The sequence below is a fragment of the Trematomus bernacchii genome, unplaced genomic scaffold (assembly GCF_902827165.1).
Source record: "Trematomus bernacchii unplaced genomic scaffold, fTreBer1.1, whole genome shotgun sequence".
Taxonomy (NCBI): domain Eukaryota; kingdom Metazoa; phylum Chordata; class Actinopteri; order Perciformes; family Nototheniidae; genus Trematomus; species Trematomus bernacchii.
The window spans coordinates 2,019,571-2,083,905 of NW_022987714.1; the positions used below are offsets into that span (position 1 = coordinate 2,019,571).

The 64,335-nt window shown below is 40.4% G+C and overlaps 5 protein-coding genes, 1 long non-coding RNA gene, 8 other non-coding genes and 12 pseudogenes across 15 annotated transcripts; 24 read left to right on the forward strand and 2 right to left on the reverse strand.

Moving 5' to 3' along the window:
* The first annotated feature begins 23,672 nt into the window (after nt 1-23,672).
* snapc5 (small nuclear RNA activating complex, polypeptide 5) lies at nt 23,673-26,353 on the forward strand. Its single transcript, XM_034141372.1, has 4 exons — nt 23,673-23,840; nt 24,314-24,441; nt 24,534-24,614; nt 25,766-26,353. Exons 2-4 carry the CDS (start codon nt 24,352-24,354, stop codon nt 25,943-25,945), a joined length of 351 nt encoding a protein of 116 aa, XP_033997263.1. The 5' UTR covers nt 23,673-23,840; nt 24,314-24,351; the 3' UTR covers nt 25,946-26,353.
* Nucleotides 26,354-27,821: 1,468 nt separating this feature from the next.
* lctlb (lactase-like b) lies at nt 27,822-32,409 on the forward strand. Its single transcript, XM_034141370.1, has 13 exons — nt 27,822-27,948; nt 28,073-28,233; nt 28,314-28,401; nt 28,511-28,620; nt 28,713-28,841; nt 28,991-29,086; nt 29,189-29,243; nt 29,330-29,491; nt 30,109-30,386; nt 30,523-30,649; nt 30,759-30,958; nt 31,121-31,184; nt 32,294-32,409. The coding sequence occupies exons 1-13, from the start codon at nt 27,822-27,824 to the stop codon at nt 32,407-32,409; spliced, it is 1,713 nt and encodes a 570-aa protein (XP_033997261.1).
* A 415-nt stretch (nt 32,410-32,824) lies between these two features.
* Nucleotides 32,825-37,602, reverse strand: zwilch (zwilch kinetochore protein). 2 transcript variants are annotated; one of them, XM_034141699.1, is made up of 18 exons: nt 37,444-37,602; nt 37,219-37,261; nt 37,047-37,139; nt 36,572-36,762; nt 36,270-36,460; nt 36,100-36,179; nt 35,874-36,029; nt 35,646-35,717; nt 35,463-35,556; nt 35,323-35,375; nt 35,113-35,215; nt 34,936-35,015; nt 34,683-34,839; nt 34,508-34,536; nt 34,288-34,424; nt 34,096-34,191; nt 33,212-33,327; nt 32,825-33,107 (listed from the first exon to the last, which is right to left on the reverse strand). In XM_034141699.1, the coding sequence occupies exons 1-18, from the start codon at nt 37,491-37,493 to the stop codon at nt 33,022-33,024; spliced, it is 1,827 nt and encodes a 608-aa protein (XP_033997590.1). In that variant the 5' UTR covers nt 37,494-37,602; the 3' UTR covers nt 32,825-33,021. The 2 variants fall into 2 exon arrangements, with proteins under 2 accessions (XP_033997590.1, XP_033997591.1); XM_034141700.1 differs by having other exon boundaries at nt 37,219-37,286.
* A 425-nt stretch (nt 37,603-38,027) lies between these two features.
* rpl4 (ribosomal protein L4) lies at nt 38,028-41,464 on the forward strand. The gene is made up of 10 exons (XM_034141461.1): nt 38,028-38,120; nt 38,834-39,005; nt 39,129-39,235; nt 39,475-39,613; nt 39,868-39,992; nt 40,114-40,243; nt 40,541-40,697; nt 40,875-40,958; nt 41,134-41,254; nt 41,340-41,464. Exons 1-10 carry the CDS (start codon nt 38,118-38,120, stop codon nt 41,409-41,411), a joined length of 1,110 nt encoding a protein of 369 aa, XP_033997352.1. The 5' UTR covers nt 38,028-38,117; the 3' UTR covers nt 41,412-41,464.
* LOC117491998 lies at nt 39,310-39,408 on the forward strand. The gene has a single exon (XR_004556812.1). It is a non-coding gene; the product is annotated as a small nucleolar RNA SNORD16 (small nucleolar RNA).
* On the forward strand, nt 39,688-39,787 carry LOC117491999. Its single transcript, XR_004556813.1, has one exon. It is a non-coding gene; the product is annotated as a small nucleolar RNA SNORD16 (small nucleolar RNA).
* Nucleotides 40,746-40,817, forward strand: LOC117491984. Its single transcript, XR_004556808.1, has one exon. It is a non-coding gene; the product is annotated as a small nucleolar RNA SNORD18 (small nucleolar RNA).
* LOC117491987 lies at nt 40,997-41,064 on the forward strand (annotated as a pseudogene).
* A 733-nt stretch (nt 41,465-42,197) lies between the features above and the next one.
* LOC117492000 lies at nt 42,198-42,297 on the forward strand. Its single transcript, XR_004556814.1, has one exon. It is a non-coding gene; the product is annotated as a small nucleolar RNA SNORD16 (small nucleolar RNA).
* On the forward strand, nt 42,217-46,849 carry LOC117491465. Its single transcript, XR_004556776.1, has 14 exons — nt 42,217-42,453; nt 42,810-42,890; nt 43,067-43,227; nt 43,403-43,512; nt 43,872-43,952; nt 44,129-44,306; nt 44,484-44,644; nt 44,821-44,972; nt 45,148-45,296; nt 45,472-45,587; nt 45,770-45,921; nt 46,098-46,253; nt 46,429-46,547; nt 46,744-46,849. It is a non-coding gene; the product is annotated as an uncharacterized LOC117491465 (long non-coding RNA).
* LOC117491997 lies at nt 42,492-42,560 on the forward strand. Its single transcript, XR_004556811.1, has one exon. It is a non-coding gene; the product is annotated as a small nucleolar RNA SNORD18 (small nucleolar RNA).
* LOC117492001 lies at nt 42,632-42,731 on the forward strand. The gene has a single exon (XR_004556815.1). It is a non-coding gene; the product is annotated as a small nucleolar RNA SNORD16 (small nucleolar RNA).
* On the forward strand, nt 42,929-42,996 carry LOC117492007 (annotated as a pseudogene).
* Nucleotides 43,266-43,333, forward strand: LOC117491989 (annotated as a pseudogene).
* Nucleotides 43,554-43,622, forward strand: LOC117491988. Its single transcript, XR_004556809.1, has one exon. It is a non-coding gene; the product is annotated as a small nucleolar RNA SNORD18 (small nucleolar RNA).
* LOC117492003 lies at nt 43,694-43,793 on the forward strand. The gene has a single exon (XR_004556816.1). It is a non-coding gene; the product is annotated as a small nucleolar RNA SNORD16 (small nucleolar RNA).
* LOC117491985 lies at nt 43,991-44,058 on the forward strand (annotated as a pseudogene).
* LOC117491991 lies at nt 44,345-44,412 on the forward strand (annotated as a pseudogene).
* Nucleotides 44,683-44,750, forward strand: LOC117492005 (annotated as a pseudogene).
* LOC117491992 lies at nt 45,011-45,078 on the forward strand (annotated as a pseudogene).
* LOC117491986 lies at nt 45,335-45,402 on the forward strand (annotated as a pseudogene).
* LOC117491994 lies at nt 45,631-45,698 on the forward strand (annotated as a pseudogene).
* On the forward strand, nt 45,960-46,027 carry LOC117492006 (annotated as a pseudogene).
* Nucleotides 46,292-46,359, forward strand: LOC117491993 (annotated as a pseudogene).
* Nucleotides 46,591-46,658, forward strand: LOC117491995 (annotated as a pseudogene).
* A 16-nt stretch (nt 46,850-46,865) lies between the features above and the next one.
* On the reverse strand, nt 46,866-55,679 carry map2k1 (mitogen-activated protein kinase kinase 1). The gene is made up of 11 exons (XM_034141460.1): nt 55,448-55,679; nt 50,646-50,856; nt 49,591-49,737; nt 49,284-49,361; nt 49,070-49,121; nt 48,642-48,766; nt 48,090-48,297; nt 47,875-47,936; nt 47,567-47,625; nt 47,403-47,448; nt 46,866-47,332 (listed from the first exon to the last, which is right to left on the reverse strand). Exons 1-11 carry the CDS (start codon nt 55,528-55,530, stop codon nt 47,219-47,221), a joined length of 1,185 nt encoding a protein of 394 aa, XP_033997351.1. The 5' UTR covers nt 55,531-55,679; the 3' UTR covers nt 46,866-47,218.
* Nucleotides 55,680-64,335: the final 8,656 nt, after the last annotated feature.

Consider the following 64,335-nt stretch of genomic DNA (forward strand, 5'->3'; position numbering starts at 1 on the left):
TGCCTCGCTACATGTCTCATTCTTCCTGATGCTTCTCTTTAGCTGAAAGGGGCACGTCAGAGGTAGAGTCGTGGTCTGCTGTGGATGTGCGCTGCCGTTTCCTGACGACAGTAAGTCTGCAGGTAGTCTGGCGATGGGGTCACCAACAGGACTTTGTATTCAAAGAGGGGAACAAACAACAGAGACCTTGACCCTCCAGACCCTCCCCCACTCCCCAGTCTCCTTCTAAATATGTGCGTCTACAGATTCAGTGATGTTCACTGCAGCAATGAGTGTGGGCTGTGACTGGGGAGAGACTACAAGTTAAACAATTGAAACGTTTCAGAGAATTGCCCCTCATTCATTTTTGTTCATCAGATCATGAAAACATAATGGGCATTTGTTCTGAAATAAAGCCACAGCAACAGTGCAAGGCAGATAATGATCAGCTTTTCTAGCTGCTCTGATTGTAGCATGTGTAGGTGGGTCAGTGGAGACTCAAAGTAAATGGCCATGTCGCCGGTTCTCTCTGCTGCTGAGTCGACTGACGAAATAATGAACCGCACAGGCCCGTTTGATTTCCTCTGGAGACAGCTGAGCAGAAGTCTGATCCACACGCAGCCTTGGCTCCCACTAACCCAATCTGCTTCACCGCGCTACTTCTCGCCGTCTCTGACCCAGAGGCGGCGTCTACGCAGGCCTTTTTGTAGGGTGCATCTATTCACTGTGATTTATAGAAGATTAAAAAGCTGGGAGCTCAGCCGCACAGCTAACTCTCCGACAGCCTGGCCATGCTCCACTCTGTCTGAGCTGGAAGCCGTGTCCTCTTATGTGCACTTTGCTGCCATTGTAAGCAATAATTCACATAAAAGTGTGTGTTTCCAAGGAAAGGTTCATTTAGCCCAGCAGTTTGTGGTGCATACTGATCACGCTAAAATAAGACAGCTGGCAAGAATGAATATGATATGTACCACAATATTATGTAGCTAGCTGTACATATAGACTCTGCTGTCAGGTGTAAAACTGTATAAATAGTGATTTTGGATCGCCTGCCCAGCACTATAGCAGTCACATAATTATGGGTCCATGATATTACAGTGCAAAAGTCAGAGTGACTGGTAAAGGCACAGTCATGAAGGAGCACACCGAATCCAGTATTTTTCTTGGAAATAAGGAGGTTGGCTAGCATGCAGGCAGCCAGTGGTGATGTGTCTTGGCAGGCACAGATAGGGGCAGTGTAGTCATGGACCCAGTCATCATCATCTGGCTGCACATTCCTACACTATCTATGCACTAAACTGGATCTCCTTCTCCCTCTTATCAGCTGTCCGGAATTTTCTATCAGAGGCCCTCTTCTCTTCTCTCTCTCTCTCTCTCTCTCTCCCTCATATCTCCTTTGCTCTCTCATTCTGACTCCCTTGCTCTCATTTTCCCTCTTCCTGTCCCCTTCCTAGAAGCTGCAGAGCTGACGCAGAGCAGAAACGGTTAATGGTCACTAAGATAAGGAAGCAAGGAGACGTCAGGCGGCTCCACAGACGGGCTGGAACCCAAACAGCTCCGGTGCCCCCTGCGTCACCACAGCAGGGAAGCACCACGCACACACAGAGACGTGTATTACAGATAATAAACATTTCAACCTGTTGTGACCCGTTTCTCTGGATTTACTAAGTGGAGCTTTTATGATCAAAATCAGCTTTGTTTTTGTTTGAAATACTTTTATCGTAGCATTTAGTCAACAATCAGCCAGTTATTACATCATGGGGCATTCCCAGAAGGCCAACTAACGATTATTCTCAAGTATAATTTAATCCTTGATTGTTTTATAGATATACCTATTAAGTCTTTTGTCTATAATTAAATGTCAGAAAAAAACCGTAACCCTAAATGAAAAGCTATTCAGTTTGCCATTTGTTGTTACTTTCTTATCTTATATTTTGTCCATTCGAAATGTATTTTAATGTTATTAAATCTTTAAATGTTGTTCTAAAGTATTTGTAAAGTTTATATTTCAATTTTTCATGATGTCAAAAACTATGAGTGAGCCATCTTAAAGAAAACGAGTACTTGACATGAACATTTCTCTCTCTGGCAGAGAAGCACCAGTCAGAACGAGTCCGCTAATGGTCACATCAAATTGTAATCATACATGGAACACATTTCAGATTTAGTTTCTGGTAGCAATAAAAAGTTATTTTCTTCATTCAATGGAAAACTATTTCAAGAGTTCATACAGTGTTGCATGACATTAAACCAGTGGCTGAGGTTGTAAATCACATAGCATGTTTTTAACAACCAAGAATACTGAAATATTAACAAAGGTTCAAACATGTTTCACATATTTCTACGATGGTAATTCAATGCTGTCAAGATTTTCACGAGGGAATCTCTTTTGAGTAGAAGTCAAATAAGCACAATCTAATCTGTAATTTAAAGAACACATTTGTACAGGTTTCTCATGTGGCATGGTGCTGCTATTATATACCATGTTAGCTCCTGCAGGGAACAAATAGGTTTCAGTGTTTTCTAAGTTTCAAATGTAAGGGATTTCACTGCTTTCCAGAATCCGATATAACAACCAGAGTCTTTCTTGGATAAAATGCATCTTGTAGCAAAGAAACCATCAATCCAAATATCTGCTGTGAAATCCAGCATTTCCCTGTAGGAAGTTTATGGCGTAGTTTGGGCGCACTGCTGAAATAGGGATTATGAAGAGTACCACTTCCCTACGATCCTGTCCCGCATATAATCTCAACATCTGGTCTTCACATACAGCTAGCTAAAATATGGCTACAATCCATGCCACTGTGCCCATAATCCTGTAGTATCAAAGCACAGGCAGAGGGGTCTCTCTTTCCTCCCTCTCCCTCCCATTCACCCCCGTGTGATGACAGACCCCTGAGAGGAGCCCTTTGTTGGTAATTGAGCTTACCTCATTTTCAAAATACCAGGAGCCCTGCTGGATAATAAAAATGTGCCTATACCGGGGTACATATTTCTGGCAGAAGTCAAACAGTGCTATGCACAGAAAACAGAGCTGTACTTGTTGAATTAGACCAAGAGAAGGAAAAGGTTTGTTTTTTTCATTCCGTGACTTCTCTTTGGTCAAGACCTTTTTCCCCACTTCCTTAACTACAGCGGGAGAGTGGCCTTGTGTGGAGTCTGAATCGCTGGGACCTTAGTAATATCCACCAGGGAGCCTGTAATTACTCAGACAGCAACGCTGCCTTCAGGCCACACCCCCCCGCTCTCTGCAGGCTCGGCGTCCTGTAAACGTGTCAGTGGCAGGATGTCTCTCCTCTCTTTTTATACACTATCTTACTCACAAGAGGAAGGTCACATACCCTCTCTCAATGCAGACACATAACAGAAGAGACCTTTAATGTTTACTTCTTTGCATTGGATGATGGTAAATTGCTAGACTTGATGCTTTTGGACCTTTAAACGGCAAAACACAGTTATTCATGTTAGTACGACTGCTATCCATGTAGTGTAATAATGCTGTGTTCGAAAGCTATAGGACAAGGTGAACAACGCTCCTGGGTTGTGTTAATCGGGACATCATTATAATGAATATCCCCCACAATCTCCAACAATGCAAATCTCTAGGAAATACCCTTTTTCTCTTCGATAACAGTGCATTTTCACAAGTAGAGCAAAGAAGCGACAGAGTTGCATGAGATCATACACAGATCGCACAGAGGAATGCTTTTCTCCTCCTAACAATCTCTAGCTCTAACTATTGGCTATCTCACCATCAGTGTGGAGGCTGGCAGACTCAAGTCTTTGAAATGTGATCCTGCAGCCAAGTCCGCCTCCCTCACCCTAATTGGATGATTATATCCAGAACAACATTATTTTAACTTGAAATGAGACGAGGGAGTCCTTTAATGCTAAGTAAATTCCTCTTGACTTGCTATTTGTACCCGTGGCACAGAGTTACCAACCCTGTCAGGATTGGGAACAAAGCGGGGAATGGCCTAGTCAGCACTTTAGCTTTTTCAGTGGTCATCCCTGTATGAAGAAAATCCTAAAAACAGACAAGGTCTCTTGAATATTTGCTTAAACTTTCAATGCCCCATAATCATGCCAGTAATGATAGTGTGTTTGCTTTGTCCAAACACCAGGGGCTCTGTTCTAAACACACAGAAACACACACATACACACGGGCAAACACACACACAGAGCCCTGGGACGATGATGGACGTGAAGAAATTACAGGCCAAAGGTTCTGAGTCTCCTTCTAGTCATTTAAAAACACAAAGCACATAAACATAGAAGGGCTACACTAAAATCATATTCAATCTATACTCAAACAAATTATTAGTAAAATCATAGTATTCTCAGCGTGGGCAACGAGTTGGCAGAGATCATACTGAATCACTGAATCAAAACAATTATGTATCCATTCCTTGTTAGTTCTGGATATTACTTTGGTTATGTTTTCCTATAAGTCATTCAATTACTTTATTCAAGCGTTTCGTATTCTTAGTAATGAGAAACACCCATGTTTTAATGCTTCAAGTCAATGTATTGGAGTCATTGGCAATGTACTCCTGAGTGATTTTGTCAGCAGACATTAAAATCTTGAGTAAAAATAGGTTTAAATATCAAAGGCTTGGGTTAAAAAAAAAGAAAAAACACATGGGGAAAATTGTACAATTACCTAGAATGTGCCAGGCTGCTTGCCAGTTGAACATAAGGTCATGGAAAATGTACATATCCAGCACAGAGAAAAAGCAAAACCACATAGTAACATAAGCAGTCCAATAGCATTGTCATTCTTAATTTACAAAAAATTATATTTTCTTTGTTTACAAAACCAAGAAATTCTGCAGGCTGTCAGTGTGATTTTGCATGACTGTGTGTGCAGGCACAGTTTCAATTCATGCACGATCATTTCCTCTCTGCTGACTGAAATGAGTCAGAATACATTTGAGTAACACACACACGTATACTAATTCAAATCCTGGTGTATGCATCAACCCCCATCACCTCTGGTCGCTACACTATATTGACAGTCTGAAGGGTGCTATGGCATTACTTTAACAGCAGTCTAAACCCATGCCATAACATGGGCATCCTGTCACGACACTGAGTGCATGTAAGTGAGGAAAAGGGAACTTGTTTCCTGAATGCTCCACACCAGAAATGAGCCTTAGCCTTGTCACAAGGTCAGGGTTCAGATCAGGGGTATGGTAGCAGGAGAGAAGTCACATGACAGCCTCACTGGCACCTGATGTTTGAGGTTATTGGCTGCCAGGCCTTCAGCAGGTGAACAAACACTTCACGCTATATTCTGAACATGCAGCAGCTTCTGGGGAGCAGATGCTGTCATCACATGCACAGCGCTAGAGGTAATGCTGCTTTCAGACGCTGTTTTCTCTCACATCCAAAACTGTCTTAGTGGGTCTGTGTTAGGGATGTCCCGATCCGATCACGTGATCGGGGATCGGAGCCGATCACGTGATTTTCACGTGATCGGGGATCGGGAGAAAAAAATCGGGGATCGGATTTTTTTTTTTTTTTTTTTTTTATAAAATATTTTTATACATTTTATTTAATGTTACAAAACAAAAATGACCATGTTCACGTCTTAAAGTCATCCTGAGGCCTTAGTTTTGGGTTAAAATTACACAACATCATGTATGTGTTGCTTCTTTTGGGCTTGTTTTCATAGACCTGGTTGCTTATTTCTCTCAAATCTGGCAACAGAGTGGGCGCAGTGTCTAATAGTAGCAGTAAGCTAACAAGAGGCTACGTTCAGCTGGTGACTCGGGAGTCGGGACAGAGAAAATGTCAGGAGTTTGGAAGTATTATAAAATTGAAAGCGAAGGCAGTGTAACAGCCAGATGCAATGTTTGCAAGGCGGAGGTTCCGCGTGGTGGAAAGAACAGAGCTACGTTCAACATGACCAATCTAATACAAACACCACCAACAACACCACGACGAGTACACAGCGGCCACTCAGGTAACGGCACTGAAACAACCGACACTTTCAGAGACTTTTAAAAGGAAAGAGAAACTACCCCAGAACAGTGAAAAGGCCAAAAAAATAACAGCCAAGATAGCTGAATTCATCGCGTTGGATGACCAGCCGTTATCTGTTACCTTTTTTTTCCTCTTAATGCATTGCATAAAGATCGGATCGGGAAAAATCGGTATCGGCAGATTGTCAAAATCAAATGATCGGAATCGGATCGGGAGCAAAAAAAGGTGATCGGGACATCCCTAGTCTGTGTCTAATTAAGATGTTTCATTCCCCTGCAATATCCTATAAAGACAGGGCTACTATTAGCTCTTATTTAGCTCCAGTGTTTGCCTCTTATGTATCATCATTACATTTACATTTGAGCGAGGCCCAATTTTTTAAGAAAAACTAATAAAGATGTCTTTTCAAAAACCCAAAAGGTTGCTTTTCAGCACTTATCACAAAAAGACTCTTAAAAAACAAACATGTTCCCAAAGTCTTTCCAAATTCAAAGGTAGTCAGCAATGACCCATTTAAAAGTTTAACTATAGATTACATTTTTCTACCTTGATATCATATGTAATATACATTAAGAAAATATATTTATTAATATTAATAAATATATTTCTCTTGTATTGATCAAAACAAGCACTGAGATATGCCAGTTCTAGCCGGAGAAACTGCTGCAACTTGGGAAAACTGTTCAAATGTTTTTTTTAATCTTGAAACAGAGTATTTTGCATTTTGCCTTAAAAACAACAATATATTTCCTTCGTAAACAAGGATGCTTAGCTTTGACTTGTATAAATATAATTGTTACTCACGAGAGGCAAGCACTGGGGGAACTCTACTTTAAGACCTAAGACTGAAATATATTTGTTAGTATATGGTTAAGCTGACAAAGCTCTTTTTGCTGTAGCATAAAAAGCACTGATACAAAATGACTTGTGTTTGCCAGAGCTGGTTGGCATTACCTCTGAATGGTACAGACAAAGGCTAACCACAGAAACACATGACGTCGAACAGAAAATAAGTCGTTAGCGTGGGCGTATATACTGTAAAGAAAGTGCCTGTCATGCAGGGCCTTGTTTGTTTGTACTCTTTCCCAGGCTGCCTGGATCATTAACACGGGGCCCTTGGCAGCACCCACTTTGGCACAGGGCTGAGCTGCAGGACGACCATGGCTGTGCACACCAGGAGATGAGGGCATGTCGTACCCCACCCATCCACACTCAACCTTACCCCACCCACAGCAACCTTCTCTGGCACATATCAATCCCACCTACCTTTGCTTCAATGTTACTGGGCCTAAAGCTGAGACCAGATGTATTGTAAATGTTTATGCTTTGGGTAAGACTGCAGAGACTGTTAATCCAGAGAAATGCTCAAAAGAAATGTGCAGGTTTTAGAATACAGAAACAATGAGATTAGTGGGTGCTGGGTGGAGTAGACGGCCATTTAGCGACCAAGAAGTCCAAAGATGTTTTGTTTCCAGTCATTACTGCCTTGCTTTGTCTAAACCCTTTCAGCTGGCCAGGTACACCCCCTCCGCTCCTTCTATCCCTCACATTCACCCACAATGCAACTGGAGCAAGGCCAGGGCTGCTGTTAATTTTGCCTCATTATTAAGTTAAATGCAGCGCGGGCGGCGGTGCTGGAGCTAATGAGCAGTGCAGAACTGGCTGTGCTGCTCCCAGCCTCCTGTCCCAGCCATTAGAAAAATTAGAGTGTGGAAAATGAGTCAAGGGTTGTGGAGGCCTTAATTGAAGTCTTGAATGAAACTGTCTCTGATCTGAGTAAACCCTGCGCCGGCTGGGAAGGTCTCAACTCTCACTTAGAAACAGAATAGCTCCTGTTGGGACCAGAATGTGCATTCGTGTCAACAAAATCAACATGGTGTCCCACAAGGTGTTGTTGGTACGAACTGATACATGATACACAAAGAGCCTAATCTCAACCAAACTATTTTTACAAACAATTTCTCCAGCCAGAGTATGGGTGTATGTATGTGTTTATAATTCATTTGGTGTGTGTTAGAGAGACCCCTTTGGCTGTGTTTATGCACAAGATGGTATCTGAGCTGTGTGGGTGGCAGGGTCTCTGCTCAGGGAGAGCTGTGGTTTCAGAGGAGAAGCTCAGAGCAGGGACACTACAAAAACACACATGTGAGAGACAAACAGAGCACTCAGCGTATCAAAAGACAAACTTACACTTAAGGCTTTTAAAGACTGGAAAAAAAAATACTGATTGCGTAAACTGTTCAAAGCTGTCCACTCCTCTGGTCTTAAGTAATCTCAGGGACCGTCTATCATCCAGCCACTCAGTCAAGACCGTGAGAGACTGGGAGGTTTAGGAGTCTCTATGTTTAGATGACTTTGAGGGTTTTTCCTCTGCAGCCTTGCTAAATTGTCCAAACAAGACCACACTGGCATTCATTCGCACTTCATCCCAACACCGCTTATTCTGACCACACATTGACAATGTTTTTCTGGGAGATACGGCGGAGATAGCTGGCCAAATCTTTGAAAACCAAATCAGGAGCTTACGAAGATCAGCGAGAGACTCCATTTCGATATTAAAAGAGAGAGAAAGATCAGTCCTCTGTTTAGGTTTGGCTGAACTCTGCAAGCAGATAATAGCCTGAGGGTTCGAGGAACATGGGAGGCAGATGATGACGATGGTGTTCTCGGTGTGTATTTTGTGGGCTTTTCCTTACATTTGACAGACATCTCTGCTTAGATTTGTCTCAAGGGTCAAAGGTTGTAGTAACTGAGCTGCGTTCAAGTGGCTCATCCAGGCTCTTGTCTCCCTCTCCCCTTTGCTGCAGTGTGGCTGGGGACAGTGAACAGCTAATTCCTGTCACAGTATTGTCCTCCTGCAGGGCCGCTTCTGATGGAGAGCACTTAGCCATGTTTATAGCTGTACAGGTTCAAAGAGAGGCCAGCAGCACAATGGATCAGGGCAACTTGGCTGCAGCACCACTGTGTGGGAAACACCATCGCACACCAAGGAATCAAAACAAAGACACAGAAGAAGGAAAAAACCCCTGCAAGGATTAAGGAAATTGCCATTTTTCCCCGTTCTATTCTGCCACGTTGAGTTTGACAGAAAACATTTCCTCCGCACAACAGCGATATTAGCCAAAAACCACTCTGATACAATAATGGACGTTAAAGGAAACTGACAACAGACATTAAGGTCATTAGTGCATCAGTCAAAAACATTTTGTATCGAGTCAAAAATATTTTTCAGGCATTGAAAAACCTCATACTGGCCTCTGATTGGAGGATGCCTCTTACTCCGTGAGCCATTGGCTGAGGGAAAGGGTGGGGGCACGAGGCCATCTATAGAGCAGTGTTGTCAAATGATTACATCAATGTGCATGACACTGCAGACTGGTTGTAAAGACTTTCACTTCCCGTCATAAGAACAGAAATCTATGCATACGTGGCGCCTGTGTAGCGGAAGGTTAGACACAAAAGCCACATAAAAAGGGATAAAACTGGACTTTTGGTTTTGAGTCAATGTTTGGCTAACTCAGCTTCATCACATGTCCGGCATTTAACTAAATAGTGTGCTGACATTGACCATCACGTACAATAAAGGCAGCCAGTCTTCTCGTGGTGGCTTTCTCACCCCAACCAGCCCCTGTGACCTGTCCTTCAGCCCCCCCCCCCCCCTCCAATGCTTTAATCCAGCTAACCTTGTCAAAACCACCGGACCTCATTCAGAACAAGCAGATGACTCTCTGCACGCCAGTGGCCTCTATAAATAGAAATTTCATTGAGGAGCAGCAGGCTGAATGGGAGGTATTGTAAACAGCGGGCCAGCCTAAAGCCTTACCCAGGGCTAACCTGGGAAAGTGATGGAAAGTGACATGCTGCAGCCATGAGGCATGCAGTGCAATAACAAACTGACACCGATGTACCACTGTCCTTCACTTCACATGTAAAGGTTTTACCTCACGCTGTTAGCTGCCCAACATCTACTTGCTAACAGAATACTGAGAACATTCTTTGGGTGGATCAACAAAACAATGTGGTTTATGTTTATTTCTGAAGTAAGAACTCTGTCCCTGAGCGATTTCTACTTCCCGGTGGCCCCTTTAAACAATAAAAAAATAAGATGTTTGTGTAATGACAAACAGGACTGCTCACTCTGCATTATGTATCACGAGTCAGCAACAATCCATAACTGAGCAGGGAGCAGCCAACTCTCTCTTACAGTATAAACTTGTACATAGTATGTCTGCTTCTTCTCCACACATAATAAGTATACAAATGATGGTTGTTTTTAGCCACAACTCAGTCTGTGTGTTGGGCGCAGACCCAGCAGCCTGATTCACTGAAACATTATTCAGTTTACTTTCATACACAACGCAGTGCAGCAGCTTACTCTGGCTTGGGTTAATAGGTTTGGCATGGAAAGTATGTCTTCCTCAGGGTGGGGGGGGGGGGGGAATAAGTTGAATAAATCAAAGGATTATTTTGTAAACGAAACTGCGCCGATCAGTGACGAAAACATCTCATTCAGTCAGTTCAGCTATTTGCAGCGTGAGGGATGTTTTTGATGGGTGAGACAATTTGCTAAGCGAGGATAAGCAGACACATTTATTCTGTCAGTATGAGCCTGCTGTTGGAGCTGCAGAACAGCAGGGGTCTTACTTTCACTTTGACACACGTCTCAAAGAAGATTTTTTTTTTTTTAAAGAAAGTAAGTGTTTCTAGATTATTGGTAGGTGCTTCTATCCACCTATTTATGTTCTCATTCCTTTAACACATGGACCATGCTATAGAGGAGCCGAAACAGGCATCAACCTAACCACACAAAGAGAGAAAGAGTGGGGGAAGCGAGAGAGAGAGAGAGGCTGAACCGTTTTTTAAGCCACTCATTTGATTCACAATTCACACGCAGATCCCAGCCAGGGGGCAGGGATTTTGAGGAGGAGAGATCAGTAGCCAGGCTTAACTTAAAATGTCAAATGCTTTACTTTGACTTCATGGAAAAAAAAAAAAGACAGTTCAGAGAACCCGACAGACCACATGCTACCGAGCATTTTCCCTACTAACTAGAAAAAAAGATCTCAGGAGCAACAGGTACAGACTGGCTCTGTCAGCGAGCCGTAGTAAAACAACGAGGCGCTTCAGCGCTGAAGGCCAGTGATACCTGATCATCAAACTGCCACCAATTAGAGCATTAGGAGAACTCGTTTATTTTGCCAATGTTTAAGAAGGTGCTAAACTCCATGAACCATTCCCTCATACCCCTGCTGAAATTTCATCCAGAGCAGCGCTGGCCCCACGGAGAGAAAGAGGGATATTGAGGGGCTAAATGAGACGAGGGCCCTGGAGACCCCGGCTCACCGGAGTAGACCCTGCCATGCCAGGCCCGCCAGAGAAACAACCCCCCCCCCCCCTCCATCATTCCTGCCCTCGCTGCCCTCCTCTCTTCGCAGCCAGGTTGGATGACTTGATAAATTCATAGTTCCACGACAGAAAAAATAAATCTGCAAGCTCAGAGCGATCAGTCATGGAGGGGCTACCAGAGCGCAGAGGGGGTTTGAGGTGGTGAATGACGCTCCCCCCCCCCTTTTTTAGGCTATGACCTAATGCAGGTAAAGGGTGAGGCTTGATGCTATAGACCCCTCCCCTCCATACAGCCCCACACCCAAATCTCCACATTTAGGTATTTGTTGAACCTCCTGCACTGAAACCGCTGCTCCTACAGGAACAGGTTGGGTGTTGGGCAGCACACAACTTTCCATGCATGGCAGCCAATGAAAGGAGAACTCAATAAGCGTTGAGCATAACCAACTCCACAACTCAACCAAAGTTTCTCGAAACAGCAGGAATAAGCAGCCCTTCAGGTTATCAGTAGATACAACTGTCAGCAGAAAGACAGGGATGTATCCATAAATCAACATTTAGAAATGGAAATTGCCATCAGTGAACAAAAGGAGGAAAAAGAGACGACGGAGAGATGAACTCCGGAGCGCATGCAGGCTGTCTGGTTGTGTGAACAGGAAATAGCGTGTTTGCATGGTGTCTTATCTGAGAGGTGTTTCCAGGTGCTGCTCAAGTGCTTTATCTGATTTAGCCCCCTGAAGATTGCCAGCTCACACCTGAGCTGTGAGAGGTTTATCCAGCTCACATTAATACATCACCGTGAACACCTCCAACTGGATGTCTACCACACCAGCATGAAGACGGATGTACTTGAATTCTTGAATTTCATATAGTAAAAAGCAGTATTGAGGAAGACATGTGGTAGTTATAAACTACCATAGAATAATATCCATAGTTTCTGTTGCCAGTGAATACCCTTGTAAACAAAAACATTTGAAAGAATAAATTATTTGATTATAAAAAAGTAAGACATACTTGAAGTTGTTTCTGTTTCAGTCCCTCTTTACTGACATGTTACAAAGGACTCCCCCATTCTGATGAACAGCACCCTCTGCTGGCTGGCCTCTGAATCATCCATCCAGCTCCTACCTATACTGTTTAACTGTTCAGCAACAAGGGGTGTGAAGTCTATCCCAGCATGCACTGGGTGAGAACATGTCACCAGTTCATTATACTAACTAATAAAGACAGAAAAAAAAAAAGTTAAGTCGAAATACAGCATTCCAAAAATATGTTTTTGTAAACAAAGAATCGTATAATAACATATGTATTGAGAAGATAGACTTAATTAACACAAACAATGATTTGAATGACATTTCACGCGGCGAACGCCATGATTGATGTCTCAGGGAAAGAAACATATGGTAGGCGTATTCTTTAAATGTTTATCTTAAAATACTGGTATCATAATGAACACATATCATTCACATCGCAACAACCAAATCCAAGAGCATTCATCTCTGGAAAACTGTCTCCTTAGGACAGCCAACTTGTATCTTCCTAAAAGCCAAAAAAAAGCCAAATGAAAGGAATAAAATCTAAAATAATTTGCAGTGTGAATGTATTCAGTAATCGTGCAGGTGACCTCTTCACTTAAATGTGTCGTTTTTGATAAATCAGTCTCTATTAGTGTTGTCTGACCAGCTCAAGACACATGATGAGGTACAGTTCCTTACAATCAAGAGTGTCGTTCCTGTTTCAAGAGTCAATCCCAAACTGAGGAAGAGGATATTTCATCCAGCGGCTGAGCACCGGGCTCCAACAATAACACCTCCCCACTGAAAGGAAATTCCTCCGCCTCCTCTGCTCTTGGCTGGAACACACAGCTCTCTTAATCCGGCTCTGGTAATGAGGTCATTTCACATAATCATTTTCTCCCTTCCTTTTTTTTCATTTTAACTAATTGAAATCTGGCCAGTTACAGGAACAACACTTTGTGGCTGATCTCTATGTTTAATAAGATGCTTTCTTTACTGAACTATAAATGATTAAACATAATATGATGAAAGGCTATATTTCCGTAGGAGAACCTCTGATCCTTCACATGTCCAGCAGTGTTCCTGCAGCTAAGATCAGAGGCCTTCAGTAAGGTGGGAGTTGAGGGAGAGGAGGTGGTAAGGCAGTAGTGGAACAGACAGAGATGTTGTTGAGAGCTATGCGCTGCCAAAACCAACTCTGATCACTGCTCCGAAGCCATCTGATCGCAGGAGCAGCCGGCCTGGCCTTAAGTGGAGGTGACAGTGTGTCTAGGAGACACATTACAAGTCAGAGGAAATTGGAGATAAACAGATAAAAGAATGCAATCTCTGTTGGAAGTAGCGAGGCACAGGGGGCAGGAAATAAACCTGTATTTAAGCTGATTACCCGAGCAGAGTCCCGGCCCCTTTCAGCAGCTCCGTACAGCCCGGGCCTCACCACTACCAACGCTGTTAATTAGAGATTTGCTAAGGGGAAAAAAGGCAGCCTTGTCAGACTTGCAGGAGTGTTAGTGATGGCTGGCTGGAGGGGGACATGCAGGGCTCTTAATTGGGTCTGTATGCTGTATCGGTGGCTGGCTGGAGCGCTGGTGATGATTGCTGTGAGCAGGTGGCCGTGGTGGCAGCTCCATGCAGGCCGTCCCAGGCCAACCTGTCTGTTCTTGTCAGGACCTGGAACACTGAGCAGACAGCTCCTGAGCCCCGCGCTCATTACGCCAAGTTGCCCACCCTGTTGCCTAGTGACGCACTCACAGCCCCTACACAACACTTCCTCCCTCGTCCCACAATGTAACCCGCAGTCGAGGAGGACTACTTCCACACAGTCCAGCCATGGGAAAGAAAGATGAATACACTGCTACCCCAGTGTCCTCTGCAGATACAACATGTTGTACATTAAGCCGGCCTTTAGGCATCATATTTTCCAACCAACAGTGTAAACCAAATAGAATGATGTCAGTGGCAATCTATGAAAGCTGCAAAACCACTCTGATTCCTCACTGTCTCGCCAAAAGAACAATCCTTACCTTTAATATGTTGGCTGCTGCAATGGGGAAATGACATTGAGGACACGATTAGAGATCCAGCATCTACTTTCATCCAATGTGTGCGTCTGGAGTTTAATCAGACAACGTCTCAGACACGCCACAGCTGCTCATACATGACATTTGTGATTACGATCTGCGTCTAACAGCACATCAAACACTTGAGCACACAAATGCAGACATGAACATGTGCAAGCTTTTACACACACGCACAGCAGCAGTTAAGATCTTGGAAGCATTCTTGTTAAATCTGCTGTCGACCTTTTCTGGCAGTAATCTCCATTTGTGAATTCTCCAAAAGCAGGAGTGGGGAGGGGGCAACTTCATGCAAATACTGCGGTGACCTAAACTGTAATTGAGCAACTGGACTGGGAACAGCAGGCTAGAAATCAGAGTTCACCTTTATTCCTATATTCTTTCTCCTACAAGTTCTGGTGCAAAACGAGAATGTTAAACCGTTTTGAGTGACAAGACTGCCTGAGGCTAACTTTACAGGGAGAACTCTGAATGTGGGACTGCATGGGGGCAGAACATGCAGTATTTCTGTTCTATTTGTATTACCAAATGTCAGTAGTTCATGAGGGAAATCTATGTCCCCAGAGGACCTAGCATTTCTATTGCTGTGGTTAGATTACTTTGGACAGTAGTCAGCCAAAGTTTCATGATTGAATGGAATTTTGATGAATGCTACAAATGAAGTGTAAAAGAATCAATCATGTCAGGGTTTGACTGGACGGACTTTGGAGGAGGGCATGTGGAGCAGCGCCTTAACGGGAAAATGACAGGAAACAGTAGAATGACATCAGCTATGGCACAGTGCAAGGCCTGTTTAATGAAACGGAGAAGTCAATGGGCTTCTTTAACGCCTTTAAAACATGAAGCACACCTTGTGACTCGGGTTGTGAATTAAAAAAAGGACATATTTAATGCGACCGCAGAAGAAATATGAGCAGAGTTGGAATCCAATCAAAACCAACATCACCCCCTAATATGCAGTGACTCATCTTGCAGTAATAGATGTTATTTTCACTTTTCGTGGAGGCGTTATGGCTTGAAACTAAAATGAGACCATCTAATTTATTGCGGTGCTTATGATCTGTATTATTATTATTATTATTAATTTAATCCAGTCAAAAGTCTACTAAATGACACACAATCCCCACAGTCCTGTCAGTGTTTAAGTTCAGGCTGTCCGGTGTAAAAAGGTCAGAATTAAAGCATCGCCCCACTCTGAAGTCTCTCTGAAACATAACAATCCACAACGTTCACATTCTGCGTTGCTGCTCCAGTAACTGAAGCCGCAGAGAGGGAAAACTATCAGCCCGAGACCCACTTCTCCGTGCCAGGAAGCCCGGCGCATGTGAAAGCTGAAAACCCAAAGGGTGATCATTTGTCATGGGCCGTTCACACGTCTGGAATGTCTCAGTTTGTGCACTCAGAATATCAGACAAGATGGGTGGTGTTCCTAGAGATCAGGGCCGCTCTCATGCCGGGGCGATCAAAGTGAGCGGGGCTGGCGCTACAGAGTTCACACGCAGCTGTGTCTTCCCTGGGGTTGCACTTGGGCTGCGGGTGCTAGACCTCACTGTGGAAGTGCCTGTAAATAAATGGTTTTGTCACTGTGTTCACACATTCCTCCAACCAATGGGCCTGCTCGACCTTATTAGCATAAGCTGCCATCTTCCCAGCTGACTGATGACATCACCTCATCACACACGCATTGACTTTACAGAGGAAACTAAACGATACTGGCAAAATTGGCCTAGAGTTATAAACAAAAAAATTCACAATTTTTTTTTTTTTTTTTTTTTTTTTTTAAAGGAACAGTATATTTTAAACACTTTAAACATTACTTTCACAATGGGGAACGGGAGTGACTGATATATGCCGTTTTGAGGCGGTAAAATAGGTGCAGAGGTCTCGGTGGATGAGAGAGGAGTGAGGAAATCAGGAGGAAAGGCAGGACTGCCGTACCTGTGCTGTGGTCTATCCATGAGGAATGCAAGGAATGCCCAAACCTCTGTAGTCAATATTTGCTTTAGATGTAATGATAAGAAAAGCTTGGTCTATTACCAACTGTATCTGGGATGCTAGCCAAAACACAAAGCCCAAAGGAACACATTCAAACCTGCAAAATAACCAGCTAATGTTTGACTTATGTTACATGTATGTACCATTTAGAACATGACACACACAAACAAACATTGATTGCATCCTAACTGATGCTATATCGCGATCTGAGACATTGAGTAATTTGACCTTGGGTTGTCATTTGACCTCTGTCCTTGGCACCAGCACCTCAGACTTTCCTTGGCCCAGTGCTGTAACGAGCCTTATTTCACAACCCTGTCATTATCCGCTCTTTTGGGTTGTGGTGAATCGGGTCAAAAGGGATTTGTTTATTTTCCCCATTCTCCAAAACACCTTTCAGCACATTTAGTAACCAGGCAATTTGATATTTGAGATTGAAAAGGCTCAATAAAAGAGAAAAATGAGCCTGCAGGCTTACTAATAATGAATCATTATGAAAAAGAAAAAAAGCAGCAGAAAAGGAAAACAGTAAATTTCCTTCTGGCTGGTCTGACATTACAAGGATGTTTAACTTAGGGCACCGAGGGAGGTGAACTACGCAAACTAATACACCAGACTCAGGAGAGTGAGGGAGAAAGAAAGACAGAGAGAGAGGGAAAGGGGAAATGTAATTAATCACACCACAGTCAGAGGGCCGGGTCTGGAGGGGGCGTTCTTGAGTTCTGGGTTTGTTTGTCATTCTTGAGAGAAAGGCCAGTGGAACAGCAGGGCGGTGCATGGGTGGTCAATTAGTTTACAATCTTCAGCTGTAACAGAGGCATTCTCCTCAGCCCCAAAGTCCCTGCTGCCATCCCTGACCAAACCACATCCTAATCAGGGCCAAAACCTCAAGCCGTGATCTGATGCAGTCCCCAGGCTCCAGCATGAAGAAGATCATTGGATGTAGCTCAACCTAAATCAACAGCCTTTACTGTGGTTACATGGCCTTACGTCCAGGATCTGCCTGAGCTTTCAGCCCCTTTTCAATTTTCCATGCTTCCAACACGAGTCTTGAGAACCAGACCTCCGCTCTGGTGATCTGCTATTTCACTTCTCAGGGATCACAACGTGTTGCACATCTTTTCCAATCTGACTGAATGTACTTAAACCTCTCCGGACAGATCAGTTTAACGATAAAAGCGAAATAGAAAAACCCACAAAAGCGGACTGAAATTAAATCTGAACAGGGGATAAATAAGCTTTCCTGAGCTTGTCAAGAATAGGGCAGAGAACCAAAAAAGTCTTCTGATAGGTAAGAGCTTCAGATCATAAAACGCTGAAGGCAGCAATGGTCAGGTTTTCCAGTTGGATAAGGCAGTAATGCTGGTTTTTACTGCACTTGCATGTAAAATGAGCGCACCTAGCGATACACTTACATACACGTCCCTACGAGTGTTGATGGACAAAAAACACACTATGGATTATACCACACAGCTGTGGTTTATAGGGTGATAAACACTAGTATCCATCATCTTCTGTGATGCAGTGACAGCATGCCCACTGGGATTAAGAAGCTGATTGATTTAGTGTGAAAAGATTCAATGTGCAAAGAACTAAAAGCAAACCAAATCATTATTCTACATGTTGCCATACCTGTAGAGGACTTTTGAATCGCTAAAATGACTACATAACATGAAATATGAAAATGTTCCCTTCTTCTGGCGCTGTACTGTATAATATCAGGATGTACGACTACGTGCCGATAAACATGTTTTATTCACATCATGTTCATTTGTGCACCAATGGATCTGTATCAGTACACTTACACATCCTTATATTATCCAGCGAGGTATGCATCCATGTCTCTCTGGCTCTGTGTACGTGCAGAAGATTGGGGCTGATTACAATGAATGAACTCAAATCCATTGGTCCTACAGTGTGCGCGTGCCAATTTGCACGGACATATGTGTGTGGGAGTGTAGGACAGGAACTGTAAAGGTTAAGGTAGTTCCTTTGAAACAAAGGCTCTCCCGCATCTTTGCATCTCCATGAGTCCTTTCCTTTCATACAGTGCAGGCGCCAAAGGCTCCAGACAGCATCACTGTAACTCTAAGAGGGAACATCCTGGAGCCGCCACCCCCACATTTCCCTTCACATCCTATAGATGGTTGGACTAATGGAGTATCACATTCATGTATGTATCACACATAGGGGGAAGAAGTACTTACGTAAAAGTACTTACAAGTAAAAGTCCTGCATTCAAAATGTTACTTAAGTAAAAGTACAAAACTATTAGCATTCAAATATACTTTAAGTACCCAGATATTTGAAATAGTTGTATTATAATTATTGATGCATGAAGGTGTTCATGACTTCAATGTTGCACTTGGCAAATGTGGGGTTTATTTGAATTAAATAATATACTAGTACCAGGTAACTTAACCTATATACATTAAAAATGTATTTATATTTTGTATTAATAATGTAAATCTGTAAAGAAGGTATACTCAATCTCTAAAATAAATGTAGTTTATTTTGCCAACAAAATGTAGTGGAGTCAAAGTATAACGTAGTATAAAGTACAGTACTTGAGTAAATGTTCCTTGTTACTTTCCACCAAAATGTTCAACTGTGTTGCACACAAACTCATTTCAGGGCCAGGCTCTGCTGGGCTGGTTGCCTCGTTCTTGAACTGGAGACGAATGACAAGCAGTGCCGGCCATGATCTGGTTTTGCTCAGCTGTGATTGCATAGAGCCCCAGATTCCCCGGTGACTCACCGACCCCATCGACTCCACAAACGCTCCACTGCTGTTTTACAATCTTATCTCTCCGGGCCTCACCTTACACTCTGTATCATCGTCTTACCTCCCTCTCTCCTGCTCCATCTTTCATCCCTCCTCTATTTCCATGCTCTTTCTCTGTGTTTTACTGCCACGATTGAGAATTGAGTCATAACTTCCTGACGGCTCTGTTCAAAGGTCAGCCCCCCCCCCTCTCTCTTTCTCTCTGTGTTGCCTGCCTCCTTTCCTCCTCTCCCTTTTGGGAGGCCCCTCATCCAACACGCCCAGCGCTGCATTCCTCAGACGGTGGGAGCACCTTCAAACGCTGCAGCAGCATCGCTCGCAGGGCGACCGGGCCCCGGCCTCAGCTGCCACCGGCCCTCAGCACCGGGCTCAAGCCCCTGCATAAGAGACCTTTGATTGTTGGGAAATTGCAATGTAGCAGCAACAGAGTCTCCGTGATGACAAGGAAAAAGCAACTGTAGCTCTCAGGAGCAGAGTGCTAACTGTATAGTATTAGCCACCTTCAAGCTGCTGAAACCAACTCCAAGTAAAACCCTCATGCCGGAGTGGGGCCCCTCGTGTCTGTGCTGGGGGGGTGGCAGCTGCGATAGTGGGGAGCAGGCCTCCGAGCACCTTTTCGTCTGACCCCCAAATCCTTGAGGTCTCTACTACACTGACACACAGCTCCAGTTTCACCCTCCCAAGGCTCACTATGTGCTCGGCTCTCATAACAATAATGTTCTTGTACACGGTGACATACCACAACACGGCAAATGTACAGTGCTGTAATGAACAGTCAATTAGTCCATGAGTTGACCAACACAAACCTAATGGATTCCAATTTTGACTTTTTCCTCTAAGTAGCAGTTTAACAGTTTTATGGGGATACATCTTGTATTTTGGAAATACCTGCTGGGTTTCAAATGTTTCATTTCGCCTCTGCATAAGGGGTTCATTCTTTTGTTGAATAGTAGTCATTAAATGTCATGTACTGGAGGATTTAAAAAGAATGTGCCCTTCTTAAATTATTCTGACATTGAAGGATACAGAAGTGCAATCATTCTCAAAAGAAATGACGAGGTACTATAAATCTATATATTGGCACACGCATGTCTGCAGCACGGATCAGTGTAGCACATTTCAAAGCAGTATTGACAGGTGTAATTGATATCAAACCTGTAGCAGAGACACATGAGGACACTCTCTTGGCACCTCACATTATCTGCGCTGCTGTGTTATATCTGGAGGCATCCTGGGTCTCTAGCGGGGGCACTGTGGGGCGCTGGACAGCTGCTGCTTCTCACCTAAAGCACAGGCAACATACAGTATTTCTACAAAGTGAAATTATGGGACACAAATTCAAGCAGTGCAGTTTACAAAAAAAGGAGCGACAGATTCAGACAGGAGGGCCATTAAGATTCATATAAGTGCCAGAAGGGTTATTAGTGAGCTACATCCAATTGTGATAAAAAAAAAAACTAAAACATGTTATTACCAAGTCAATCTTTGGGTAAATAATGTACGTATTTTGGTGAGAGGATATTTAGAATAAAGCCATTCCATAATCTGTCGAGCAATAACTTGAACAAATTCTACACATTTTACAATTTCATCACATTGTAGTGACCAGGGTTTTTGAAACCAAAAGAAGGCACTTGGTGAGAAACATTTAAGGACTCCTACATCCTGCAGTAGTCTTGTTTTCATGTGTGTGTGAACAGGGACGGCTAGGCTCTGTCTCTCTCTTTGGCTGGGCTCCATTGTTAGTCTCCAGTCCTGCCTGCGTGCTGTGATTATCAATGCAAACATCTGGAGGGACTTAGCCAAGGAATCCTATAAAGAACCTAATGGGCTCTTCTAACATTTTTGAAGACTGATTAAGAGCCGTTTCAGATCTTGTTCACATCAATGAGTTCCATCTGTGATTTATTTGAGTTTTCAGTGAATTCGTTATCTACACTTTGCTTTTCTTTCAGTATAATGGGGGTTTGGGGATTTAAGAGAGACTCTCATGCTTCCTAGGTAATATGCAAGACTGGTGAATATTTGCTTATGGGGCAGCTCAGATACTTGAATAAACATGGAGGGCTGCTCCATCACTGTCACACAAGACATGGAAATCGTAGCTGTTTCTGTACCATGAAAACAATCCTAGCTCCCTTCAAATGCTGAGAAACTCTTGCATAAATTGTCATAAATATCCTGCAAACTTTAGTTGTCAAGTTTCACTCAATGTTAGTATTGCTAATCATAAACTAAAGCCATTACTTGCAGTTACTCCAGCTAGAAAGCAAATGTACACTTTGCATATAGCCTAGTGGAGTGGCAACCAGGCCTCTCTTTTAAGGCCTATTTGCCTTCCAAAAGTGTGACCCTTATGTTTTATGAGGGAGACTAACACCATGAACTACATTTGTTACAAATTAGGCTTCCTAGAGCCGTAAAGTTGACACCTGCCACTTCAAACCTCTCTTTGGAAAGGGTGGATGGCCATTGATAACCGACTAGAAAGAAATACCTGCATTAATACAGGTTCATTAGCCCGCTAGCTAACTAACGTTATTTGTCCACCTGGTCACACGACCACAGGGTACTTACATGAAATCAAGCTGAGCCATAACATGTTGGATCGTGTGCTCCACGAACTCGGCTCGGGAACTTGTAACAAACAAATGTGATGGGTTTCTTTTTTTCACCGTGTCTCCACGTTTTGTTCAAACTTTGCTCAAATAATCTGACTTTTTCTCCTCAAAGGGCAAGGCGGCCGTTACCGCTGCTTGACCACAAGATGGCGCCAAAATAAAAGTTCCTTTTCCAGTAGTGCTGCGTTTAGGTGCCTCTCGTGAAGTCGTTTATTAAGGACGCGTTGAGGTTAATTTATTTCACTGCATTAACTGTCCAAATGATTAAATGCAAACCTCTTGTCACCAATGTTTTTTGTTGAGGGATTTTAAGTAGTGATGTTACGTACTGCGCCGAAGCTTCGGAGCCATGGATATATAATAAGAACGGTTCGGAGCGTGGTTCGAGTAAACCAGGAAGTTTTTGGTGAAGCGTGTATTGATTAAGATAACTCAGACCCTCACTTATATGGAGGACGGAACCTGATGTAGCCTATAAATGAATGCATAAATAAATATATGAACACATGTATGAATAAATACGGCACTAAATGAATAAATACAGGAATAAATAAATAGACGAATAAATAAATGTGGAAATAAATACATGAATGAATAAATAAATACATATTGAAACAAATTAATGAAATGTTCTCTTACATTTATTTACTTGTATATTTCTGTGTCCGTATGCTAATGAGGTAGGCGGTCCTAACCTCAGTCTCAAAAATTAAATATATACAAAAACAATAAAATAATAATTCAAAATATAATAACAGTAGGGAGACGCATAGATATATATAAACATATATATCTATCTATATCTATCTATTTATATCTATATAAACATATATATCTATGGGGAGACGCCCCCAAAAAAATCTATTCTAATTATACAAATTTAAATAATCAAATAAAATGACAATGAAATAGATAATACAACCATAACAACTTGAAAAAAGATATAAAGATATTTAATATGAAAAAAAAAACGTTTTACTAAAACTACAAAAATAAAGTAGGCTAATGAAAATAAGAATGAAATACACTTTAAAACAAATCCCTGACGCAAAAGCCTTTATACCTTTAACAGATTATTAGGGTAGTAAAACCACCAGGGGAAGTGTTAGGAGATGTGTGAAGTGATTTATTTTTCCTTGAACATGCGAAGCGTAGTATTTGTTATCATAATTGTTTTATTATAATCATTTTTTTGTCATGTATTTATATTATTTTATTTTGTGTTGTTATTCATTTTTATGTATTTATTTCAATTTTTTATTTATATTATCATTATTGTTTTTATTATTATTTATTTAAGTATTATTAATATTTTATCAATTTTAATCATTTATGGGCGTCGCCCGGAGTTAATAAATATATTCTTTGATGTTGTTTGTTTAGACTTTCTGAATTTTTTTTTTCAATTTGATTGAATTCAATTTAATTATTATTACGAATATTATTAAGGAATAATGCAATGTTTCCCAGCCTCCTTAGGCTTTTCAATCACAATCATTCAACAGGAATATATACAATATTGATACAAATTGATTACATGAAAATATGATTGTATGTTAATTGTTTAGTTATTCTAAGGCTTGCTTTACTTGGAAACTCGAAAGATCACACTGTTGGAATATATCTGCCTGTTTTACACCCTTTGACCAACAGGGGGGTTTGTGCTCAAATTAAGCCTCATGAGACATGAGATGATGAACCCTTTTGCGAACCAATTGGCTGGAAAGCTTTAAAGCTTCATAAGGCTTCATCTCGCCAGCACTCATTTTAATTAAGACACTTAGTCCTGAAAGTGATGACACATTGTTAGCTCTCCAGCCAGAAGTTTTACATTTCCGATAGCTTTAAACGTTACCAAAAGTCCGGATATGACATCATGACCACAGGAACCAAACTTTAGCTCGTAACGGTATCTGTAGCATAACAGCTAACTTATCAGTATTCAAAACAAAAGCTCTCGTAAGCACAATATCTTCGTTCAACACCTATTTGGACGTTAATATGGAGCTGTAGGCAGGACTTATAAATAAAGGTAATAATCTTGAATTGGGTTTTATTTTGCATTTGTGAAAAGGATATATTTGGGGTACCGCTAACGTTATTATACAACATGTTGTTCGTAGCGAGCAGCAACTAAACAATACAGTTACCTTTTTTAGATGTGTTATTTTACACAACCTGTACTTAACTACATGCGATAGTAGCTCGTACTATATTTAACGTTTAGCAAACTAGCGTTACATTTGATGGAAGCTGCTGAGTAGAGTTAATGAATTGTCATATTTTTCAATGAAATCCTAATAAATGGGACAGGAACAGTTTGAAACTGTATATTATCTAAATGTTTGCATCATTGGAGGTTGAGTAAAGTGACTTTCTGTCAAATAAAATAAATAAGTAGGGCATTTTGAAGACTTGAAAACGTTGCCACCCCTATCCACTTTGTAATGGATATAAAATCTGACATAACACTGTAACCATGACAACCTATCTCTTCCCTTTCAGTGTTGAGGAATGGTCTGACTGCAGCAGAACCAGTAAAGATGCACAGCCGTCTGCAGGAGTTGAAGAAGGAAGAGGAGACACTCCTCAAAATCAAAGTCATGCTCCAAGACCAACTGAACAGGCTGAAGGTGAGTGAGAGAGTCCACAATGAGTGTAGAGGTTTGTGCTTGTGTTTGTGGTAAATCTGATTTATATTTTATGTGTTTGCTCTGTGTTTCAGTTCGAAGAGGGGGCTTTAAAATCTATCATTAGTGCACAAACAGAAGAAGGAGCCTCTGAACGATCTTCCCCAGAAGCTGAGGTAATCCCTGTCACATCAGGCACAACCCTGCTAAATGTGCACAGGTCACAATCATATTTTTGCCTGTGTTTTCTGATAATTTCACACTTCAGTTGTTTTATTGAAAATGAAGATAACTTATGTTTTACTACACAACACTACTGTAAGCTTGGGGTGTTACAGTTTGCAGGCCTGCATAACCTCTCCGATTTAAATCCACACATAAACCATGTTACTTCGAGTAATAATGTTAAGACAGGAAATTGGCTAACTTGTTTATGTGAGTTGCCGTAATCTGATTACTTTATCACCTAAATTTACATCAGAACGACTAAGTTATACATAGCCATGTAATCCTATTTGGCTAACAGAAATGTTGCTGAGTTTATTGGGTTGATTAAAATGCCTTCAATTGTGACGAATAATCAGATTATTATGTTTCACGCAAAGGCTATAACATTTTAGGACTGTTTTTGTTTTTATGATTTAATTTAATTTATAAACATAATGTATGTACCCTTTTTAAGAAACTTGTAATATAATATTGGGAGGGAGGAAACCCTCTTTAATGGTCACACATGCAGAGCACACAGCAAACACAGTGACATGTGTTCTCTGCATTTAACCCATCCTATTACCAGGAGTCTAGTACTAGGAGCAGTGGGCAGCTATTGTACAGTGCCCGGGGAGCAATGGGAGTGGGGGGGGGGAGGGGGTTGTCCGGTGCCTTGCTCAAGGGCACCACGGCAGGGCAGGAGGTGAACTGGGACCTCTCCAAGTAGCAGTCCACACTCCATTTTTAGGTCTGGTCGGGGACTTGAACCGGCGACCCTACGGCTCACAGTCCAAGCCCCTACTGACTGAGCCACTGCCAATGTACATATTGAATTACTGGATAATACACTGAGACCGTTATTAATGGTTTTATAGGCCTTGTCTAGACAATCGATGATTAAAACAGTAAATATGAAATGCCTCTATACTACTCGTGCACTGTACACTAGTATTTCATTACACTTTTTGATTTCATTTCATCCGTCAGCTTAACATTTTTTTTCTTCTAGTCATTACTTTTAAGGCACATGAAGCTATACCTACAAAGAATCATTGGGCAAAAGAAGTCTCTAAACTGCTCTAGCTAGTTATGCATTCTCACTTTGACTTTGTTTCAGGTTCATATTAACCTCGATGATGAGGGCGAGATCAATCAAACCAAACTGCTACTGAATGCCGCTATAGATTTTGATATGGAGGAGGAGGACGATGAGGAGGAAGATGAAGAGGATGACGAAGAAGATGACATTGAGATTGGGTCTGGCCCTGATGACGATGACGAGGATGATGATTACTGAGATTCTCAGTGTCTCATGGAGCTTAACTATTTGCACCACTGAAGAAGAACCACATGTTAACAGACATATGTTCATTTGTTCACCTGTTTATCACTTATACAGTTTAATTTATTTGAATGGAGTGAGTAACAGTTACAGTGTAATGATGAGTGGTGCTAACAGTACCCTCCTTGGTCTGGTTTAAGGCACAACAAACCACATAAGAATTTATTTGTCAAATGTTGTGAAAAAGGTCTATCTGAAATGCAGTAAGACAGTGTTATTAGCTGCTTATAGCTTACTAGACATATTGTGCATTTTGAGGATTAGCATTAAAATGTGTGGCTGGGCCATATAAGAAGATAGTACATATACATTATGCAAGAAATGATAATTGTAAGCACAAAATAAAATGTTTTGCATACGTTTCATCTGACTGATTTTTACTATAACACACTTCTAGTTATACACAAGCATTCTTCGCATCATACAGTATCGTTTTTCTAAGTTGCCATGCATACATATGGGCAATAAGCAGATTCATGTTATTTTCAATTTAGGTTATACCTATTTAATTGTCCTAACCTGATCCAGGCGAATGGGTTATGCAGTGCAAACACTTTCCTCTAGCAAACCATTCAGCATTTTCTAAACAGCTAAAACAATACGGCGAGCCTCACAATAAGGCCAGCTTTGACACTGACAGCACGGACAGCTCTGGAGAAGGGTGGTGCTACAACAGGAACATACAATAGAGAACGCAGCGATAGATATATACAGCTTTCTACGTGGGCGGCTGTTCCAGGAGAGCTCCCATTCACACAGGTACACACCTGCTGCAAATGAACTCTTCTTAAAGTACGCAGGTAATTAGACATAATTCATATGCTGTGAATCAGATTGGAGTGATGGTTGATGGATTTATGATTGATTTAGCTAGTGATTTAAAATAAATGACTAAAAATACTATTCATATTTGTTATATAAAAAATAATACCTACACAAAAATGTTTTAGTGAGAAATAATCTGAGAAAACTAAGGTAAAATGTGTGTTTTTCAATGAGTGTTCATAATTCCATGAGCTTTAGATTCTTAAAATGATGATTTTAAATGACAAATTGTATCATACAGCAATGCGTCAATTCTGCATTATATGATGAAGCTATCATTAAATTGATTGCCGACTTATAAGACGAAAGTATTGTGATATGATGCTCATTATTTATTATTTATTTAATGTAAGATAATTGGGTTTGTTTAGTTGTGAGGACTTTACATTGACATTAATAATAATAATAATAATTTCAATTTTTATAGCGCCTTTCAAGAGACCCAAGGACATTAAAATTGACAATGTGACAAATAGCATTAAATATTTTACTATTGTCTAATGGTGAGGTTAATGCATTTCCCAAATTCACATATGGTCTATATGTGGGCAAAGGTTGGTCCAATGTCATGTGATTGTGCACTGTAAATATATCCCCCCCGCTAACATTAACTTTGCTTACAGAGGGGAAAACCATAGTTTGTATGGGATCTGTCTACCTCAGCACGATGAGCTCACACTCCATTGAGTTTGAAAGGGGCTATTTGGGGATGCGGGACCCCCCATAGTCTATCAGATTGTATGCTTTTAGAGACAGTTTGATGGTAGTTAATTGAGATTATATCAAGATTTTTTTCTGTTACTAGTTCAACTTTTATCAACATTTTTGAAAAGAGGGGCATAAGCATGTGTGTACAGTATATGTGTTTTGATGAAATTACATGTTTGCTACCTGACTTGTAATAGTGATTCAGAGGTGATGCTAAATGATTCTCTTTTGTGTGCAGACGTAAGTGAGGGACTGGAGCAGAACCAGACAGTGACTGTGCTGCAGGCTCAGGAGTACCATGCTGCCCCGCTGTGCGATCAGTGTGTGTCATGTGTTTGTGCTGGTGCTGTGTCTGTCTTCGGCTGAGGACTTCGACTGGACAAAGAACGACCACGGCTCCTTCTATTATGGCACTTTTCCAGCTGGTAAACACAACCTTTTTCTCCAGTAGGATGGAGTTAGTGCATTATAATGAACTAATAAGTGGTGATATTATACCTCCTAAGAGCTGTTCATATTACCTCCTAACTGTTCATATGTGCTTAATAGGATTTTCGTGGGGTGCCGGCGGTTCAGCCTATCAAACAGAAGGAGCCTGGGACAAAGATGGTAAAGGATTGAGCATCTGGGACGTGTTCAGTCATAAGAAAGGCAGAATCCAACAAAATGACACCGGGGACTCATCTTGTGAGGGCTACCACAAAATCAAGGTGGGATTATCAAAGAGATATGGAGAGAACAGAGGGGGGGAAAGGAAATCTAAATATTTCACTCCGTGTGTGTTGTTCAGGATGATGTTGGTCTGATGAAGGAGCTGAAGCTTAACCACTATCGCTTCTCCATATCCTGGCCTCGACTCATCCCCACTGGCATAAAGTGTGAGTCACTTGCTGTTAATTCAAGTATTTCTGAACTGAACCGGCACATATTATTTCCTGTGTCAAATATAAAAAACTCAAAGATTACATAACATTTTATTATTTGCAGCTGACCATATAAATGAAAAAGGAATACAGTACTATAACGAGCTGATTGACCACCTGCTGGAGAACAAGATCACTCCCATTGTAACTCTGTATCACTGGGATCTGCCACAGGTTGGTATCCAAGACGTTCATAAACCTTCAATCATCTTGCATCACAGCACAATTCTTCTTTACTGAGTTACTGCACTCTTTTTGTCCTATAGTTCTTACAAGAGAGATATGGTGGATGGCAGAATATAAGCATGGTCAATCATTTCAATGAATTTGCCAACCTGTGCTTCGAAAGATTTGGAAACAGAATCAAGTACTGGATGACTTTCAACAATCCATGGGTAGGTTCAATATAAAGGATTTGCAGGTGTATCATTGACACCTGCCTCACATGTTCTTTTTGACATAGTATAGCTTTGATTAGTTTATTACCTTTGAATTGAACTACTGTTGTTCTCAGACTAATAATCTGCTAACATTTTTCATTTAGTCTGTAGCAGTGGAAGGCTATGAGACCGGTGAGCACGCTCCTGGTCTGAGGCTGAGAGGAACAGGCGCATACAAAGCTGCACATCACATAATCAAGGTAGGAGAATTCATGAATATTCACTTATCAATAACACTTAGCAATGCATGTGCCACTTGAAATGTAAATCATGTCTAAAATAATCATCCCTTTTTCATATAGGCACATGCTAAAGTTTGGCACACTTATGATACACAGTGGAGGGCAAAACAAAAAGGTAAACAGGGTCAAACTCAAGTTCATTATTTGCCTCTCAACAGTACTTTCTGTCTGAGTGTTGAGTGCTGCTGTTTGCATGTGCAGGTCTGGTGGGCATCTCTCTGTCTGGAGATTGGGGGGAGCCGGTGGATATCACCAACCAGAAAGACATCGAAGCAGCTGAGAGATACGTCCAGTTCTACCTGGGCTGGTTTGCCACACCCATCTTTCATGGAGACTACCCTCAAGTGATGAAAGACTTTATTGGTAGGTTCAATATTTAACATCTTGAATCCGGGTGTTATATTGGTGATTTGGGAATGAACTTACTAGTACTTGTTTGCACTGGTGGAATAAGTGTTCAGATCCTTTACTTCATTAAAAGTTGCAATATCAGTTGGTCAAAGTACTTGAAAACAAGTTGCATTTAAAATACAAGTATAAATACAAGTAACAGAAAATACACTTTTGTGTGTATTACTATATTGTATTTTTATTATTCATTCATTTTATTATAACTGATTCATTCATGTTGTAAAAAATTCACAATAATCAGTCTAGGTGGAACTGATTTGAACTATTTTGTATGCTGTTGCGTTTTTTCATATATTTAATGAACAAAACACATAAACATAATGCATTGTCGTCATGTTTTATGAAATAATCAATTGTGGTGAAGTTAAAATCGTAGTCTGCAAATTAACTAGTATCTTAGGTCAGATGAATGTAGTAGAGTACAAATTGTCATACTTACTTCTGAAATGTAGTGGAGTAAGAGGAAAACATTGTATACAAATGGAAATACTCAGGTAAATTGCAAGATCCTCAAATGTATACTTGAGTAAATATACTCAATTACATCCCACCGCTGCTTGTGTGTGCAGGTAGGAAGAGTGTCCAGCAGGGCCTCGGGACGTCCCGTCTGCCCAGTTTTTCCCCTCAGGAGAAGAGCTACATCAAGGGGACGTGTGACTTCCTGGGCGTCGGTCACTTCACCACCCGCTACATCACCCAGAAGAACCACCCCTCAGCTCGTAGCAGCAGCAGCTACTTCACTGACCGGGACCTGGCGGAGCTGGTGGACCCCCGCTGGCCGGACCCCGGCTCTGAGTGGCTCTACTCCGTGCCTTGGGGTTTCAGACGTCTGCTCAACTTTGTCAAGGTGAATTATGGTCTTTACATTTGAATGATGCAGAACAGGCTTATTGACAGTTGTGCAGAAGCTGAAATGATCTTGTAGGCCTAAGCCTTTCATTACAAAAAGCAACTTATTGCATATTGACTTGTTCCCTATGTAGTCTCAGTATGGAAACCCAATGATTTATGTGACTGAGAATGGAGTCTCTGAAAAGATGCTTTGCACAGAGCTGTGTGACGACTGGAGGATACAGTACTTCAAAGACTACACCAATGAAATGCTGAAAGGTAAATTAGCTTATAATATAAGCACCTGCAAATCTTTGTTGTTTGGTAATTTGGAGCATATTTATTTAAAGCTCAATCCCATTTTTGTGGTCAACTCACTCTCACTCAGCTATCAAAGATGGAGTCAATGTGAAGGGCTACACCGCATGGTCCCTGCTGGACAAGTTCGAGTGGGATGAAGGCTACTCCGAGAGGTTTGGCTTGTACTATGTGGACTTCAGGAACAAAAACAAGCCTCGTTATCCCAAAGCTTCTGTCCAGTTTTACAAACGCATCATCAGCTCCAATGGATTTCCCAATCAGAGAGAGGTAAGAGACTTAATGAGTCCTGCCTCCATTCCTTTCATGACAAAACTTTTAAAGATATTCCACCAAAATGAATTGGATAATGCTCTAATGTGCCACAAAATAAATGTCAGTTATTTTATGAAATTGCATTGTATTTTATGAAATTGCATTGTGAACCTCCAGGTTGAAAACTGGAGGAGGAAGGCAGTGGAGACGTGTTCCACCAGTAACCAGCTCCTCGCTGCAGGTCAGTGTGTCTTACAGGTGAACTAGCTGGGGTAAACAAATAAAGATTCTGACTTAAATATCAAACAACTGGCCAATAGTATAGAAAAAAAGGGTAAATAATATCAATTATTCATTATAATCTGACTTGAATATGTGTTGCTGCCCCTCAGAAAACACATGGACAAATTATAAGATGAATAAGAATGGAAGTATAAGCCAAAGTTAAACAATTCTCTAACAGAATATCTGAGATATCTTTTTTGTTTGCCCCTCCAGCTAGAAGAAAATCCAAGGAACATGCAGAACTGCCAAAGGTTTGGCCAGTGCATGATGAAGTTTAGATCTTGAGGGTATATGTTTTTTTATATTATTTAATATCAGTTTTAGTGTTGTTGCTTTGTGATTGTGTTGTTCTCAAATTAACTAACATAATTGCAGTTTAACGCTTAAACATGCCTCTGAAATAAGCATGTACTCTGTGTGTACTATGTGCAACTACGTCTTCATATATTCAAACTTGTATTAGTGTGCTTGAATCTCATTTGCAACCATGAGCAGCCCTTTAGATTTCACAGCAGCTTTGACAAAAACTCTGCTTATCTGTGGATTTGTGCCCACGGGGTAATTCACAAAGCAGGATTATAAATTCACTAAAACAACATAATACCAGTTAAACTGTCTCATACATTGGAAGTTGATTTATAAAACCAAACTCAAAAGTGATAACACGATTTAGCAATGCCAGCTGATGACTGGTATTTATAAGTTACATTTCAGGGGATTTGATTCTTTCACAATAAACTGGCAATGTTACAAATTCTGCTTTCTGAAATATTCCCCATAATCTGCATGCAGTTCTCAAAGGGTTAAAGTGTTGTCAATCAACTCTGAGTACTTTCTCTTTCTTTATTAGAGGAACAGCGGAGTACTGCTGCCAATATTCTAAGACTAATACATGGTAAGGAATCACTTGTGCTCTCAGAAAAAAGATGATTTGATTTAGGAGGAAAATATTAACCCTTTGAGTGCTGTGCTGGAGCTTTATCCCCCGCTTCATAAGCAATGTCTGAACTATAGTCAACATTCTACTGAGTTGTTAATGTGTGTGTATGTGTGTGTGCTTTGCAGACCCTTTGACCAGCCACATGGAGATGGTAACTGAGATCGTGGTTCCCACTGTGTGCACTCTCTCCATTTTGCTCAGTGCCGTCTTCCTCATGTTCCTGCTGCGGAGGCGCAACTAAAAAATGTTTACAATCAAAAAACATCAATACACATGCTTTAAGTGCATCTTTTCTTTAATTGATTATGTGTGAACATAAATACATTATTTGAGATGAATTTGAAGCGAATATGTGACTTCATTAAAGTACTTTGATGTGCATACAATGTTTGCTAAAACAACTGATTGACTATTGAGCCTTTCATAATGAATGTAGTACTGGGTTAGGGTTAGTGTGATAAGCCCTGCTGCATTTTGGGATTTTCTTACAATATTGCTGTGGAATATTACCATTGCAAACAGCCCTTGTGTTATATTGTACTTTGTGGTTTGAGTTGTTCAGCTATCATCTCTTTCAACCGCTTTATTGATCATTCAAAAAAATCTGTGAATGTGATAATAAAACTGCAATAAGAAAACCACACATAATCACATCATCAAAAAAACTTATATTTATTTTTTCAAAACAATTGACAATAATACAGTATATTAATAAAAACATACACTTTGTGATGTGGTATAAGGTATTCTGGAAAGTTCAAATGGCAAATTTAAAACATGTTAATTGCTGAGGAGAAAATAGATAATGACAATAAACGCCTCTTTGTCGTTAAGTTGTGCTCTGTGTGTAAACTCATGCAAAGTTGACGAGACTGCAGCAAACCATGGTGGTGAAGAAGGCCGGATCCTCACTGTCCACATTCACTGTTTCATTTGGATCTAAATACAGAACAGAAAAGGAATATTAATGTTATCGGTACTTTATTAGGATAATTATGAGTTAATATGTTGCATGAACTATATTTTGGAGTGGTGAGGATCACCTGCTTCAAAGACGACATGATCCACCAGCGGTCTGTCACTCAGCTGTACGGAGGTCCGGACCTCACGGGAGCCGTGGCCACTGGACACCTCGGCCCTCCACAGCACTGGGTTCTCTCTGTGGAACACACACACACGAGGGATCAGAAAATAGTCCCTGCTAAACCTATACAGTTGACACTAAAGCGCATGTTGGGAGATCTCATCAAAAAACCTTGGATACAGAGGGTTAGAATTGGTTACATTTCAGACACTACAGCTATATTTGAAGATCGGTACGCACTTGGGAGCACATTACAAAATTGTGTGGAAGCAATTGTGTTAAAAATAAAAACAACAACAAATATTAGTGGACTTACTTCTTACAAATGACTTCAAATCCTTTTTTTTTTTTTACTTCATACATGATGCAAATTACAAATGGACCCTGCTACCTTTTTTCTAAGGCTGTAAGATATGGCCAAAATATTTCATCACAATATAGATAATTTCCTATCTCAATATAGACTTATATATAAATCTATAGTATGACTTCTGGTAAGTCAATAAGTTATATGAAACATGATGAAAAATTAACTACTAAATTAATAACTGACATATAAAGGTATTGAGTTTCTTGTCATTATTTCAAATGTTCTCATAATTACCAACTTAAGTGAAAATGTACCTATTTTTTTCCAAGTGAAAATAATGAGGGAAAATAAACACTTTCATTCATTGAACAATCTTCAAATGATATTGCCTTAAAGTATTACACATCAGATTTTCTGAGAAACCTGAGTTAGTATGTGCTTGCTATTTAAAACTTAAATGTTATTTATTATCACCCAGCCCTACTTAATTTCTGTTTATATTGTTTGGCCGTGCAAAGGGCTACATTCCTTACTTCTGGTAGAAATGGCTGATCAGCGCAGGTTTGATTTGCAGTTTGAATTCATGCTCCTCATCATATGGGTATGTTTTGTAGTGCTGCAGACATGATCTGTGGGGGAAAAAAATGTTTCACCTTTAATCTAATCTTTAGCAGAATACATTTAGCACACTCAAAAAATCAGCGGAAGAAGACAAATTGATTTACTGTGTGAGAAGGAAAAGTCTGTCGTAGGGCAGACCCAGGAAAGTACCGCAGGTCATGATTACTTCCAGCAGGTGGTGCAGTTTCCGGAGTCTGATCACTTGCTCCTGGGGGTCAACCTCAGTGCTCAGGAAATAACACTAAGGAGTAAAATATTCAAACTTAGAATACTTTGGTGACAGTCAATTAAAAAAGGTTGTCAGTAAAATAGTCTTAGGCTTACCAAGTGGTTGAGGGTTGTCAATTCTTCACCTGAGAAAAAAAGTAGAAAATAGAAGAATATCAAAGCAAAGTGTGTTTAATTTAAAGTTTCCTGACTGTATGACTCATGCACTGAGGCTCAGTATGACTGTTACACTCTGAATGACATGCATTTATACAGATAAGTAAGAGGTTACCAATGAGGTAGTTAATGTAATCCTTTCTCATCTTGTCCAGTCCCATCTCCAGCAGCATGTGGACAGGGGTGACACCTGTGAGAGACACGTGGTCGATCTGCTGGTGGTACGACTGCAGGATGAGCTTACTGAGAGAGCTGCTGCTGTCTCTGTGGATCTGAAAGAAATTCAACAAAACAGAAAAAAACTTCACACACAACCGTCAATCTCTTCTCACTGATAAACAGTTGTCTGATTCTGCATCATATCATACCCAGGGTTTGATGTAACCGTATCTTAGAGCTTCTGTGACCAATTTCAGGCAGTCTCCAATATCTTGATATGAAGTCACACCTGTGATGAAAAACAAAATGGGGGAAATGGTTAGAACTGCTGCTTTGTAATGATAGATCAAGTGATATTTAGTTTCCTTATTGACAAACTGACTCACTCTTTCTCATCCGAACCCACAGCTGCTCCACGAAATCCAAATCGCCTCGTTCCAAGAAAGAGTTGAAAATGGGAGTGTCCATGTCTGTCGACGGCTTTGAGTTCTTTTAAAAAATATGGAAAAGCAAGAAAGTTATCTTATTTATCCTGAAATTAATGAACTTGTCAAATGAAAAAGTCCTTTGAGTTCTTGATATTGACACTAACTTACCTCAGCTGTTTTTGCAGCATCTTCCTGTAGTGTCTTTGCAGTGCCCTGAAGCTCTGGGTGAATAATAAAACAAAGACAGTCTTAACCTACTGTTGTCATGAAATCCTGATAAAGGTGCCTCGATTGAACAAAACAGATACCTTCTAGGAACGCCTTGGTCAGGTTTACAGCTGATGTGCTTTCCAAAGGCTCAATCCATTCAGTCTCACCAGTTCTTAAACCATCTGCAAGAGACTGCAATAACAGAAATCTTAAATATTTAGTTGTCTATTTACATATTGATACTCACGGTCGTTCACCTCAGATTAATGTGGGACACAAACCTGAAGAAACTCTAGCTCCCTGTACATCTCGTACATCGGGCTCCTCATGTCCCCAATGGCAACTCTGATATTCTGCATGTGAACAAAGATAAACAAGGCAAGTACACATCATGTATCACTTTATCCTATATTTGAAATGGGAATACTAAAATAAAATTTAGACATATAAAAAGTAAGCATTCATGTTAAAGGAAGATAATGTTTTAAATGTGAATTACTGGTGCTTACCAGTGTTGCTGTAGAGGACAGGGGAGGGGTCTCCAGGACACTCTCCACATGGCTCCATTTGAAATCCACCGTCACACTGTTCTGTGACTCAACCGTGGTGTTTTCAACAACAGTGGAGCCAAACAAGCTGAACCTGGCACTGCCTTTAATCGCTGTCTGTAAGCATCAACAGATGAAAGTGAATGAACATTAATTCACACTGAATTACAAGAAAGGATGCTCATACCGAGGATGGGGGGTGCCTTTTCTTGTGCTCCTGTTTAAGCACGTCCAGGGTTATGAGAGCTTTTTTGTCCACAGTAGAGCCTAACAAAAATGAAGTCGGATTAGCACAATTGCCAAAGTTAATGAAAAACAAATATTCACTTATCTGATAAATAAGCATTTGAGTTATACCCTTGCAGGTAATGGAATACAATTTGACAGCAGACACTTTATTGCCCGTGCAGACGGTTTCAGCTCCGACCCAGGCTGTTCTAGCCGGATCCGACATGTCACATCGCACCCACAGCGGGTGTAAGACAGGGTTGTTGTCCACAGCTGATACATTAGCATTTTGAGATAATGTATACCAAGACAGCAACTGCCTAAAAAGAAAAAATACATTTTGTTTGTCATCAACAGTGTGTTTGATACATGGGTTATACAAACCCACTAGATCTGTGTCATTTAGATGAAGTTTTCTTAGAATCGGTCACCTTGCTTTCATTATTGTGAGCGGCTGTGGTCCCAATTCTGGGAGAGAATTGGCATCGTCCTCATCATCTTCATCATCATCATCTTCATTAGCAGTATCTTCATTAGCAGTATCTTCATTAGCAGTATCTTCATTAGCGCAGTTAGATGTTTTAGTCATTGGTTGATCATCGGGTTCATATATTTTTGGAACCTTTTGAAATCACAAAAATAGAACATCACACAAACATGATCCAATGGTTAACAATAGGAAGGTCTTATCATACAATTGTATATACAAAAATGATATCTGCAGGTATCTGGAGTAATATCCCTTGATTTAACAATGATGCAGGATTGTATTACACAATACAATTATCGCCATTAATATATTGTTTTAAAGTTATTTTTATATATATTCTTTATATTACACACCGATACTTGTCTAGGATTTGCAGACACCCATTAACATCTCTTAATAACATTAAGAATACTCACAGGTTTTTCACAAATGAAGACAGGCTGGTTTCCACAGTATATATTCAGCACAGGGATTTTGTTTCCATTCATCTTTAAGATTTGAGTGTCCTCCTGAAATCAATCAGATACTTTATCAACATCATTAATAGATACATACACGACAGATTTTTATTAAGGGATAATGAAATACCTCATAGATACATGGATTGTTGCTTTCCTGATCTTGGAGAGACCTTCAAACAAACGAAAAAAACACACCTTACGACAAGATTGGTAGTTAATGGAATTTAAGCAATTCAATATTATTCTACATAAAGGGTGACAGTTCATTCACTGCCTAGCACTCATCTGACGTTAGCTTAAAAAGGCTAAACAAGCAACATTGGTAACGTTGAGCACCCAAAAGTAGACTCACCGAAGAGTATTGTAAAACTCCTTTGCACTGGAGATCACCCTTGAGCCCATCGCAAAATAAAAAAACAGATTACTTGTTACAGAACTAATAACATGCAGAAAATAGAAGAGAAGTTAGCAGAGTGAAGTTTGAGCTGCTACTGTTGTTACTTTTAATACTCGCGCGCTGACTTGGGTCCTGACGTCATGAGGTCACAGGTCATCATTTTATTTAGTTTATTTTTCAGTTTACACTTAAATGGGATGACTTTATTAAATAGCCGTAGTGCATATATAACATAACCATAAATAAAATGTAAAATATATAGAAATTAAATAATGTTTTTTGTAGGAAACGTTTACGAAGGAGGTAGTTCGGGCTTTCCGTTCACTGTGCGCCAACATGGCGTAAAGAAATAGTCCCCGCTGAAGCTACTTACTTTAAGGTTGTTTTGTTTAGCAGTGTGATTTTAAATTAAAATAGCAACGCAATAATTTGTTACTAATCTACAAATGTAACAGGTGTGTTTCCGTGCGGTAAACAAGACAATTGTGAAAAATAATCTGTCGGCGGAAGTGATACTCGTCAAGGCGGAGGCATAAAACTCTACGGGTGACTTACACACTTCCTTTTTACTGTGGCCGCCATACCGTAAGGAGCTTGGTTCACGGCGAGCCTAAAATAAATAAACGAAAATGGTAAGAAATACCCCTCAGATCGCTATGGAAATGTTGTTCTGTAAGTTAGAATGAATTTCGGTGCTTGTAGTTGTCAAATAAAGCCGTATTGATTGTCTGTGGTAAGCTTAAATTCGGGTTCAAAGTGGAGCGAGATGGAATGCTCTCGGCTAGCGAAGCTAACACGAGGAGCCATTTTGGACGAACAGCTTCAGTAGACCAAGTTACACGTGTGCCTGTCGCCTGAGTGCTAGATATGTTACACGCAGCTATCAGATAACACTTCGTTAAATGGGGTCTATTTTGTTTTGTTTTGTTTATGCTAATGTCATGAGACTTAATTGCATGCCTTCAACTGCGTTAACACCGTCTATAATGCTTTTAATGATTCTCTGGCTAACTCATGTTAGCACACTTGGGCTAGGCTAAGGCCAACAGCCTGACATTTCACGCTAAATCGAAAATGTCTAAAACTTTAATGAGCTGCTACTTTCGGTTAAGTGCGAGGTGCACTTGATTTGACATGTCACCAATTGCACTGAGTTGTATCAGACTTGTTTTAAAGTTAATGTAAGTAGTTTGAGGCCCCCACATGTTAAGAGATGGGTTTGCTGGTTCTTAAGACGGGTTTAAATTATTTACATTTCTCTAAAAGACCCTACATAGTTTCAAGTGTACATGTTCTATTAGTCATCCCAATGGATCTGTTTCTCAATGTTAAATTTGCTTCCTAGGCTTGTGCCCGACCCCTGATCTCGGTTTACTCCGAGAAAGGAGAATCCTCTGGCAAGAATGTTGTCATGCCTGCTGTGTTCAAGGCTCCAATTCGCCCTGATGTTGTGAATTTCGTTCACACCAACATGCGCAAGAACAGCCGCCAGCCTTATGCAGTCAGTGAACTGGCCGGTGAGTGTGTATTTGACTTGAACTTGCATGTTAAAGGATTTTTAATAAAAAGTTTCCTGACTGCATGCATTCACAAAATAAATGTATATTTGTATGTAACTTGTGTGATTGTGTTTATTTCAGGCCACCAGACCAGTGCAGAGTCCTGGGGAACAGGAAGAGCTGTGGCCCGTATCCCTCGTGTGAGGGGTGGTGGTACACACCGCTCTGGCCAGGGTGCTTTTGGAAATGTATCCTTTTCAACCTAAATTTGAGCTTTTTCTACCTTATTTGAGTATAGCTAGAAGAGCTGACACAAAAGACTTGCAATGATGGTGTAATTTGCGACTTACTCTGTGACCAGTGACAGTATGCCTGCTGTCATATGCTGGCACAGATGGCTGACGATCCTTGAGTCTGAGCAGGTATTTAGAACTTGAATACTTGTGTTACTTCAGTTGTTGTCAAAACCTCCTTGACTTGGGTCTAGATGTGTCGTGGAGGTCGTATGTTCGCCCCCACCAAAACCTGGCGTCGCTGGCACCGCAGAATCAACACAACCCAGAAGCGTTATGCCATCTGCTCTGCCGTGGCTGCAACTGCCATTCCCGCTCTTGTAATGGCCAAGGGTAAGCTCCAAAACATTTGTGAAGACAAACATGGGTTTAGACATTTTCTTTAATATACAGCTTAGCATTTATCTTGCCATGATGGTGTAATTTGCGTCTGAGCCTGTGAACAGTGACAGTGGCCTGCTGTCGTTAAGCTGTCATAAGGTATTGACGAGTATGAGTTTCTGAGCAAGCTATAGCAACACTAAAGTCAAAGCCACCTGAAGTTTTTGTGGATGGCTTTTGTTGACTATGATTATCTTGACGTTTAGGACACCGCATTGAGGAAATTCCAGAGGTCCCACTGGTTGTTGAAGACAAAGTTGAGGGCTATAAGAAGACCAAGGAGGCAGTGCTTCTGCTGAAGAAGCTCAAGGCCTGGAATGACATTAAGAAGGTAATTTAACATTTTCAAACAGAATGTCTCCTGCCAGTAATGCCTCTTTTTTTCGTTTTTTCTGGGTTTATTAAGTAGTTGTTTATATATGTGTATTTAAATATGTACATTCTTTTCTTAGGTCTACGCCTCTCAGCGCATGCGTGCCGGTAAGGGTAAGATGAGGAACCGCAGACGTATCCAACGCAGAGGGCCATGCATCATCTACAACCAAGACGGTGGTGTCACCAAAGCCTTCAGAAATATCCCAGGTGTGTTTGGTATACAAATGTAGAGTTAGGTATATGGCTGTTATGAAGTTGGCTTAAACCTACAGATGTATTGTTCAAATTCCTCTGGCCCAGGATGGTGCTAGAAACTTAAAATATATTTCTTGTAATGGTGCTAGAAACTTAAAATATATTCCTTGTAACGTTGAGCTATTCCTATGTTTTTGGATATATATTTTTTTGGTGTCAGTTGTATATGTTTTTAAATTGGTTTACTTCAAATTCCTATTTAAATCAAACAAGATCATTAAACCTGAATTGCTATTTTCCTGTATGAAGGCATCACTCTGCAGAACGTGAACAAACTGAACCTCCTGAGGCTCGCCCCTGGTGGTCACGTTGGACGCTTCTGCATCTGGACCGAGAGTGCTTTCCGCAAGCTGGATGACCTTTACGGAACATGGCGTAAACCCGCTTCCCTGAAGGCCGGATACACGTAAGTACTTGAGGAGCAATCTCCCTGTAGCACAACTGCTTATGATCAGATCTGTGATGAGCTTCCACTTCATGGTCCGTGTTTTTGAAACTCTGTGATATTAAAAGAAGTTCAGAGTTTAGCATCAAAAGATTTGTAATTTTCAACATGTTTAATTAAATGTCTTGTTTGTTTCAGCCTGCCCATGCACAAGATGACCAACACAGACTTGAGCAGGATTCTGAAGAGTGAGGAGATCCAGAAAGCACTTCGTACACCTAGGTAAGCGCCTAAAGTTCTTTATATTTATTTCAACTTATGAGCTATGATGAGTTTCCTACTTCCGGTCCGTGTTTCTGATCCCTGATTATATGGAAGTCCTGAGCAATAAAAGCCTTTAACAACATTTTTGTTTAGCAGAAGTTCATATTAAGAGTGGGTTATTTTGTCATTGCAGCAAGAACATCCACCGCAGAGTGCTGAAGAAGAATCCTCTGAAGAACTTGAGGATAATGCTCAAACTCAACCCTTACGCCAAGACAGCAAGACGTAATGCTATTCTCAAGCATAACCCTGCTGTAAGTAAATTAACAATTCAAGCTGGAAGCATAATCTTAACATTTTAAAGTTTATTGTGACTGACATCTTGTTCGTTCTCTATAGATCAAGGCTAAGATGCTGAAACCCAAGAAGAAGCCTGGAAAGAAGGGAGCACCTAAAAAACCCAAGGCATAAAGTTCTAAACTTGACGAGGTTCAGTGATCAATAAATCATTTGTTTCAAATGAACGAGTCGGACCTTTCATTGAAAAATTCAGATTCCTCAGAAAGGAATAAAGCACATGTTGAGCATTTGTTACGGTTATAAAAGGTAATGAAGCATGATGGCTTTTATATAGATTTATAAACTAAATACAAATCTATTCCTGGTGTGTTTATCTAATTTATAACTTAATATAAATTGATTCATTTATCAGTAAGACAAACTCAGCCATCAGAGGATGTACGGATGAGTCGTTTCCTGTAGACCTAGACATAGCTGTAGGATGGGTATCACAGGCAGAGTCCAATGGTTCCACACGACTGACCTGCTCTGCCGAGATGGGTTTGATAAAAGGATACTCCTTAGTCCTGAAGACCGGTCTCCAAGGTGAGTGGATTGATTGGTGGTAAGAGGAAGAATCTCAGATGAATCTAACGCAGAAGAGCACATATCTACAGCCAAGACCGCCACCAAAGCCTTCAGAGAAATCCCAGGTTTGTTGATCAAATTGTAGAATTTACTACTGTTGGTAAATGGATATCACAATATGATAACGTTTTTCATTTCGTAAATTACTTGTCTTTCATTGTCTCCTCCCCTTGATGAGCTGTGCGGCACCTGGTGTAACCTGCTTCCCTGAAGGTCGGCTAAAAGTGAGTATCGCAATCGCACGTTAAACTGTTTAAGTTATGAGCTTTCACTTCATGGTCCAAAAATGGGTTTAGACATTTTGATTGATATACAGCTTACAATTTATCTTGCCATGATGGTGTAATTTGCGTCTGAGCCTGTGAACAGTGACAGTGGCCTGCTGTCGTTAAGCTGTCATAAGGCATTGACGAGTATGAGTTTCTGAGCAAGCTAGAACAACAAAGTCAAAGCCATCCAAAGTTTTTGTGGATAGCTTTTGTTGACTGAGTATCTTGTCTTTTAGGACAACGCATTGAGGAAATCCTGAGGTCCAACTGGTGGTTCTGAAGAGTGAGGAGATCCAGAAAGCACTTCGTACACCTAGGTAAGCGCCTAAAGTTCTTTATATTTATTTCAACTTATGAGCTATGATGAGTTTCCTACTTCCGGTCCGTGTTTCTGAACCCTGATTTATATGGAAGTCCTGAGCGACACAAAGTATTGGTCCGTGGTCTAAAAATGGGTTTAGACATTTTGATTGATATACAGCTTACAATTTATCTTGCCATGATGGTGTAATTTGCGTCTGAGCCTGTGAACAGTGACAGTGGCCTGCTGTCGTTAAGCTGTCATAAGGCATTGACGAGTATGAGTTTCTGAGCAAGCGAGAGCAACACTACAGTCAAAGCCACCTGAAGTTTTTGTGGATAGCTTTTGTTGACTGATTATCTTGTCTTTTAGGACACCGCATTGAGGAAATCCCGAGGTCCAACTGGTGGTTCTGAAGAGTGAGGAGATCCAGAAAGCACTTCGTACACCTAGGTAAGCGCCTAAAGTTCTTAATATTTATTTCAACTTATGAGCTATGATGAGTTTCCTACTTCCGGTCCGTGTTTCTGAACCCTGATTATATGGAAGTCCTGAGCAACACAACGTATTTAACAGAATTGTAGTTTAGCAGAAGTTCGTACTAAGAGTTGGTTGTGTTTTCATTACAGGAACAACATCAACTGCTGAGTGCTGAAGAAGAGTCCTCTGAAGAACTTGAGGATATTGCTCAAACTGAACAATCGTGCCAGGCAGCTGTTTATTTCAGCCTGCCCATGCACACGATCATCAACACGAATCTGAGATTTGGACAAGCACTATGTACACCTAGGTAAGCATCTCAAATTATTTTCACTTATTTCAGCCTGTGAACTATGATGAGTTTCCTACTTCCGGTCCGTGTTTCTGAACCCTGATTATATGGAAGTCCTGAGCAACAAAAGGCCTCAACAAAATTGGGGTTAAGCAGAAGTTCATATTAAGACTGGGTTCTGTTTTCATCACAGGAACTGCAGAGTGCTGAAGAAGAATCCCTAAAGAACTTGAGGATAATGCTAAACCTTTACACCAGGAATCTGAAAAGTGAGGAGATCCAGAAGGCACTTCCTACACAAACGTAAGCACAGCTAACTAAGTTCTAACATATTTATAGCTTGTCAACTGTGATGAGTTTCCTACTTCCGGTCCGTGTTTCTGAACCCTGATTTATATGGAAGTCCTGAGCGACAAAAAGTATTGGTCCGTGGTCTAAAAATGGGTTTAGACATTTTGATTGATATACAGCTTACAATTTATCTTGCCATGATGGTGTAATTTGCGTCTGAGCCTGTGAACAGTGACAGTGGCCTGCTGTCGTTAAGCTGTCATAAGGCATTGACGAGTATGAGTTTCTGAGCAAGCGAGAGCAACACTACAGTCAAAGCCACCTGAAGTTTTTGTGGATAGCTTTTGTTGACTGATTATCTTGTCTTTTAGGACACCGCATTGAGGAAATCCCGAGGTCCAACTGGTGGTTCTGAAGAGTGAGGAGATCCAGAAAGCACTTTGTACACCTAGGTAAGCGCCTAAAGTTCTTTATATTTATTTCAACTTATGAGCTATGATGAGTTTCCTACTTCCGGTCCGTGTTTCTGAACCCTGATTATATGGAAGTCCTGAGCAACACAACGTATTTAACAGAATTGTAGTTTAGCAGAAGTTCGTACTAAGAGTTGGTTGTGTTTTCATTACAGGAACAACATCAACTGCAGAGTGCTGAAGAAGAATCCTCTGAAGAACTTGAGGTTATTGCTCAAACTGAACAATCGTGCCAGGCAGCTGTTTATTTCAGCCTGCTGTTTATTTCAGCCTGCCCATGCGCACGATCATCAACACGAATCTGAGATTTGGACAAGCACTATGTACACCTAGGTAAGCATCTCAAATTATTTTCACTTATTTCAGCCTGTGAACTATGATGAGTTTCCTACTTCCGGTCCGTGTTTCTGAACCCTGATTATATGGAAGTCCTGAGCAACAAAAGGCTTTAACAAAATGTCTGTTTAGCAGAAGTTCCTTTTTTAAGACTGGGTTGTGTTTTCATCACAGGAACAACGTCAACTGCCGAGTGCTGAAGAAGAGTCCTCTGAAGAACTTGAGGTTATTGCTCAAACTGAACAATCGTGCCAGGCAGATGTTTATTTCAGCCTGCCCATGCACACGATCATCAACACGAATCTGAGATTTGGACAAGCACTATGTACACCTAGGTAAGCATCTAAAATGATTTTCACTTATTTCAGCCTGTTGACTATGATGAGTTTCCTACTTCCGGTCCGTGTTTCTGAACCCTGATTATATGGAAGTCCTGAGCGACAAAAACCTTGAACAAAATGTGTAGTTAAGCAGAAGTTCATACTAAGACTGGGTTCTGTTTTCATTACAGGAAATGTATCAACTGCAGAGTGCTGAAGAAGAGTCCTCTGAAGAACTTGAGGATATTGAACAATCGTGCCTGGCAGCTGTTTATTTCAGCCTGCCCATGCACACGATCATCAACACGAATCTGAGATTTGGACAAGCACTTCGTACACCTAGGTAAGCATCTCAAATTATTTTCACTTATTTCAGCCTGTGAACTATGATGAGTTTCCTACTTCCGGTCCGTGTTTCTGAACCCTGATTATATGGAAGTCCTGAGCAACAAAAGGCTTTAACAAAAGTGTAGTTAAGCAGAAGTTCATACTAAGACTGGGTTGTGTTTTCATTACAGGAACAACGTCAACTGCTGAGTGCTGAAGAAGAGTCCTCTGAAGAACTTGAGGATAATGCTCAAACTGAACAATCGTACCAGGCAGCTGTTTATTTCAGCCTGCCCATGCACACGAATCTGAGATTTGGACAAGCACTATGTACACCTAGGTAAGCATGTCAAATTATTTTCATTTATTTCAGCCTGTGAGCTATGATGAGTTTCCTACTTCCGGTCCGTGTTTCTGAACCCTGATTATATGGAAGTCCTGAGCAACAAAAGGCCTCAACAAAATTGTAGTTAAGCAGAAGTTCATACTAAGACTGGGTTCTGTTTTCATCACAGGAACATCAACTGCAGAGTGCTGAAGAAGAGTCCCTAAAGAACTTGAGGATAATGCTAAACCTTTACACCAGGAATCTGAAAAGTGAGGAGATCCAGAAGGCACTTCCTACACAAACGTAAGCACTGCTAACTAAGTTCTAACATATATTTATAGCTTGTCAACTGTGATGAGTTTCCTACTTCCGGTCCGTGTTTCTGAACCCTGATTATATGGAAGTCCTGAGCGACAAAAAGTATTTATAACAAAAGTGTAGTTTAGCAGAAGTTCGTACTAAGATTGGTTGTGTTTTCATTACAGGAACAGCTGCAGAGTGCTGAAGAAGAATCCCTAAAGAACTTGATTATAATGCTCAAACTGAACCCTTAGACCAGGCAGCTGTTTATTTCAGCCTGCCCATACACGGGTCTGAGCTGGAATCTGAGATTTGGACAAGCACTTCGTACACCTACGTAAGCACCTTAAGTTGTTTTCATTTATTTCAGCCTGTGAACTATGATGAGTTTCCTACTTCCGGTCCGTGTTTCTGAACCCTGATTATATGGAAGTCCTGAGTAACAAAAGCCTTAAATAAAATGTCTGTTTAGCAGAAGTTCCTTTTTAAAACTGGGTTCTGTTTTCATCACAGGAACAATGTCAAGTGCTGAAGAAGAATCCTTTGAAGAACTTGATGATATTGACCAAACTGAACAATCGTGCCTGGCAGTTGTTTATTTCAGCCTGCCCATGCACACGATCATCAACACGGTTCTGAGATTTGGAGAAATTCACTTCCTACACCTACGTAAGCACCTTAAGTTATTTTCACTTATTTCAGCCTGTGAACTATGATGAGTTTCCTACTTCCGGTCCGTGTTTCTGAACCCTGATTATATGGAAGTCCTGAGCGACAAAAGCCTTTAACGACATTTTTCTTTAGCAGAAGTTCATACTAAGATTGGGTTCTGTTTTCATCACAGGAACAACCTCAACTGCAGAGTGCTGAAGGAGAATCCCTAAAGAACTGGAGGATAATGCTAAACCTTAACACCAGGAATCTAAAAAGTGAGGAGATCCAGAAGGCACTTCCTACACAAACGTAAGCACCGCTAACTAGGTTCTAAAATATATTTATAGCTTGTCAACTGTGATGAGTTTCCTACTTCCGGTCCGTGTTTCTGAACCCTGATTATATGGAAGTCCTGAGCGACAAAAAGTGTATTGCTAGCCAATGGAAGCAAACGCTTTAGCCTTAAATGTATGCAAGTTTAAAAACGTATTTGTTCTCTCCATAGATCAAAACCAAGATACTGAAGCCCAAGAAGATTCCTGGAAAGCACAGAAGAACTGCCAAACCAGTCATATACAAAATGAATGAATAAATATTTGATTTCAAATGAACGAGTCAGACATGTCATTTAAAATGTTGATTCACAAGACTATTTATTTCACAAAAGCTAACAAAGACTATAATCTGTTGGCGCTGTAAGGACACAAGGCAGAGGTAAATCAAGCACACAGGTTGAGCAGCATTTGTCATGATTAAATAATTTGATCATTAGAAAAAGATGGCTTTCAGGCAGGCCCGCAATGTAGCCTTATTTGAATACATATTAATTTCACTTGGCATGTAGGTTGTACACTAAATATACAACTATTAATGGCACAACTTTTAACCCATTTAGTACTTTGTATAAACTGATACATTTTACTCATGATAAAAATCCATTCATCAGAGGATCTTGGGATATGCTGAAGACGCATCAGGCCTCACATTGCTGTACTGTGGGTGGGTGTCAAAGGCTGGTTGAGTCCAATGGTACTGCACAGCCAGCCTGCAAAGTCCACCTGCTCTGCCTCAGACTGCTTGATAAAAGAATGCACCTAAGGATGAAAGTGTTAGATTGCTATAGAGAAATATTTAGGGAATAATAAAACTGGTAAAGACTATTACCGTTAACTGCTTAAGGTCCGCTCTCTCTGCAGGATTCTTCACCAAACTGTAAAAGAGACTCATCTTAGAGTGTAATGTAGTTTAACACCACTGGATGGCAGAAAGTCTGGGCAGATGTTTATATCGGATTGGTGTATGATGCCAGTAAATATTTCCCAACATACCATTTGTTCACGAAGTCTTGAAATTCAGAGCTGAATATCCCGGGCAGCTTGGGTGGAGGCTGAAATGTTAAAAGGTCCGGTCAGCACTGCATATTTAATGCTCAAATGGTAAGTAGATGGCAATTGTATTAATACAGCAGTTGACAGATGTCCGTGTGGGGATGCGATCACATGATAAGATAAGATGGTACTTTATTGATCCCAATTTGGGAAATTGTTTTTGTTGCAGCAGCATAAAAGACAAGGCATTTTACAATAAAAATAGAAATAAACAAGAATAGAAATAAAATAGAAATGAGCCCACTCACCTCATTTACTATGTAATCAAGAAGCTCAAATATAGCCATCGGTGGTCTGTCGGAACTGTATGCTGGTGGTAAAAACAAAAGATGTCAGTTTCTTTCATGCTTCACTGTCCTCATCACTCAAGGTCACTATTTCATCACGACGCTGTCAGTTTTATTGTGGTAAACATGCTGTAATTTAAAACCTTTTTAAAACCCCAGCATAATGTCAGACTTACTGCTGCCTGGCCGCCCGGGGGGCTGTGGCTTTGGGGAGGACTCGCCGCAGGCTGCCTCTCCTTCCACTGGGAAGCCAAAAATCTGTTCAAGCTCCCTAGCATCAGGTGGAGGGATAGGGAAGCGTCCAATGGCCATTTCAACCAGGGACAGACCCATACTCCAGATGTCCGACTGAACTGAGTAATGGGTGCCTTGTAAACGCTCCGGCTGCACAGCACAAATGCAAAAATCAGTTAGTGATTTGCATAATAAAGATTAACATGCAACACCGCTGAAATTCATTACATACAGTGACATGTATGTAATGACAAATCTAAGTGTTTTTTTTTTTATTGTCCCATGTTCCAGTGCTGTAAGCATAGCCTACCTTAACATAGCTGATGCTTAAAGGATATTTTCATACTTGATATAAATGTATAGACAGTCCCAGTTAATTTGTGAGTGCCTTGTTGCCTTAGAGATAAATCTGTGACACTCTGGAAAAGGAATTGTAAATGCTAATGTGTGAATGAGAGCAGCAGGAAAGGAGGAGTGTGTCCTTTATAACTCACAGACATGTAAGAGCGGGTGCCCACAAAGGAGTTGGCCATGGAGTCGATGAGCTGTCCGCTCACTCCAAAGTCGCACAGCTTGATCTCACCGCGGGAATTCACAAGGATGTTAGAAGGCTTGACATCTGAAAGAGAGACAGCAAAATATTTGGGCAAACATGGTGGGCAAGTGTTCAAGAGGGAACAGACAGTTCCACAGAGGAACTGCTGCAAAGCCTCAGTGCATGCTGTGTACCGTGTGCTTGTTATAACATTTCCTTTCATTATTTATATGTACAACACAGATCTACTCTCTGCATTCAAAACAGGGAATTACTGTGAGGTCGAGAACAATGCTCCGCATCATGTGAGCTTATTAACAGCACACATAAGCTTAGTATTCATTCATAAATGTATAGCATCTTTTAGTAAATGAAATAGTAATTTACCTCTGTGCATGATCTTGTGTTTCTCCCTCAGGTAGGCAAGCCCCTTAATGACCTGGAAAGACACATATTGCATATCAGTGCAGTAAGAGATTTACATTATTTAGTCGTGCAATAGACATAATGTACTAGCACATTTGCATCAAAAAGAGAACAAATGTAGCTCTAGTGTGACTCCCAGAGCATGAAACTGGAAGGAGGTGTTGGAGCTACCCACAGCGATGCTGACTTTGCCGAGGATTTGCTCCGGGATCTTGCCTGCCTTCTTCAGCGACTGGTCCAGGGATCCACCGTCCTACAGCCAGCAGAGGATTAAAATATAAACAGTATTTACTGAAAGAACTCTTTGAAATTCAAATATCCTTTATGCATTGCAACCCAATTAAACAAAATCCTTCAATACTAATGAGGTTGTACATGCAGGGAAACGCATGCCAGACACTCACAGCACAGTCTGTAAAGCAGCACTCAAAGTGAACGCTGTTTAAACACACTGTCAGCCAGAAGTTATTAAAGATAAGTACCATATGCTCCATGCAGATGCTGATTTCTCCGTCGCTGTAGAAAGCTCCGTAGAATCCCACAATGTAGGGGGAGTTACACTCGTGAAGCACCTGCAGCTCTCTTATGATCTGGTTCCTGATGGCTGGCTTGATCTCCAGGTGGATCAGCTGCAACACAGCAGGAAGCAGGTTTCATGTATGCTCTTACATCACAAAGAACAAGAAAAAAAGCCAGATTCAATCCTCCTTTTGGACTTCTGTGTGCACATGTACACAAACATTATAAAATACATGGCATGATCATAAGGAATATGTTGAAATTTGAACACAGCGTTATGGTTGGCACTCTTTATTGTATGTAAAAAAGAACTGATTCTAATGATTCGGCCCTTTTAAGAAAGATCTTTATATTATTATTTAATTATTATTATTTATTAATATTATACTATATTTATTGGTGCAATAGTATGTGTTTTAATGTTGCAGCTTGTGAAAGAAGGAGCTTCATTTGTAATACTAAATACTGCAGCGTAGCTTGTGAATTTCCATTTTATCTTTCAAGTTTATCCAAGTTTCATCCTAACCTCACATAGCAAATAATAACTTATTTGTTGATACTTAATTCAACTATTAATCCCAATCTGAATCTTCTTAACTAAAGCATTCAAATAAATAGAACAAAATGTGTCTCAATTGTAGTGAAGTACTATAATGTATATATCAGGAAATGCAAATAATAAGTGAAGAACAGGTACTTAAACATTGTGCTTACAGTATGTACAGTACTTGAATAAATGCACTTTTTCATTGTCCACCAGTCTTTTTGCATATATGATACAGTACTCTTGGATGTTGTGACAGTCAGTCTGTTAAACAAATACTGGAAAATGGGAAACAAATTGAACTGCACACGTTAAAAACATTGGTGGTGGCTGTAAAAACCAATACATGTCTGCTATACTGAAGAAAATACCCATGTACGTTATGAATGTAACTCCAATGTACACATCTCCTCTAGTTACAGTGCTTTTAGTATCTCCACCAAAGCCCTTCTCTATCAGCATCTTTCAGCTTACCTTCCTCGCCATGATCAGACCTGAGGGTCGGTGGGAGACCTTGAAGACGACGCCCCCGTTGCCAGCACCGAGCTCACAGATCTTCTCAAAGTCATCGTCCTTCAGCTCGCCCACCTTCTGCTTCTGTGTCAGAAAAGCCTCCAGACGTTTTCGCTGCTGCTCGTCCAACTCGAGCTCCTCTAGTTTCTTCTGCAGGGCCTCCAAGTTTGTTCTTAGAGGGCAGATAGAGAAAGACAGCGAGAAAGAGGAGTTATATATTATTAATGTATTCCTACTCGGATAAAAAGGCTATTGAATTCATTCTGAGGGATCTTTTTGCAGATGTTCATTTCATCTGTATTTAATATGATATTTAAACCTTGGAGGAAAGACAGAGCACGGAGTGTGACTGCCGCTCGTTCCTCTGGGATCAACATCAACCAACCAAAGAGCCAGAAGAAAGACAGAAAGTGTTGCAGGGTGTGTTTCAGAGTGAGGAAGCTCTGAGTTTGTCAGCGCTGATGCCGCTCTCCTTGTCGCTGTTGTCATGGCGATGCATTTTCTTGAGAAATATCTTATGGAGCGAGATCTTACGGCATGCTGCTCTTTGACCTCTTCTTCCCGCCCACTGCGCTGTATAATGTTTGTTAAAAATCCATTTGGGCTTCTATCAGTAAGTGTAAAATAAGGACAAACAATAAGTCATGTTATTTCAAAAAAGTATAGACGTCCAATCAGCATTTTGGGTATATGTTAAGATTCACTAATAAGGACATTAAATATGCCTGCAATGCTCCTACATCTTTATCTCTCAACAAAAATATGTAACTTTACTTAAAGTACTGGTCTTTTATTTTTGCATGCATATCTGAGGACAATAATATCAGTGGGCTCAGTGTTAATTATGCATTTCCACAAGCAGCTAGAGCATGGTAGTGCGCTCTTCTCTCGGCTGCTCTCCACCACACAGCAGTGAGAGGCTTAAGTGGTTTTATTTTTGACAGTAGGCCTGCATATCCATGGAGACGAGGTGCTGAGTTTGAGGTGGTTGTGGGAAGCGTGGGTGTTTTGTCGACAAGAGCTGGAGGTGGAGGAGGCTGAAACACACTCCACACAATACTGTGAGGGACGTCAGTAGCTCCACACTGCAGCCCCCCCCCCCCCCCACTACGGGAGAGATTGAGCACGATGCTGGCCTTTTATGCTCCATCCACACAATGTCCAAGGACATCAACTGGAAGGCAAAAGACTAATTATTCCTACAGCTTGCCACAAAGCTCAAGAGAGAAGAAGCCTATTTTGCCTTTGGACTTGAACTGCAAATGTATTTGCCTACTTTAAAGTACACAATTATATGTAATTATTAGTTAGATAACATGGACTGCAGCGGAGTACAAAGGGTCCAAGGGGGGAAGATCATCATGGCATCTTTGCTTCATTTAATACATTAAATTCAGGCAAAGTGCACATGAATAGAATAGTTTGATAATGTATCACAAGAAAGGCGTTATTGCATTTCCCCCCAAAAAAGGTCTGCAAGAGAACACAACAGTTTTTAAATTGAAGGCAAATGTATTGTTTTGCAACAAGGCGTGCATATCTCAATAGCAAATAAGAACCAAATCCTTTGAGGTTAAGCAGGATATGCAAGTATCTAATCAAAGAGGAATCGGCACCACAAACTACGGTCAACTGCTCTGTTGGTTAATCATTCATTTTCTTTTTTACACATTCACATGAAAACTGTATGTCAACATGAATACAGGTTATAAAGTTCTCTAAACACCACTCACTGATTTTAATGAATTAACAGCAACACTTTTCTGAAAAATAAAGCTAAAGAAAAGATCCTTTCAAATAACAGGCATATTCTGTAAGTGTGGGTTTTTGTGATAGTACGATCTTTTCCAACATTTCCAAGAACAGGTTGTTTTGTATTTGTTCTCAGATCTGCTCTGATAATGTTGGCTGGCATTATGCAGGGCACTCAGTACACTTCTCCCATGGCTGCCAGCCATTTCACGCTGAGAAAGCATTTTGCGGGCTATAATGGCAACTCCTTTCCACCAGAGTGTAATGGTCTGGGTTCATTAGAGGCTCATCGATTGCATCTAGCTCATCTGCCTACTATATGAAGCACCTGTGCTGCTAGTATGAGCATCAGATACTCCTGTGTGCTTGTCCAAATCACCCAAAATAACAGGCTGATGTATTTGTGTGTTCTGAAACATCAGCCGTTTCTCATCTCGCTATTCAAAACAACTGGTAGGCTTTCATTATTTTTAGCTGAATGATATATTATTACAAGATAGTTTTGAATTGCAAGCGTAAATAATCTCATAAAACAGTTGAATCTGTGTTAAACTGCAAAACATTAATAATGATGGTGGAATTTCTTACTAACTGCTTAAGGGTCTTGTGTCTTATATAATCACACTCTTAAACAGAGTAGAGTTCATAATGTCATAAGTTAAATCTGGGCTTTATAACAAATTAACATGACAGGTGTTAATTGAGAAGAGGCGAAACCAGCCGAAATAAAAAACACCTGTAGGGACAAACTACTAAGCAAGAGTCTCTAATACTATTCTATGCTTTTTGGGGGGGTTTGTAGCGTACTTAAGAAAACAGGGTCCTACACACTATGTCTATGTAAATTGTTGCAGGACTATAATGATGATTTATTAAATCAAATCAATCCTCAATTTATAAAAACTTAGTTTACCAGCTCACAGATTACCCTTACATCTTTTGGTCCCTTAAGGCACCCTCCATCTTGGTAGAGAAATGTGTCCTGTTTGAACGTTTTGAAAGTAGCCATGCTCCTCAGTCACAGCTGAGCTCCAGCCAAACATTATGTCATCAGCAACAAAGCCAAGGCACATCTCTCCCTTGTGATGGTTCCCACTTCTTCCTAAATGTGAGAATGCTTTTCTTTGTCTTAATAAAATGCATATCTTTGTCGTTTTAAAAACGCCCACAACATTTTAAGACATCACCTTGCTTTATCAATTGACAGTTTTCTCTCTCTTCTGACATTTCAAAGGCCAAATTATCAATTCATCGATATAGAAAATACTAAACAAATTCATTGAAAAGGTCTGCTGGATGTTACCCAATGACTTTTAACTAAAGTTCCAAACTGTGGAAATAGATTTTTAAAAGATTAATGCAGAATTATAATCAGATCTTACGCATCATTTGATTTCAGTCCAAGTAATTTATTGAAAAAGACAAGGAATTCAAAAATAAATACATCTTAGCACCCTCAGATATATGATCTAATGATAAAACCATTAACTGTTCCTCCTCTACAGGACATAAGAAAATCCGCCATCATGCAAGATGACATGTTATGTAATTTTCCTATCAACTCGTGCAGCTTGTTGCTGGACTGACTGGCTTCCTCTCTCGGGGAAATGAGAACTATAGAGCATGTTGTCACAACTGTTTAATATCTCCATTACTGTGTTTTGGTAAAGAGTGGTGGGAACAGGTCTTACACAAAACCCCTTCAACACACAGCAATATTATTCAACACGCTGCCTCCCTGCAAAGGTCAATCTCTGTCAAATGATTGTGCACGCAAAGTGGGAGAGATAGAGCGACCATGAAATGACGACCTGAGACTGCACATTTTACACCTTTACCATGGCAGACACAAACCAATACAGCAGTTGACCATCATTTGTGGTGCTGATTCTTCATTAATGAAATACTACCTACCATATCCTATTCAACCGCAAAGGAATTGGTTCTTATTTGCCATAGAGATATCCATGTCTTGTAGCAAAACCATTAATTTCCCATAACTTTAAACCCTGTTGTGTTCTCTTGCAGGTCAATCTCTGTCAAAAGACTGTGAAAAGAAGTGGGCTTTAGGAGATGGAGCGACCACGAAGAGACGACATGAGAGCTGCACATTATACACCTTTACCATGGGAGACACAAAGGTGATACATATTTCACTTATTATGGCTCAGTTCCATAAGGTGTCCCTATAATTCAATCCATTGAGCTAACATGCACACTGGCAGAGGCCTGAAACAACCTCACCTAAATGGAATGCGCTGAAGACAGATTGAATGTTATTAACTATAGGTTTGCTTTTCCTGCTATGACCTGCAACCACTCTTAAAAAAAACCTAATACAGACAATGATGTTTAGTTTTTCTCTGCTGATAAGCAATGTGGTTATTTTACAAGAGTTACAAAACAGTTTGAAATATTTGGAACGTTTAGCGGTTTCAATATTTTGTGTAAACTATAGTGCATGAAATGATTACTTGATCAACAGGGAACCAGCAACTTCATGTACTACAAAGTTATAGTAGCTTAATGATTGAAGTCATTATGAAGCATACATGCTGTGTGTTTTGCACAATATGTCTGACGGGAAATGCTGTTTAACACTGTCAACCTGAGTTTGAGGTAAATGTTTAGTTTTTCACTTTTACTATTACACTCTTACATTTTAAAGTTAAATTGATTGATTAAAAAACGAATCTACCGATTAATCAAACATGAAAATGACACACACACACACACACACACACACACACACACACACACACACACACACACACACACACACACACACACACACACACACACACACACACACACACACTTCATTAATATTAGGAGATCTAGGAGGACATACTGTAAGGTGAAGAAGGTTTTCTCTTATGTGAGTGCAGATGACTCAAGCCTTTACAGCACATTGAACATGAACCTGACATAAACGATCAATCAGAGATCCCTTATCAATGCTCCTGCTTCACCTGAACATCAGTGGATGAATATGTAATATTGACACTCACTCTGTGGCTCCGGTGCCATTGATAGTGTTTCCATCGGGGATTGGGTTGAGTTGGATGGGCTCTGGCTTCCTTCTCTTCTGCATGTTACACAAGACACACGAAACACACGAACTGCAGGAAATAAAGATGGACACAACGAGGAGAGCTCTGCTATCAAAAGGCACGGTGAGGTTACTCGACAGAGAATAAGACACACAGCTGTGCAGGAGGGGGTGATGCTCTTCTCAATGGGTGGATGTGAATGATCCGGGAGATGAAACGTCACAAAAATATTTACATCTGTCTTCCGGACAGCATGGCTGGGCTTGGGATAGCGCCCCCTCTGCTGGTGATGGGTGGTATGACCATCAGAGGAGGGAGAAGTACTCTTTTAGCAGGACATCTACAATGTAAAAAGAACAAAAACATTTGAGTTAAGTCAACGTACTAATGTAATCTTAAAGGGAAAAAAGTATTCTTTATTCAGATGGTCCACTGCAGAAGAATGCACTTTATATCGTTGAAATATATTTTATTGAAATCAGAATCAGACAAACTTTATTGCCCCTTTGGAGGCATTAGGTGACATCACAGTTGCTCCGTTTCTGAATAAAAATGTAGTTAAAAGAAATAATAAGAAACATGTACAAATATGTGGATTAGAGTTTATACAATAGTCAAAGGTAAAAAAAACAATGCTTTTTTACTACACTGGCCTGTAAAGGTACAATTCAGTCTTAACTTTATCCATAATACATAATTCTACTATGATTATATTTTGTATTATTATTTACAAAGCATTAGCATTTGATTGGAAATGGAGAATTTTAATGAAGTCCTCTGCACACACAGTAATATTTAGCCTTGCATTTAACCCATCCTAGTATTAGGAGCAGTGTAATAGTGCAAATGGAAAAATAGTTTAAAAAAAAATATATCCTTTAGACTAAGCTACTGTGGCCCAATAAAGATAGGAAATAAAGTATATACATATATTAAAAGTAGTGAAGCACAGTACTTGGGTGATTCATTTAGTAACATACCATCACTGATAACCATGTTGTAATCTAAATCGTGGTTTAATTCAGACCAGATGTGGGACTCGGCCTGAAGATGCCATTTCCTTTTTTTTTTCAATCATCTCTGTGCATAACTCAACTGTGCAACACTCTGGCCTTGGTGCATTATTTACACATGCATTTCCAATATATTTTTGTATCTATCCTTTTTGTACTCATCCCAGCATTTTAAACACTTAACTATTGATGGATAAAGCACTTATATTTGAACACTTTAGTAGATATTGTAATTGACACATTTTTTACATGTATTTCTGTTTTCTTTTAACATTAACATTACATATACAGTTTGATTGTGCTCTCATTTTAAGAGAGCTCTTTTAAAATAATCTCATCATCTTTTTTTCTCCAGGTTTTCATCAGCCCTCCACAAGGGACCTTTTCTGTGCATGCTCCGCTTGTATTCTTTATTTCAGTCCCAAACCCCTCAGGATTCAGTGTCTGATTTAACCCACAGCAATACCCTTCCTGCTTTAATGCCTCCCTTTATGATACATGTAATAATTGTTGACACCTTCTGTGGCTGTGAGGATTAAAAGAAAATTATGATCTTTTCTATATTCTACTCCAGGTTGGACTTTTACAGGAACTCAGAGATGTTTAACCTCCAAGAGCTGGCTTTGTTTTCCAGAAATGCCCGGTTTACCAATCATTCACATACAAAAATATATAAAATATCAACTGGCTTTCTATCAGGACTCATTTGAACAGTGCTTATTAATTGTTTAAACTTTCTGATGTATTCTCATAGATCCCAAAATGGAAAAACGTTTTGATCTATTCTGTCTTTAATTTAGGGTCCATACTGTATCAGTCAGTTTGACCTCTGTGGAAAATATAAATCAGAACCAGCGATGAATGCTTTCACCTGTTAGGCAGGAGCCCATCACCTCCCTTAATGAATGATGTTTCAGCTGTCAGGCCAACCGGTCCATGCAGATTAGACATCAAGCACAACTTGAAACAGGCTGCCATTTTAAAATCTGCTCTGAAGTCTCTACACACTGTCCTGACAGACACAAGGCCACTGAGGCGTGCCTGGTTTACCAAAAGATATCTTACTGCCAAAATCATCTTTTTCTCCATAAACCAGGACTGACAGAGAGGAAAGATTGGTCGTGTCCTATCTTCAGCCCATGGACAGGAACTGTGTGAATTCTAAGTTGCTTTTGACAAATTGGGATGTGGGAACTCAAGCATATCAGACCTGACTACAGTCCCATCTCCCACATGGATCATAAAACATCGACACCAGGGGGTTTCTTTCCTGGGGGGCGAAGTACAGTGTATTATATAAAGGGTTCAAAAGCCAAAATAGATGGGGTCCACTGATCTGTACGCTCAATAGTGTTTAATTCAATTGGTTTGTAAGAATTCAAGCAATCTTTCAGATTTGGTAGGAGGTGTAGCAGTAATGCACACAATATGAATGTAATTTCATTGGTTGTGATCGAAACATCGAAAAACTTAAAGTCCTGCTCCTGAGTTTTGATTATTATGTACTCAGTTGGAGTTCCACTGCACTTCAATCTGATGTTATCTAATCAGCCATAATAAGTGAAAACACCTGTGTGGGTGACTTGGGCTGAATCCATTTAGATTCAGTTAAAATCCCCCCTACACACACACACACCCACACACACACACACACACACACACACACACACACACACACACACACACACACACACACACTGTTTTTCTTGTTGCTACTTCACTTTGTTGTTAGATACACTGTGCAGAATGATGCAAGTGCAGAGTTTGTCACACATATCTGCTGAACGGGGACATTTTCTCTGCGCTCACCTTTAATATTGGATTGCGTCTTGTATACAAGCATGATTTGCTTTTGGACAAAATTGTTTAGCGAATGATGGTCCAAGTGACACAAGTGAGAGGAGGAAACTTAAAAACACCAGGGATGAGAATTGATTTTTTGGTGAAACAGGAGAGATCTTTGACCATCAGTTAAACTGTTGATATGAATAATAGACGTTCTGTATTGTTGTAATTTGAAGGAAGAAGATGCAATTTTAAAACTTATAACAATCCAATTTAATATTTTTTGGCAAGGCAAGGCAAGGCAAGGCAAGGCAAGGCAAGGCAAGGCAAGGCAAGGCAAGGCAAGGCAAGGCATGTTTATTTATATAGCACCTTTCAACACAAGGCAATTTAAAGTGGATTTGCTTTACAAAAATGAAAGACATTAAGAAAATGGCATTTAAAAACAGTCATTAAAAAGCAAAGATAATAAAAGAAACATTAAAAGAAAAAATACATGAATAAAAGTTACAGTGCAGTTTAAGATATGAATAGTTCAATTAAAAGCAGCGACAAAAAGAAAAGTCTTCAGCCTGGATTAGTAAGAGTTGCAGTGGACCTGCAGGTTTCTGGTAGTTTGTTCCAGATATTTGGAGCTTAATAACTGAACGCTGCTTCTCCATGTTTAGTTCTGACTCTGGGGACAGAAAGCAGACCAGTCCCTGAAGACCAACAGATGTAATGCTTTTTCATTGTTTAAAAGTATTAAAAATGGAAGCTGTTGACAGTGAGGTTTGTGGATAACTCTGTTCGTGTCGCAACATAATGTCATTTTTCAAAGCTGTGAACATCAATTACAACAATTACAATTAAATAACTATTTTATTTATTTATTTAATTTCTGCCCTCAGATTTTACCTTAATCTTGCTATAAAAATAACTCACAGCCTCCTATTCTGTCTTTGGTTTCCTGTTTTATATTTATTTTTGTTTTAGCTTTTTAGAGCAAGTACAGTACATACTGTGTGAAGCTTGTACAGAAGTATCCGTATTCATGGCTGCAATGCACATATACTGTATTTAAAAAAATCATTGCAGAGCAAACACACATACAGGAAGACTAGCAGAGAAATATAACAGATGTCACATAGGCAGCCAATTTACAGCTCAATCATTTCAGCCCAACACTGTTTCACCAGACATTGCAGCGCCATGACGAGACATAAAAGGAACCCACTCAGATGCTCTGATTGAGGACAAGCAGCAGTGGTGGGGAACCAGAATATGCTATGTCTTGTTTGATGCTGTGAATTTGTTGCCTCATCCACCACTACTTTGTTTGGGGACTCTGGGATTTGCGGTCAGGGATTACAGCAGGCCACAAAGGCAACTTCTGAAGCAGCCGATAACAGCAGACAGTCGCTCGGGCTGAGGAGAGGGGCCAGCAGTAGGGGTCCCAAACATGCAAATCTGTGCAATGACTAACACAGAAATGTTGCCACAGAATGGGAAGGCATTGTAGGACAAGTGGGCACTCTGTTGCACTGTTTTCAGTTATTGTAGTAACTGTTTGATGTTAAGCATACTATTTCCTTTTATTCATTGGTTGAAACTTGGAGTGTTTGAGATTCCATCCTTGTTCCACACTCAAGGTAATGAAATCCAACACATGGACTTCATTTTCAAGTGTTGGTCCATTTAATCTATTTCATAAAATGAAATTCAAATGTCATTGTTTCCTTCACCTTGAGTGTCCCCTCCTTGGTCTATCAGGTGCAGACTAAATCGGACATCTTACATTAATTTCACCAAACTGATTTGATTTCTCAATGTTCAAATAAAATTCTTTAAGTAATGTGTTTTTTTTCTTGACTAATACCTCACATAGATCAAGATATAAATCATTCAAAAGATAACAGTTATAGACCAATGCATTCATATTATCAAAAGAAAAAAAAGGAAAGGAAATACAAATGTTGCACATCCTTGAGTGGTGTAATGGACTTTCATGTTTCATACAGCATAATGTCTCTTAGCCAGTGTTAAAAGGAAGGTGGAGCTGTGCCCTTCTGTTTGGGTAAGATAACTCAGCGAGCTAATACAGAGAGCAAAGGCAGCTGTGTCTTCTTTTACTTTTGGGCAGATGTAGTTCATCTGGAGCCGAGCCAAAGACAGCACACAGAGGACTGCATGCGCCAATTGTGGCTGCAAACACATTTCTGATAAAGTACGAAAAACAAAAGTCCAACACTAAGATGTACTGAGGCAGAACAAGTACTTGTAAATGATTGAGAAATGAACACACACACACACACACACACACACACACACACACACACACACACACACACACACACACACACACACACACACACACACACACACACACACACACACACACACACACACACACACACACACACACACACACACTGTTGAGGTACACTGCTGGCGCTGGGGAAAGTGCAGGTTTGTTTTAGTGGCATGGAATATGTTGAACTAGCCTACAGCAAACATAAACAGACAGCAACAACTGAGAGATACTCAACGAGTTCAACATTTCTAAATGCATACACTCAACTAGTTCAAGGGGCCCTATGCGTTTTGGGTTTCCCCTCTTCTGTTGTGTATAGGTTTGTGTGCATGTAAATGGTCTTTAAAGGCTAAGGGGCAGGACATCTCTAAGCCGTTGACCAATCACAACAGAGGCAGCTAACCAATCAGAGCAGACTGGGCTCTGGTTATGAAATCTGAAAATGAGCACGATAGGACCCCTTTAAGTTAAAATCTGAGCTTTACTTGTACTCCAGTTGAATGTTTCAATTTCATGCCACACACCACATACTTATCAGTGCATATTTTACAGATGTAGTTAGGCTAAAGGTCACTTCACACATTTTTTGATTTTACATTAAAAAAAAGCTTATATAATATGGTGCATCGTTAGAGATTAAACTCCCCAAAAATGTGCAGAACTAGAGCTGAAACATTAAGTTGATGAACTACGCAAATGTATGCAATAGAGTCAAATGCTTCTGCCTTAAATCAAGTGAGCTGACAAAGGTGTCGATAGAATATCCATTGGGTGAACAATACAAGCATGTCCACTTTTAATCATATATAATTAAGTATTTTGTGTTGTTTTGTTACCCACTGTGTTCATGAACCTGGTCATGTTATACTCAATTTCTTCTTGTTGTCTATAATTTTCCTAAAAGTCCAAAACCATATTGATCTTATAGTCCACTTCTCCATCTCTGTGATTGTATAGCCTGTTTGTGGCTCTTACCCTTAATCGTATTTGTCTTTCCTGCTGAAAATGCAAATGACAAGGCTCACAATATAGTTTCCGTTTAAAAATGTCTCCCTAAAACAGGTGGTCACTGCAGTTTTAAGGCAATGTTCCTCTAACAGGAGTAAATAGTGCATTTTTTTGTTACTATTTTCAGACACAGGTTAATACGTAGAGTGTTTACAGCAGCAGGCGGTGTAGGTGGAATCGACTCAAAACAAAGTAAAGTGCCAGTGATCATTGTAATAAAGGAACCTCTCAACAGTGTGGCACATTGATGTTTTATTTTATTTAGCCTTTATTTATACAGGTGTAAAATCTCATTGAGACACAAGGTCTCATTTCCAAGAGAGACCTGTCAGTGGTAACACTACCACACAAAGTTACAGACAGACAGGACACTAAACACAGAGGCAACAATAAAATACAACATCGTAAAAAAAGTAGCCATTGAAATCCATAGAAAGTATTCAGATATAGCAGGTGCAAACACCCACAGATGATTTCTCCAGCTTTTTTAAAATTAGTTTAAAATCCGTGATGGGTATCAAACTGGTCAGCTTAAGTTCCTGCTGAAGTGTGTTCCAGGTCGAGGGGGCAGAGTATGATATGGCTTTTTTTTCCAAGCACCGTGCGAACTGAGGGGACGTGTTGAACGATGTGTTTTTAATTAAAGAGGGATTAAGCTTTATCAGGCTTTGGGTACACAGACAATACTTATTAGGGATCAGAACAAACATGAAATGCCACAATATGTGTCCTTTACCTTAGATGCCCTGTCTGTTACACTCTCCAGGCTCTGACCTTCCCCAAATAATCATACCACTATTAAATGTCACAGTGTGAAACTATATCCAAATCATTCCAAATCTTTCATGTGGAAAATTCCAAATGGGGATAGTTTATGTTCTGGGAAACATCAGGATGGTTGAGTTTGAGTTTGACTGAAACCTTGCAAATACTTTTTGCAACCAACCAAACCAACTTCGTCTCTAAACCAAAACTGAAATCTTTTGGAAGTATGAGGATATGTCAACTGGGTTTGGAGCAATTATCTGAATGCTGAAGGTGAAGGAAAAACTAATTCCACCTGATCTAAGTTGATCCTTTTTTTCTTGGTTCAGAGGAGAGCTGTAGTGTTCACCCTTGCAGAAAAATATAGGTACTAATTATAATAATCACGCTGCTCCTGGCAATGTACCCACCATCACCTCATATCATTTTAAATGTCGCAGCCATGTGGCAAGCTGACAGATGGGAGCTAATCTTAAATAGAAATGAGCAAACTAGTTGTTGCCCTTTAAAGAGTCCCACAGGTTGTTTACCTTAAAAGTGCATTTCATATATCTTCTTATTTCAATTATAGGAATATTGTGGGATTATGTTGAAGTGGTGTGTGTGTGAGGGTGAGAGAGGGGGGCGTGCATCTTCAGCATCACCCCCATGACGTCACCAGAGTTTAAAGTGGGCCGCGCTCCACCAGAGAAGGAGAGGAGAGAGAAGAGGCAGGAAGCAGCGGCAGCGGCAGGTCCCCTCACTACACCTGACTTCTGCCCGCCGTGCGTGCTGCACAACGCCGCTCTGAACCCCACAAACAACCTGCTTTAACCCAGCAGCATTTTGAGTTTATCACCAATGAAACATGGAAGCCCGGGTCGCACCGTGGACCCGCTGAATGCTGTTTTGTCGAGGGCGATAACTTTAAATCTCAAGTCTCCAGACGGGTGAGTTTTTTTTCGCCAAACAAAAAGGGCTTTGACTTAATCGGCAGAGGATGCTAATAATGCTGCAGTGTTGTCTGTCGCCACCCCTTTACAGTATATGCAGATAAAACAGCTTTTCAGTTGTTTGTTAATAGAGATTTGTTACATTTTTAGTTGTAACGCAGCCCGCAGTAAGTTGGGGCGCAGTCTCTTGGCATTTGGGGAGTCTGCTGCTTGCTGGCTGCTTGGTGTGACAAATGGTGCTTTCTATTTAATTAGGCGATTGGCGAGTCTATACTATGAAAATGTGCGTACTTTGCCAAATAAATCCATCCAGAGAGTTTTATAATTCTGCAGACATGCTATTGTTGTTTATGTTTTTTTTTGCACGGCTTGGAGACTGCGTTTTTATGCCAAGAATGCTATTAGTTTAAAGACGCAGAGATTTTTAAAGTCTGTCGTTCAAGGAATGCTAATGCTGCAGAAGTGTGTTAAAAGAGTTGGTTTCAACTGTGTCAATGCCAACTCTGCTTAGATTAATTATGGTGGGTTTATTAATACGTTATGTGACTGTAGCTGATCATAATATTGCATTTCTTGCTTCCCCTGGAATTAAATCATTTCTCATTGGTTGAAGAAGCCCCTGTGACTCAAATGTCTTTCTCAATTCTAGCTGAATTTCTCGGTGGAATTCCAACATTTGTTGTGTCTATCAAAGTCATGATGAGTGAATCAGCCAGCTGTGATCAACAACATGATTCAGTCTAGAAAGACCCCATGCTGTATGTTATGTCAATTTTGAGCCACTAGATGACAACATAGTGCAAGCTAAAGCAGCTGATTAAACTTTCATTAGTCTATTGGTCAATGAGCAGATCTGCACCATGGTTAAATAATGAAATCACTACTGCTGTTGATTTATTTTTGCAAAAAAAACAACATAAACAGACGAAGGTGGCTTTTGTTAAATTAATACTTTTTTTTAAAACGACTGGCAGATACAGGAGGTGCACTGACACACACAGACGGTCTCATTTGAAGCCCTACAGTAGATACTGTTGTTTTTCCTGTTGG

Excerpts from the sequence above, each read along its gene's own strand:
- map2k1 (XM_034141460.1), bottom strand. The coding sequence starts at position 55,530 with ATGCAGAAGAGAAGGAAGCCAGAGCCCATCCAACTCAACCCAATCCCC. Across the intron at positions 50,857-55,447 it reads AATGGCACCGGAGCCACAGA|AACAAACTTGGAGGCCCTGC; the intron begins GTGAGTGTCAAT and ends CTGCCCTCTAAG. Across the intron at positions 47,626-47,874 it reads TTGATTACATAGTAAATGAG|CCTCCACCCAAGCTGCCCGG; the intron begins GTGAGTGGGCTC and ends TTAACATTTCAG.
- rpl4 (XM_034141461.1), top strand. Across the intron at positions 39,993-40,113 it reads CCTGGAATGACATTAAGAAG|GTCTACGCCTCTCAGCGCAT; the intron begins GTAATTTAACAT and ends TTCTTTTCTTAG. Across the intron at positions 40,244-40,540 it reads AGCCTTCAGAAATATCCCAG|GCATCACTCTGCAGAACGTG; the intron begins GTGTGTTTGGTA and ends TCCTGTATGAAG.
- lctlb (XM_034141370.1), top strand. The coding sequence starts at position 27,822 with ATGCTGCCCCGCTGTGCGATCAGTGTGTGTCATGTGTTTGTGCTGGTG. Across the intron at positions 28,234-28,313 it reads AGGGCTACCACAAAATCAAG|GATGATGTTGGTCTGATGAA; the intron begins GTGGGATTATCA and ends TGTGTTGTTCAG. Across the intron at positions 30,387-30,522 it reads GTCTGCTCAACTTTGTCAAG|TCTCAGTATGGAAACCCAAT; the intron begins GTGAATTATGGT and ends TTCCCTATGTAG.
- snapc5 (XM_034141372.1), top strand. The coding sequence starts at position 24,352 with ATGCACAGCCGTCTGCAGGAGTTGAAGAAGGAAGAGGAGACACTCCTC. Across the intron at positions 24,442-24,533 it reads ACCAACTGAACAGGCTGAAG|TTCGAAGAGGGGGCTTTAAA; the intron begins GTGAGTGAGAGA and ends TCTGTGTTTCAG. Across the intron at positions 24,615-25,765 it reads GATCTTCCCCAGAAGCTGAG|GTTCATATTAACCTCGATGA; the intron begins GTAATCCCTGTC and ends ACTTTGTTTCAG.
- zwilch (XM_034141699.1), bottom strand. The coding sequence starts at position 37,493 with ATGGGCTCAAGGGTGATCTCCAGTGCAAAGGAGTTTTACAATACTCTT. Across the intron at positions 35,216-35,322 it reads ATGCTGCAAAAACAGCTGAG|AACTCAAAGCCGTCGACAGA; the intron begins GTAAGTTAGTGT and ends ATTTTTTAAAAG. Across the intron at positions 34,840-34,935 it reads ACGGTTACATCAAACCCTGG|ATCCACAGAGACAGCAGCAG; the intron begins GTATGATATGAT and ends AATTTCTTTCAG.